The 72089-nt window shown below is 37.1% G+C and overlaps 1 protein-coding gene across 1 annotated transcript; it reads left to right on the forward strand.

Annotated features, from left to right (window-relative positions):
• Positions 1-1972: 1972 nt before the first annotated feature.
• On the forward strand, positions 1973-41723 carry LOC149843354 (glycosyltransferase BC10-like). The gene is made up of 10 exons (XM_090001794.1): positions 1973-2317; positions 4201-4299; positions 31686-31786; positions 31885-31956; positions 32621-32711; positions 36616-36696; positions 38350-38409; positions 38535-38657; positions 38742-38780; positions 41260-41723. Exons 1-10 carry the CDS (start codon positions 1976-1978, stop codon positions 41389-41391), a joined length of 1140 nt encoding a protein of 379 aa, XP_089857920.1. The 5' UTR covers positions 1973-1975; the 3' UTR covers positions 41392-41723.
• The last annotated feature ends 30366 nt before the right edge of the window (positions 41724-72089 follow it).

The raw sequence follows: 72089 nt of genomic DNA on the forward strand, positions 1-72089 counted from the left end.
GAAATTTATGTTCCATCTTCTTCCTTACTAGAACCTTTGTCTTGATTTGGGAATGAATCATGATTCTTTCAGCGATGATTGCTTTATCATGCATTCTAACATCTGAAGCAAATGCATTTTTTTGATGCCCTTCTCAGAACCAAGATTGATTACATCATTGTTTGAATCACTTCTTATATGCCACTGTGATCTTGTTTCTTTGGGTTAGAGAATGATCGTGACCTTGAGCTGGGGAGTCATCTCTTAGAATTTTAGATTCATTGACAATACTCTTCATCTACCCAAGGCAGAAGCTGACCCATGTTCATGTTCAGTTTGCCAACATTCTGGAAATTGATGAATTTATTGACTTCAAGAAGGCATATTTTACTTAAAGCAGTGATTGTTCTAAGTTTATATGTTCATGTTTTATCTTCAAAGGTTTTACCTTTTACGAGAGGTGATTGCTTTTAGATATGCACTTTTCAGGCTATAATTGAAACTGATTCTTTATCTTGCTTTAAGGAATGCTTTTGAGCCAATTACCACAGTGACAAATATCGCGAGATTTATGAAAACAGAAATTTCTTGCAAGATTTTCAAAATATCACAAAATTTATGAAAAAACATAAATACTGCGATTTAAATGGGATATTTACGTTTTAAACAGCTATTTATCTTGAAAAAACTGTGTTTTTATTTTTAAATAATTTCTATTAATATTTTCTTATAAAAATAATTTTTATAATTTTAATTTATTTTTTATTGCCGAGATTTTGCTGAAAAAATGCGAGATTTATGAAGGTTTTTCAAATTCTTGCAAGTTTTTTAAAAACAAGATTTTGCCATTTTTTAACGTTTGTCACTATGCCAATTACTAGCTCTTTTAGGAGTTCCTTCTGGGTCTCCAATTCTGTATCTTGAAAATGAGATGCACAGGAAGGTGGTGGAGTTGCATCGTCTAGGATGACCAGGGTAGTTTCCTGGCAATGTCTAGTCTTACAAGCCTCCACAGTTAACACAGCTGCCTAGGTGGTCATTTAGGCTTTTCTAAGCAACTTATTTTCTTTCCTAATGAATTTTCCGATGCTTATACTCTATGTTTCATGTTGACTTGGCAATGAAACATTTTGGCATTGCCGGATGTCTTAGGCTGTCACATGGCCTTCTTTTGATAATTCAACTCCATATAAAATTCTCACACACTTGAATTGTGGATTATGTTCCATCTCTAAGTTTTTGTGAGTATTAATCATAATCGCAGATATAGGCGATAGTTTAAAATATAGTGATAATATAGTTATAAATTCATAAAACGATATTAAAGGCTAAATATCATGTTATTTTGAAAATATCAGAAATTTATATATATAATGATATTATATTGATAATATCACAATATTATAAGTTACCTTTTACTTTTTTACTTCTCTTCTATATCTCACTATGCTTTTCTTCTCTTTTTATATTTTTTTACTTTTTTCTTTTATTATATGTGTATTTTATTATCTAAGCATGTTATTTTTCTTACTTTTTATACTATTTTTATGTTTTTAAAAATTTTTAATCACTGAGTTTTTCCTGAGATTTTTCCGAAATTGCCTTGCTGAGATATAGCAGAAGACAATATTTGTGACTATGGTATTGAGGAGAACAGTCTTATTAAAACCGAAGAGTAAAGCAAGAAAACAATTACTGGTCCAAAGAAAGTGTATGACGAGGTACATGGAAATTTTGGCCAATGTATTTGTTCTTTCTTTATTTCTTGATATTGATCTACAATTTTTTTGTATTTTGTCTTGTCTTATCTGCTGCGTGCTGCTCTTGCACTTCATTAGGCCTTAAATAAAACTCTGATTTATGAAGAGAAGAACTAGGTTTATGCATTAATTCATCTGAAAATATGGCAGGGTACTTCTGGTATCGCCGTTTTTCTGCCTTTCTGGTGCATTTTTATGCAATGATTCTGAAGGCGTGGCAGAGAAGAATTGAAGAAATGCAAATGCCACGCAAGAGATCATCTAAGAGACCATTATGGATTATTGCATTGGTTGCAGTGTTGTGCATTTCTATGATAGGTGCTTATGTTTATCCACTTCACCGGTATGCAGCTTGTTACTTCTTTGCTTCAACTGTATGCCACTCTTCACAGCAAAGCTTTCAGCACTTTCAACCTTTTCATCCAAGAACTTATACTGACGATGAGGCTGCAGTTCATGTTCTTGTTGATGATATACTTAAGATGCCTCAAATTCGGCCCAAGAAACCAAAGATTGCTTTCATGTTTTTAACTCCAGATGCACTGCCTTTTGAAAAGCTATGGGAGAGGTTCTTTCTTGTGAGTAGTTCTAGCATTATACTTGTGCTATTTAATATTAGTGTCTTCTTTATTTCTTAGTTGATCCTATTTCTCTTAAACTGTTAGGAAATACAGTTTGGATTCTCACTTTGTATAGAGCCACATTTTTACTTTCTCCCTCATACTTAGTTTAGTCTACTTGTCATTTGAGAATTAGAGCAGGGGCATATGTACAATGATCCGACTATGTAAATGGTTTGTAAAAATGTAAACAATAACATCCTAGTTTCATTCCTTTGTTCATCAACTAACCATACACTCTTTTCTCTCACTTCTTTGATTCTTTTTCTCAACCTTTTTCTTGTAGTATTGTTTATTCTTGTCTTCCATTTTTTTGATCCTAGCGTTGTTTATTCCCCATTCCTTGATTTGAGCATTATAATCAACATTGCATACTTTTGGTTTAGCTGTGGTTTCATCTAGGTCTCCTCCTGGTCCTTTCAATGATGACCTTCATAAAATCCACATGAAATATACTGTTGGTCCCATCAAGTTTGATGAGAATCAATGGAATGGAGTCATTCATATCCATATTGAGTAAAAAACCTCAAATGGAGTTCAAAACCAGATAAAATATGTCTATAATAGACATAAATATCTCTTAAACGCACTCTTATTCCCTTCAAAGGAGGCTTATGTATTTCAAATTCAATTTATACGCCTCCAAGAGCTATTTACTGTGATTGTGTATGAAAAATAATGTAAACACAAGTAATCTAAGGCAGCAAAACATCCAAACAAAGTCAGAATTCAAGATTTTTCAAATCAGGTTGTGTTTTCTTTAACCAGAATGGAAAATAGTGAAAATTTTATGACTCCCTTTACAGAGCTTCAAATCAAGTGAAGTTTGCTTCTAAAATCATGTTTTTAAGCATTCTAACAACAGAAAATTACACCAACCTGAACATAGCATTCTATTGGTCAGGCGTTGCTAAAATGTTTATGTCAGCAGACTCAGCACCCTATTATGCTTTGTAGCAAATAGCCAAATACAATCCAACAATTCTGCATTTTGCATTTTTTTTTACGGCCAAGCTGCATATAATCTCCATGGTGTTTGAAGCCAAGCCCCCTCAGTTATGATTGTGCAATCCAACCATCCGTCTATCTCATCCGACCCCCATTTTTCTCCACTATTTTTAACTATTTCTTACCTGATAATCTCCAGCCCAACTTCCTAATACTCGTCCTGGAGCTCTGATATCATCTCAAATGAATCCCTAGATTAGGAGAGAGAGGAAGAACAACAATAGGTGTTCTATTGTTCTCATTAGTAGGAATATACACATAGCTAACCTCCTTGTTGGGAGAGATGTTGCAATGAATAAAATAAAAAAAACTGACTAAAATGTCCTAATAAGGGTACAATTAAAATATGGTACAGCATAGAAAATTTTTGACCATTCCTAGACATACTTTGACCAAAAAAGTAAGGGAACCTAGTAGACACTTTTCTATTTTATACCATATTTTAATTCTCTTATATGTAAGGGAAGCCAAGATTTTTTCAATCCTTTTATCTCCTACCCATAAGGTGATGTAAGTTTAAAACTAATCCAAAAGATCTTTGTTTCCAAAAAACCAAAACAAACAATACCCTAATAAATATCAAAGACCCTGTCGCTGCCATGTATCTTCTGAAAAACTTTTGTGTATTCCCGTGAGTCTGTATTCTGTAACACATACTTCATATTCATTAAGGTAAATATTAGTTGTTGGTAAGAAAGATTTGAAACATACTTCATATTCATTATGGTAAATATTAGTTGCAGATGAGAAAGATTTGGAAGTGTTCTCTTTCTCACTGATGGAGGCTCACTGTTGAATATGATCCAATTTTTCTTCATGTTACTGAACTTTAGGGTCATGAAGAAAGGTTCTCCATCTATATTCATGCTTCAGAGGGAAAGGCGGAGCATGAAAGCTCTTTGTTTATGAACCGAGAAATTCAAAGTGACAAGGTATATCTAGTCTTTCTTTTTGGCCACCATTTGTAATGCATGTACTGAATTGAATTCTGAGTATTGTTATCTGTTTTTGCCTTTAAATGCTTGATGCTCTGATTGTTTGATTGCCTTTGGTCTTCTTTGGATATTGATGATATTGATATACCTGTATCTACATAAAACCTCCTTTTAGTTTTGACAAGTATCACTAAATTCTAAGATAACTCCATTAAAACAATGTTTTAAAACTCGCCGAGTCAACTCGGTGACTCGGCTGACTCAGCTCGGCTCGGCCCTCCAACGAGTCAACTCGGCAAGCTTAACTCGGGCTGCGAAGACTTGGCTGCTGACTCGGCCTGACTCGGGCGAGTTCTAGGATGTTTGAAATTTGATTTTTTGGGTATTTCAGAATAAAAAAAATTTGTAATATTATTGAGAAAATTACTGGCTTTCTAATACTTGCCCCAGAACCTATAATTCCTAGAATAGATAGACCTTTTAAGGTAAATATGTCTCATTTTATTATCCATCAATCAATATTTCTTTGATTCTCCTAATCATGTATTTTGACCTTGCTATGATGACAACACAAATATGTTAACAGTTAATTCTTAACAACTCAAATGTAACGTGTTTAGACTTGCAAAGATTTCTAGAAATAAAAAAGAGTCAATAGAGAACATTTAAAGAAGCACAAAAGAAAGCATGTAGTTTTCTCCTCATTATGACAATGGCAAAAATATGTTCAAGAGTTACTTAACAAATCAAACAAGTAACCTGCTTACTCTTAAAAAGATTTCATTAAAAATCTATTGACACTACAGAATGACTAGTAATGGACTTTTTCAACTGCAATAGCTTACTTCAAAATTTCAAATGGCTAGCAAACCAAAATATCTCAAGGCCCCTCTTTTAACTGGCTCAATACAAACATCAGGGGTTGCCACAAAATATAAAAAGGTGTTGTACTTAGTTGGAGGCCCTAGTGTACTAAGACAAATACTTCATGTCTTCAAAAATATGAATGTCCTCCACTTCAACACTATTATAGACTAAAATAAATTGTACCAAGTTAACAACGATCGCCATATATTTTGATTCTCATCTGACAGATCACAAATTTCCTTAATGGTAAATAAAACAACCAACTGCATGCACGTACACACACAAAACTGCTTACTATTACCAATAAAACTTCATGCACACACAGGCACACACACACATAATGGCTCATTATTACCAGTAAAACTTCAAATGAATCCCGTATCAAAGTATTTTCATAAGTTGCAATTTTATCTTCTTTGAACATCTCATTGAAGCCATGATAAGCAACTTTGAATATTTGTAGCGATCCTTCTACAAAGACATCATAACTAATAAATATTTGTTAGAATATATATATATATGGTTTATATATATATATATATATATATATATATATATATGGTTTGAGACAAATTATATATTGTTTTTCTTTTAAAATCAAAAGTTAACAAAACCCGGTCCGAGTCACGAGTCAATAAAGAACGAGTTGAGTCCCGAGTCACGGGTTTTAAAACCTTGCATTAAAATGCAGAAATTCGAGTAGCATATGATTTGAATGAAGGATTCAACATTGGATTTGCCTCTCTATGGTATATACTTTAAACACTAAGCACAAAGTGTTGTTTTGTGTTATCAGTAAGCTGCACAGTATAACGTAGAGAAGCTGAAACTGAGGCTATTTTGTGATTGTCTAGAACATGAAAGAGCATTATTGAGTTAGCTTACTAATTGTTAAAATATGTAATCTCATAGACAGCTCATATCTCATATGTAATCTCATAGACAGCTCATGTAATCCCTTGTAATGTTTTTCTTTCTTTTTAGTTAGTTTAGTTCTAGTTTAAATCCAACTAGAACTCACTTAAAATCTATTTTTAGGATACCTTTAGGCTTCACCTTTTTGACTAGTCAAAAAGGTCTTTTTTACCAAGTCAAAAAGGTGAAGCTCCAAGGGAGCCGTTGGGCTCCCAACAGCTCTAATAGAGCCGTTGGGAGTTCGATGACTCCCTTGTGGCTCCTCTCCCCTTCTTCTATAAATATGGGGCTGTTTCCCCTTGTAAAGCATTCTTTGTTCTTTATTTTTTGTGGGAGTTCTCTCCCAAGTTTATGAAATCTTGTTCTTCATTTTATGTATACCCTCTTTTGGGTATTGTGTATGAGTGTGAGCTCTTTTGTGTAAATGCCTTTGTTTCATAAATCCTATTTGTGAGTGTTGAAGAAACAATCCTTGTTAGGGATTGCTACATTCTTTCATGGTATCAGAGCAAGGTTGATAGAAGCAATCAGTCCATAGTTCTTGTGCATTGGAAAGCGTGCCGTTCGTATTTTTCTCAAAGGAAAGAAGCCTCTTTGAAGGGCTAGTTGCGTGGAGCCTTGGAAGCTTGGAAGACTAGATATTTTTGCTTCTTGTGGTGGTGTACTTCTTTCTTTTTCTTTCCTTCTTCCCCCCTTCTTCTTTTCCTAAACTTGTAAAATGGATGACAATGATAATGTCATCATTAAGCCCATAAAACTCAATGATTCTAACTATGTAACATGGGCTTCTATCATGAAGCACCTCATTTGAGGAAATGGGCTATGGGGATTAGTGGATGAAACTGATGAGGAACCTAAACTAATGCTCACTAAAGAAGAAGAAGGAAAAGAAATACCTCTTTCGGAAGTAGAAAAAGTTAAAGCCGTTTTCACTTATGAGAAAAAGTGGAAAGAATGGAGAATGCGTCACGCCAAGATTATGTCGGCTCATTTCTAGTGTGGATATAAAGAAGTGTTCAAGCCTTGCGAAGTTTGAATACGTTAATGATGCTTGGGACTATCTCAAGAGAATGTATTCTCTTAAAGATGTTGCCCATATATGTAATCTTCAAGAAAAGGTTCGCAATATGGTTCAAGGAGATAAAAGTATTAGAGAATACTATAATAGCTTGTCCGAGCTATGGGAAGAATTGGCTCTCCTTGAACCAAAGTGGCATTGTCTACAAGATATAGAGCTTCGACAAAATCAAATAAATGCGGAGCATTTTTTCAATTTATTAATGGTCTAAGACCGGAATTTGAGACAACCAAGTCCGCTCTTCTTCATCGAGGGAAGGTTCCCTCTATTGAGGACACAATTGAAGAATTGAGTATGGAAGAAAACCGACTCAACAAAAGAATCTCAAAAAATGATGATGACTCATTTTTAGCTGTTTCAAGACCAGGGAATCATGTTCGTGCATATAAACCTCCACATTTTGGAAGAACATATGATGAGAAATACGGAAGTAAGGTGGAAAGAAAAGAAATAATTTGCTATTATTGTCGTGAACCTGGGCACGTCAAGACGCACTGCCCAAAGTTAAAGAAGACTTATGAAAAGAAAGTTGCTACTGTTGAAGCCCAACAAGAGACAAAAGAAACATCTATTGGAAGCATGTTGTTATCTCAGCTAGTGGAGGCACTTCAACCACTTCTTAAAGGAGCTTCCCCATTTGCTGGAGCTGCAGTCTCTTCAGTAAGCATCTCCGATTCAGGTAAACCTTTTTGGCTTCTTGATTTTGGTGCATCTTTTCATATGACTCCTAACATAGAATTATTGTCTCAATATCATAACTCAAGTGGTTCAAACGTTTTGACTGCCGACGACACTCATCTTGAGATTAAGGGAATAGGATATTTTGAAAATTCTTCTCAAAACTCAAACAAATTTCGTATTCCAAAAATTAGATATATTCCCAAACTTAATTTAAACCTTTTATCCGTATCTCAGTTAACTGATCATGGGTGTAATGTTTTCTTCTCCTCTCATGATTGTCGAGTACATGATCACCAGTCAGAGAAGTTGATTGGGGAAGGCCATAGAGAAGGAGACTTATACTACATGGATTTTTTGGATTTTTCCAAGAGCACACTGTGTTGCAATGTTCAAAAATTGGATTTGGTTCTTTTGCACAAAAGATTTGGACATCCTTGTATATCCAAGATTCAACACTTTCCAAACATGATTTTTTTTTATAATTTTGAAACTTTTATATGTGAAAATTGTATTCTTGAAAAAATGAAAAGATTACCTTTTCCGGAAAGAACTTTTGTTTCTACAAGACCACTTGAGTTGATTCATTCTGATGTTTGGGGTCCTGCACCAATTATATCAAAAGGTGGGTTTGTTTATTATGTTATCTTTGTAGATGACTTTACACGACACACTTGGATTTATTTTCTTAAACATAAATCCGAAGTCTTCTCGTATTTTAAAATCTTTCATAATATGGTCAAAAATAAATTTAAAGAGGATATTTCAATATTTCGTACCGATTCAGGAGGAGAATTCTTATCAAAGGAATTCAAAGATTATTTAAATCAATATGGAGTTATACATCAAAGGTCATATCCCTACACTCCTCAACAAAATGACCTAGCTGAAAGAAAGCATAGGCACATTATTGAGACAACAAGAACCCTCCTCATATCACATCAAGTACCAAAAATTTTCTGGGTTGAAGCAACCTTAACTGTTGTTTATCTCATCAATAGGATGCTCTCTTCGTCGTTAAATAATATTTCTCTAATCGAAAAGCTTCTTAAAGAAATTCCTGATTACTCCAGGTCAAGGGTATTCGGGTGCAAATGTTTTGTATTCTCAGATAAAAATGATAAGCTTTCCTCTCGAGCTATTCCTTGTGTCTTCTTAGGATATGCAAGTCATCAAAAGGGTTATAGATGTTTTGACTTTAGAAATAACAGATTATATGTCTCAAGAAACATATCCTTCTTAGAAAATAAAAGTCCATTTGAAACCAAAGCATATGCAGAAACAGATGAGTATTCCTTTCTATTTGATTTAGTCTCAAAGAATGAAGAATGTAACATTGAGCAAGATGATCAAAGTGATATTTCTCCTCTTGAACCAATTAGTGATAACCAAGAGTTCATTCAATATTCTAAACGAGGAAATTCAGAAAGACCATGTGACCTTGAGAGGTACTCTGTAGAATCAGAACCCGAGGTGTCAACAAGAAAATCTACTAGGATCTCAAAAATTCCTGAGAAATTTGTGTCATATAAATCTTTTTTGCCAAAATTTCAAGCCTTTATAGCCTTAATTCACTCCTATGAAGAACCTCCCAGTTACGCTATAGCCAAAACCCAACCAGAATGGGTAAAAGCCATGCAAGTGGAATTAGAAGCCTTAGAAAAGGCAAACACTTAGACTATACAAGAACTTCCGCCTAACAAGAAACCTATTGGTTGTCGATGGGTTTACAGAGTAAAGACTAAAAGCGATGGCAGTCTTGAGTGGTTTAAGGCTAGATTAATTGCCAAGGCTACGCTCAAGAATATGAAATAGATTATGAGGAAACCTTTGCTCCAGTAGCTAGAATGACCACAATTAGAATTCTAATTGCCCTTGCCTCTATAAAGCAATGGTTCATATATCAAATGGATGTTAAGAATGCGTTCCTAAATGGTAGTTTAACTGAAGAAGTATACATGGATCCACCACCAAGAATTGTTCCTAAAGGAAAAACTCTTCGTCTAAATAAAACCTTGTATGATCTTAAACAAGCTCCGAATGCTTGGTATGATAAATTTAGCAGGGTGATGCTTGATTTTGGTTTTCAATCTTGTCTTACTGACACTGCTTTATTTGTTAAGAATTCTAATACAGGTATCATTATCCTCCTTCTCTACGTTGACGATATGATCATCACTGGCAGTGACAAACAGGGAGTGTGCAATATTAAAAAATTTCTCAAAAGTCACTTTGAAATGAGTGATTTGGGTTTCTTAAAGTACTTTCTTGGTATAGAAGTTGCTTATTCTTATAGAGGATATTTGCTAACACAATCTAAGTTTGCTTTGGATATTGTTGTCAGGTCAGATATTTCAGATGAAAGACATGTGGACACTCCATAAGTTGTAAATGTCAAGATGAAAAGTGATGATGGAGAACCTCTTGAAAACCCAACTCCGTATAGACAACTTGGCGCTTTGTCATACCTTTCCATTACAAGACCCGACATTGCACATGTTGTCTATACAGTCAGTCAATTTCAACATGCTCCAACTTCTGTCCATATGGGAGCAGTTTTGTGAATTATCAGATATATTAAAAATTCTATATCTCGGGGTCTATTTTTGTCTGCTTCTAATATCAAGCTTCTTGCTTATATTGATGCAGATTGGGGAGGTGATCCAAATGATCGTCATTCAACAACAGGTTTTTGTGTTTTCTTGGGGGAATCGTTGATCTCATGAAGATGTAAGAGGCAACAAGAAGTATCCCTTTTATCAACAGAGGTTGAATACAGATCAATGACTACTACAACTATGGAAGTAGTCTGGCTTCGACGGCTGCTTTCCGACATGGGAGTTGAAAGTTCAGAAGCATCCGACATGTGTTGTAACAACAAGAGCTCTATCTACATTGCAAGCAATCGGACGTTCCACGAACGTACCAAGCATATAGGAATGGATTGTCATTATGTTTAGGAGGAATTCTTGCACGACACCATCAATCTTCCCTATGTTGCTTCTGAATAACAGCTGACCGATTTCTTCACCAAGCCTCTTGCTGCTACTAGATTTCACTTTCTCTTAGACAAACTTTCGGTTATCCAACCGTAAGTTTGAGGGGGTGTTAAAACATGTAATCTCATAGACAACTCATATCTCATATGTAATCTCATAGACAACTGATGTAATCCCTTGTAATGTTTTTCTTTTTTTTAGTTAGTTTAGTTCTAGTTTAAACCCAACTAGAACTCACTTAAAATCTATTTTTAGGACACCTTTATGCTTCACCTTTTTGACTAGTCAAAAAGGTCTTTTTGACCAAGTCAAAAAGGTGAAGCTCCAAGGGAGCCGTTGGGCTCCCAACAGCTCTAATAGAGCCGTTGGGAGTCCAATGACTCCCTTGTGGCTCCTCTCCCCTTCTATAAATATGGGGCTGTTTCCCCTTGTAAAGCATTCTTTGTTCTTTATTTTTTGTGGGAGTTCTCTCCCAAGTTTATGAAATCTTGTTCTTCATTTTATGTATACCCTCTTTTTGGGTATTGTGTATGAGTGTGAGCTCTTTTGTGTAAATGCCTTTGTTTCATAAATCCTCTTTGTGAGTGTTGAAGAAACAATCCTTGTTAGGGATTGCTACATTCTTTCACTTATGAACCTAGAAGTGATGTCTGAATAATTTTCCGTAGTCTGTGTCATGCTGTTTGTTGAAACCCTTCATTATAATTCTGGCTTTATATCTTTCTACTGTTCCATCCTATTTGTACTTCACCTTGTAGACCTATTTGTTTCCGACTATATTTTTGTTCTATGTAGAGTTACCGGAAGCGCCTAGGTAAAAGGGGAAGCGCGCTTCGGAAGCGTGAGGGGAAGCGTCCCCCTTTTTTTGGGAAGCGCGCTTCCTCTACGCTTCCCCCATTTTTCCATTTTTTTCGCTTCCCCCTCTCTTCCGGTTCGCTTCCTAGGTCGCTTCTGAGACGGTTCAGAATTTTCTTCTAAGTAGTCCCACGCTTCCCCGCTTCCTAAATTTTTGAAAGTGCCTTGCTTCCCGCTCCCGCTTCCCGCTTCCGCTTCCTTGACTGGTAACTCTGGTATGAACAGTAAGATTGATTAATTCAAGATGTGGAGTTTTCATGTTTTCCTACCCAAAAATATCAAAGCATATGTCAGTTTGTAAAATTCAGCAAATAGTATAAGTTTATAAGATCAATACAACAACAACAACAACAACTACGCCTTCATCCCAAAACAATTGGGGTCGGCGAAGTTTATAAGATCAATCTAAGCTGAAAAGTTTCCAATGCTAAATCAGAAATTCATACAATCTGAATTATCTATTATGTTTCTTCTCAAATCATAGAACGCCCAGAGGAATTCAATCATCATTTTAATACTAATTTGTGGCAGTTTATGCAAGGATAACTGTTCCCACTTAAAAGAATAAAAAATCCATTTTGGAAATTGAGTTATAATTAAAGTCTCAACTTTGCAACTTATAGTATTAAAAAACGTAATGTTTTATAATTGAAATAATTGCTACTACATATATTATGCAACAAATTACTTCATACATAATCGCAATATAATCTGAAAATAGTAAACGACAAAAATAAGGTTAGATTAACCATTATTGGCAAAACCATGTCATAGAATTGACAAAACAAAACACTAAGGAGCAATGCGTAACCATTATTAACCATTAGATGTTTCTCCAGTTTGTCTAGTGGCCAGTACAGTAGCAGATTTTATTGCTAAAGCAGTTCATGGTTATGGAAAAAACAAATTTAGCTTATGATAACTCATATAAACTCAATTTAAATAAATGAGAATACATGTAGAGAACATAGAGCACATATATGCAGGCTGTTAAGATTAATGTAATGTATATATATATATATATATATGGGAGTCAAGTCAAAGATAGTTTGACTTTCTCCCAATGGCTAGAATTCTAGCCGTTGGGAGCTCTCTCTCATTCTTTAATGAGAGGACTTCCCCTCTCCATTCCACTTCTTCTCTCTACTTTTCTCTATAAATATGGGTGGGTGGGTGAGTGAGAGAGTGATGGGTAGTTCTAGATATTTTTTAGTGTTCTTGAGTGCATTTTGTAGTGAGGTTTTTATGTATTTTATTGTTCATTATGAATGAAATCATTTATTCACAAAACTTGTATTAGTTTGTATCTTGTTAGTATTCAAATGTATTTTGATTTGGTATTTGGATTACGATTTGGAATGTCTTGGGTTCCGTGTCATTTTGTGACACAGACCAGTACTGAATTTTGCTTCATGATTTCATCGTTAAAGTATATTTTAGTCTCCTTGCACTACTGGAAAACTAACGAGTCATTCACTTTATTTTATTGGAGTTCATCTCTCTACTACCTGCATTTCAATCATTCATTCACTGTAATACCTATAATTTTTTAATGTTTATTTAATCAATAAAGGTGAATGTTATTTCAATTTTTGGCTTTAATTTTTATTTAATAGAGATAGAAGTGAATAAGAATCCAAAATACAAACTCGAATGAATTTAAAAGTTTTAATGAACTTAACTTGAAATTAAATTCCACGAGAAAATGGGAATTCGAATAGAATTTAGAATTAAATTTAAAATTTAGATTTGGATGTAATTAAATTTAATTTGGTCTGTTATTTGGATTTGGATCTCAAATAGGTCCAAAATCCACTTGGGAATTGGATATGGATATGTGTCTAATTTAAATTTAATTAGATCCAAACTAGATTAAGAATCAAATAGGAAACCTAGATTAGGGAGTTAAATTTAAAAAAATAATAAAAAATAATTAGAAATATTTTATTTTTGGCAGGTAGGATCCGGGGTTGGATGTCGAATGATATCTGATCCAGTTGACATTTCTAAACTCATAAATAGTCTGATAATGGATCACAGATATTTTAATAATAGAACTCCGATATTCCAACTATGGATTTTGGATAATTTTAAATGGACTTTAGAATTTAATTTCATCTAGAATAAATTGTCATTGAATTTAATAAATATGCATTTGAATTTGCATAAACAAGCAATTGAAAAGTGGTTAAGTGTACAATTGGAATTTAATTGGGTTGAATCTCAATTTGGATATAATTGGATTTGATTTGGAATTAAACTGGATTTAAAATTGGTTAATTAGCCCATAGGGTGGGACACCCCCTATGTAGGCCCCACTTAGAAATTTGGTTCTAATATGGGATAGATCATAGATCCAACTAAATTAAGTCAAAACCCAAGTAGGGTGGGACGTTCCCACCTACTTGCTATATCCACTAAATGAAGTAATTAAACTAACCTAATTGATTTAACCAACTAACATGGAGTCCTAATTGACTTGGATTTCCTAAGTTAGATCGATGTGTAATTAGCAGAGTTACTAGAAGCGCCTAGGTAAAAGGGGAAGCGTGCTTCCCCGAAGCGCGAAACGTCGCACTTCCGAAGCGTGAGGAGGAAGTGTCCCCCTTTTTTGGGAAGCACGCTTTCCTTTTATGGGAAGCACACTTTCCCATTTTTTTCATTTTTTTGCTTCCCCCTCGCTTCCGGTTCGCTTCCTAGGTCGCTTCCGAGACGGTTCAGAATTTTCTTCTAAGTGGTCCCACGCTTCCCCGCTTCCTAAATTTTTGAAAGTGCCTCGCTTCCCGCTCCCGCTTCCTCGACTGGTAACTTTGGTTCTATGTTCTTGGAACAATGGACCGTGTGTGATTTAGGTGTATGTCCTCTATTTTTGCGCTCATTGCATCTATCCATTTTTTGCCTTTAATGGCTTCTTGATAGACCATAGGTTCTCTTGGTTGATTTTATGAAAAAGGTCCAAAATTCATGGATAAAAGCTTCATAAGAACAAACCTCTGGATCAAATGACTTTCTCTAGTTCATCTCTTGAACTGTGCTGTATTTGTGCTCATGACTTCTGCTTTATTGACATCATGGGCTGCCCTTTTTGAGCTTTTAATCTTCTAGTGTATACATGTTTTACTGTTGGTCTCTCAAACTGAATGGGTGCCAACTGGCAAGTTCCAATATGATCAACATCTTTCTATAATTCATTCTCTGTTGTCTAAACATGTCTCTTTACTTATCAGTTTTGTTGACTTACTTTGGGCTGACTGGTCTTCTTTGTAAAGTGACTCCAATTCCTTATCAGGATTAGCTGAAATAATAATTAGATCATGCTCGTTTCTTTGAATTCATAATTTACAATTTCTTTATTTCCTTCAAGAAAAGGTTCAGAGCTTTGATGGGTGTCATGAAATACATTTAAAGCGTTATCATTATGTAACATTTGCGGAGTTGATGCGTGGCTGCTTCATAAAAAATAACATGTCTAGATATGTAAACCTTGTGTTTTTTTTGTTCTTTAGCAATGATGCCCCTTTTGAACATCTGAGTATCCAACAAAGCTGCAAGGGATAGATTTGGTTTGTAGCTTGTTTCTGTCATTACCATACACGTGCATAACAATGATATCTACAAACTTTCATGAAATTATAATGAGGAGTCTTTTTGAAAAGTTCAAAAGGTGATTTGTGCTTGAGGGTAGAAGTTGGAAGACAATTAATGATATAAATTGTTGTATGAAAAGCTTCTATCCACAAGCCCTTCAAAATGCCACTGCTATACATTAGAGAACTAGCCATCAGATTTATATGTCTATGTTTCCTCTCCGCCACCACATTTTTTTTGTGTTTCAAGTCAGGAAACACTGGATGCTCTATCCCATTTTCTTGTAGGTACTCATAAATAAATCAACACAAGTACTCTCTCTGTCTATCACTTTTAAAAGATCATATGGCAATATGAAGCGCTCTTCAACATAGACTTTAAAGTTTTTAAAAGTTTCAGACATATCAGATTTATGTCTCAAAAAAAAGATCTAGGTATACCTAGTGAAGTATCCACAAAAGCAACACAACATTTGGAACCATAAATGGAACTAATAGGTGTGGGACCTCATACATCTAAGGAAATGAGCTATAAGAGTGATGTAGTTTTGATTCCTCAATGAAAAAGGCAAAACAAGTACATTTTCTCATTTGACAACTATAACAAAGTTTATACTGATCCATACTACAACTATGTGAATTGACAAGACATAAACTCAGGAGTTTCAATATTATAATGACCCAAATTTTGGTGCAATGCATTGATATCTATTCCAAGCAAAATAGATAAAAAATTGAGTATGCCCATGTCGAGGAGTGATGAGATTCAAAATGTATGTCTTCACAACTTCCCCTTAGCAAACGTGGTTTCTGAATGCTGGTCCTTCAAGAAAAACAAAATCGGAGACCAAGACAAAGAACTTATAGTCTCTCTAGACATTTCTGGCATAGAAATCTGATTCTTACAGAACCTAAAAACAAGAAAAACATTGTTTAGAACAATATTACCTTAAGTGAGATTGAGAACCATTATCCTTATATGTGTGATGAAGTGAGAGGACCAGTCTCCTATAACTATGGCACCCTTCCCAATAAATGGGACAAGGAAAAAAAATATACCTAGGTTCTTTTTGCTGTAGTTGGTTGTTTTGTCAATAGCTCATCCAGGGTCATCAGCATCAGCAACCACCAAGCTATCAAAAGAGGATTGCTGCTTCAATGCTAGGACCAGCGAGTCACCCTATTGCTTGCTGAACTCGATGTTGATTAACTCTGAACTGATGAACTGGGTCACATTTATATCGATCCGAATAATACTGTAACCACAAACTTGGTATGTGATGATGTTGTAGTTATTTATGTTCCAGTAGTTTCCATTTCATTCATCTCCTTGTCCATAAACCATGTTGCCCAACAATGAATGTCCTAAGATTGTGGCCATTAGGGGTAACTAAACACCATGGCGACTCTTTCTTGGACTCTACCTCCTCAAAAAGTACCATTGATGTTATTTATGAATAATATATCATGCAATGCATTATTGATCTTGTAGAGCACTTCTTCCCAAGCATGGCATCATAATTCCAATAATTAAGGGGCACAACTCAGAGTAGCTTGGGTTCTTGGGTCCCATAGAAAGCTTCACAATAAAACTTTTATAATCTATGCCTAAACCTCGAAGGACATAGTAGACCCTGTCATACTCACAGACGGTTGCATTATTATAGCCAATTGGTCATAAATTTGCTTGAGATAGCCCAAGTAATCAAAGATAGTCTTTTTCCTTTTCTTTCAATCCTATAGTGGTTGCCTAAGGACCTAAGGTACATCTCATAACAACCAAAACTTAGGCATATGACATGCATTGTATTCCATAATTCATATGTAATGGAGAGACCAACTACCTAAGATAATGTCCTTTGATAATATATAATTGATCCATCCAATCAATCACGCTCACAAACGAACCATTCTTCAGGGATTATGAGCCATGATTGTCTCTTTTGACCCATCTTCTCTTACTTCCTCATAAATGGTGATAGTGGTGTAAGAGACACGAAATCCAAGACAAAGAAAAAAGAAACATTATTCTAATTCTATTAAGCAAATTAAATCCAAATTATCACCAATGCATTTGGTTAAAACCAACAAACATATCGTAGCCAAGAACCAAGAGCTAAAAAAATTAATATTTTCAGTAACCAAAATATGCAAAAATTACACTGTATCCTCACTACGATCACACTCATACACAAACATCTTATCCATCACTCTCTCAATCACACAATGAGGCATATGCCTCATATAAATAACCAACCAAAATACCATCCTAATGGCTAATTTGACTAGCAGTTAGACTATCCTAATGGCTAGCAGACTACAACAGTTAGTCCATCTGCTAGTTGGACTAGCTACCAATAATAAAAATAAAAGAAAACTAAAAATAAAAGAATCCTAAAACTAGCCTACAAGTATACATAAGTATACTTATCCTAAAATACATAAAAAAACAGGTATACCTAAAGTAACCTTGCATACAACTTAAATTAAATATACAAGAACACACATAAAAAGAAGAAAATACCTACTTTAGTATATACAAGATAAATACGATTACATAAGAAAAAACTACATATACATTAACACCCCTCAAACTTCCGGTGGATCACCTAAAGTTTACAACAACAAGATAATGATAGATCTTCAAATGCTTCCATAATCTTCAAGATGAGACCTTCAAAACATCAATTAGAATTCTAAGCACTCAAATCTTCAAGAAGGCTGAAAAGGGCATGGAACAAACACATAATCTAAATAGGACCAAACAACTAAATCGGGTGAGCCTGTTTTGGGTAGTTGGGTTCTACAGGTGAAAGACTGGGTCAAGGGCTCAACCACGACTTGGTTGAGTTAGAGGAGGTTCTAGGGACATGAAAGGAGGTCTGAAGAGAGGCTGAGACATTGGGATAGGTGCAGGTCAGTTTCAGAAGTCAGAACTGTCTTGGTACATGGACAACACTCACTCTGTAAGTGCAGTTTTAGGCATTCAGGTAGATTCGGGTTGTGGGATGATTCAACGAGGCTACAAGTCAAGTTAGGAATACCTCTTATATACCTTTGAGAATATCGACAAAGTGCTGGACCAATATAACCACGATTGAGGAGCAACACCACATTGAAATCCCGAGTCAGGCGTCACCTTCGTTTAGCACCTAGGGGTTAGAAGGGCTTGGGCTCTTGCAATGATTTGAACTGCCTTCTCGTGAGGGCTTGTGCCCATGTGTATCACAAAAAGAAGAGAGAGAAACATGAGAGAGGTGAGAGAAGAAGATGGCGAGAGAGACGTCTAGAGAGAGAGAGAGAGAGAGAGAGAGAGGAACGTCCAGAGAGAGATAGAAGTCCAAATTCATTCTATAATTCAATTCATTATTCAATAATCAATAAGGAGATATCAAACCTCTATTTATAGATTTGGTGCCTGGAGTATAATCAAATTCTAATCCATAAAATTAAGCTAACACATGAACCTTGACTAAATTCACAACTTCTCTTAGTTCCTGCATTGAGATAGCAATACGAAGCAACAACTACAACACAATATATACATATGTGTGTATTTGTGATTTTAAAACAAATTTGTTTTTAAACATAATAATATTAAATAAATATATATGGAAAGAGGATGGTCAAGCACACCAAAAACATGCAAACATACTATGTATATAAAATACAATAAACAATTTAAATCACAAATGAGAAAAATATTCTACGAAAAAATAGTTAAAATATAATAATTGTTAAAACAAGAGGCAATATCCATTAAGATAAATACAAATTTTGAGACACAATATAAATCATAAAGAATAAAATAATCACCAGAGAACCAGGTTAAAATGATTTTCAAAACAATTAAGAGATATAATAAATATTTCAATCAAGAATTATAATTCTTCTTAAAAAAAATCAAGAGTTATTAAGATAATCGTGAGAAAAATAATTTTGATTTTTTTTAAAATCCCAATAATAATAATAGCCATAAAAAATTTCAAGAAAAACTGGAAGCTATGTCACATAGGTATGGGCACAACGATGTGGCACTTTATAAAAACTTGGGTGTGGGGCATGCTTGAGGGTATATATATTTTAATATATATATATAACTTGGGTTTGGGGGGCTCGAGGTATCCCTTACGGGGGGTGGGGGGTGGAGCTCAAGGTACCCTTATCCCTAATTTTTTAATGGGGCGGGGGAGAAGGGGGAGGCTCAAGGTATCCCTTACCCCTATTTTTTTAATGGGGTGGGGGCTGGCTTGATGTACCCCTAACCATTCTCAAGGTATTCTTGAGCCCTTCCTTTTTTTAATGGACCAAAATGGACTCGGTCAAAGTTGATCGAGTCCATTATAGACAAAAATAACCCTAGGTGAGGGTTGATCGCACCTGCACCTACGTCGCAATAAAAAATTCAAAGAAAATACTTGGAAAGCTCACAAGAGCAGGGGAAGAGATAAAAAATACCCGCAAAGTTAATGAAAATTTTCAGGGAGAAAGGAAAACATTTTCCAACTCTTTAATCTAAAAAATTATTAAGATTACACAAAAACAGTTTGGTCACCACATGCAATCACCTTACAAGCTCACAATTGAACTACCTCAACACCCGAGTTTATCAAATAATTGCATAGAACCAAAGATTAAAACAAATGTCACCAATAACACCAAGAGTGACCATACACCCACAAACAGGCTATCTAAACTGACAACAAACACAATGACAACCATAAGAAGTACACACAACTCATCTCACAAATGCTTGTAAAACTGACAAATAAACATAAGCTACAATAGGTGCACACGACTTACCAGACACAAGTTGTAAAACTGATAAAACAACAAATTTTGCTTTCAATGAAAGAAAGGTAATTATGCAAGAGTAAAGGTTGGAAACATGGAGAAATAAGAGTCCTATGCTGAACACAAAATTATCAAACAACTTAAATAGCATATCTAAGACGATTAAAAAACAATGTTCAAATCAAAACAATAAATTTTACAATCTCCAAGAACACCCGGTTGAATTCATAAGAACCATCATGTGTTAAAATGTATAATGTAACATATATAATATATATATAATAATATAATATAATATTATTATTATACAACAACAACAACAACAACAACAACAACAACAACAACAACTACGCCTTCATCCCAAAACAATTGGGGTCGGCGATATGAACCAAAAAAGAAAATCATTCTGGGTCTTCCACATGAATCTTTCTCCTCCAATCATTTCTATCCAATGCCATGTCCTCGGTGAGGTTCAAAGCATTCATATCCTTTCCTATCATCTCCATCCAAGTCTTCTTAGGCCTACCCCGACCTCTTTTAGCTAATATATTTTTCCATTTCTCCATCGTTCTAACTGGAGCATCATTAGGCCTTCGCCGAATATGTCCAAACCACCATAAACGATTCTCTCTCATCTTATTTTCAATGGATGCAACGCCTACCTTCTTACGTATCTGCTCGTTTCAAATCTTATCTTTTATTGTATTTCCACACATCCATCTAAGCATACGCATCTCAGTTACACTCATTTTTTGAATATGATGTCTCTTGGCAGCCCAACATTCCGTACCATATAGTAAAGCGGGCCTAATTGTCGTCCTATAAAACTTTCCCTTTAACCGTGTTAAAATGTATCTCTCTTTATGTAAATATTTACATATATATATAAAGAGAGATACATATACATATATACATCATGTATATATGTATATGTATCTATCTTTATATATATATGTAAATATATATGTTTCCTTTTTCTTGTAAAACCCACAAGGGTATTTTAGTCATTTCTCTTTTGCGCATATTCATAATTATGAATATGTTGTAATTCTTTTTGTATTTTTTACTTTTCTTCTTTTTCTTTTTTTCTTTTCATTTTTTGTCTTTTTTGATTGTTGACTCAAAGTCAACTTGGAGGGCTCAACACTAGCTGTTGAGCCTCTCCAACGGTTAGAATTCTAACCGTTGGAGGGGCTCCAACAGCTAGTGGAGCCCCTCCAAGGCTCCTTTTCCTCTTATAAATAGGGGAGTTCCCCCTTTGTAAAAAGCACTTCTTGGAGCTTTTGTTCTCCATTCTTCTCAATAAAATTCTTTATATTTTGTATGCCTTTGTGCATTTGAGTTTCTTTATCGTACCTTTGTGTACATTTGTTCTAAGTGTTCTTGTGCATTTGTGCACATTGGTGTTATTGTGCTTATCGCACACTTTATCTCATTTTTGAGATATTTTCACATGGTATCAGAGCTAGGCTTAAAAGAAAAGAAAATCGTGCTTTTTTCTCTCTTCGTTGGAGTACCTCGTAAAGCATGCCATTAAGTTGTGGTGGTTGGAGTGAAGACTCGACTCTTTATTCTATATTTTAGAAGCTTCCTACATCAAGAAGGGACTCATTTCACATTGTGGTACACATTTATTTCTCTTTGTATCCTCTCTAATGGGCGAAAAGGATTCTCACTTCTCTCTTGGCTTCAAATTGAATGGAACGAATTGTCATGTATGGGCCGGGAATATGGAGGCCCATATAAAAGGAAAGAGTCTTTGGGGATATGTTCAAGGAACTATTCCCGAACCCGAACAAAAAATTACTACCCTTGAGAGAGGGGAGATCAAGGTTCTTGAGGGAGAAGAAAGAGAAAAGGCTTTTGAAGATTACAATAAGAAGCATGAAGAGTGGGAAATGAAAAATTACAAAATACTCTCATGGTTCTTCTCTTCGGTTGAGACCAAAATTAATGCCAACATTCTAAAGTTCAAAAAGGCATATCAAGTATGGGAATATCTTGAAAGAATGTATACTTCAAAAGATTTGTCCCATAAATACTATCTTCAAAAGAAGGCTTTAACCCTTCAACAAGGAGAAATGTCCGTTAGAGAGTACTTCGCCGAGTTATCCACTATTTGGGATGAGCTTGCCCTCCAAGAACCTAAATGGAGTGGTGAGGCTATTGAATTGAGGGCCAAACAACTAGAAGATGATCATTTCTTTAACTTTTTAAATGGGCTTACACCCGAGTTTGAACAAACTAGATCCTCTCTCTTATCTTCTTTCTCTTCCCCTCCTTTGGAAGATGTGCTTACCAAATTAAGTGGAGAAGAAACTAGATTGGGAATAAAACCAATCTAAGTGTTTTGGCCGTTCCCTCTAAAGATGAGGATGAGGGTGCTTATGCCGTCTCAAGACCGGGGAACAATGTTAAAACCTATAAACCCCCTCATTTTAACAAAAATCAAGGAGGAAGAGAAAATGGTGGGCATTATGGAAGAAGAGATTATAGTAAGATCATATGCCATTTTTGCAAAGAACCGGGTCACATTAAACCGGTATGCCCTAAATGGAAGAAGATGGTGGCTATGTCTACTACTTTCCAATCAACCAAGGAGGAAGGTCTTTCTACTTCCAATCATGCTACTTTGTCTCTCAATCAAATCATGGAAGCTCTTCAACCACTCCTCAAGGGATCCGTTTCCGGAGCCGCCATGACCACCTTCTCTCCTCCCGGTAAGACTCTTTGGCTCTTAGACTCGGGTGCATCCTTTCATATGACTCCAAAAGTTTTTTCACTTTCTAAATACTCAAAAAATTTGTTACCCTCTTTTGTCTCCACCGCGGATGGGGCTTCTCTTGAAATAAAAGGAATTGGTGATTTTGAAAGACAAGGTTTTTTTATTCCAAAAGTTAGATTTATACCAAAACTAAATTTAAATTTGCTTTTCGTCTCTCAACTATCGGATCATGGGTGTGATATCAAATTCTCATCAAATAAATGTTGGATACAGGATCGCCGGTCCGGGAAGTTGATTGGGGAAGGCTCTAGGAAGGGAGATCTTTATCTCATGGAATTTCTTCAAATTCCAAAAACCTCTTTTTGTAATGTTGCCCAACATAAGGATATAAATGTTTGGCATAAACGCCTTGGGCATCCAAATATTGTCAAGCTTTCGTATTTACATTTTGCTAAAACCTTATGTAAAGACAATTTCAATTGTAATGATTGTATTCTTGGTAAAATGAGAAGCTTACCTTTTAGACAAAGAACTATGTTTTCAACTAAGCCTTTCGAAATTGTGCATTCGGATGTTTGGGGACCGGCACCCGTTGTGTCTAAGGGAGGTTTTTTGTATTATGTTATTTATGTGGATGATTTTTCAAGGTATAGTTGGATATACTTCCTCAAACATAAACATGAGGTTTTCTCTACTTTTAAGGTTTTTCACATGTTAATACAAAATCAATTTAATAGTAAATTACAAATTCTTAGAACCGATTCCAGGGGAGAATATCTCTCAAATGATTTCAAAAGTTATATTGAAAATAATGGGATTGTTCATCAAAGGTCTTGTCCCAAAACTCCCCAACAAAATGGGTTGACCGAACGAAAACATAGACACATAATTGAAACCACAAGAACTTTGCTAATTTCTCAAAAAATTCCAAAAAGATTTTGGGCCGAAGCGGCTCTTGCATCGGTTTATCTCATCAACCGACTTCCATCCAAAAACTTGAATCAAATATCTCCATATGAAATCTTGTATAAAAAAGAACCCGATTACAATAGGTTAAGAATTTTTGGTTGTAAATGTTTTGTTCTCACCGATAAGAATGATAAATTATCTCCCAAAGCTATTCCTTGTGCGTTTTTAGGATATTCGGAAACCCAAAAAGGTTTTAGGTGTTATGATATTAAGAATGATAAACTATATGTTTCAAGAAATGTAACCTTTTTAGAAAACATAAGTGGTTTTGAAGAACACAAAACTCATGAAGATAATGCCGATTATTCTTTTTTGTTTGAACTATTATCTAGAAATGAAGATTTTTTTAGCGATGATGAATTAAATGAGAATGAGGATATAAGTGAAAGTATTCCTCAAACCATTCATGATGAAGAAGAAATGATAAATGAACCAATTACCTATACTCATAGAGATAAAAGCACTTTTAGAAGTGCAATAGAGAAATATAGTGACCTTAGTGAATCTTCCAACAACTCTCGAAAAACTGAAAGATCTAGGAAAAATCCTTCTAGATTTATATCCTATGAGTCTTTTTCTCCAAAGCATAGGGCATGTCTTAGTGCCATTCACTCATATCAAGAACCTAGAAATTTTAAAGAAGTTAAGGAAATAATAGAATGGAGGGATGCCATGGACAACGAACTTAGAGCCCTCAACAAAGCCAAAACGTGGGTTTTTCAATGTCTTCCAGAAGGAAAGAAAACAATAGGATGTAGATGGGTTTTTAAAGTCAAAACCAAGAGTGATGGCACTCTCGAAAGATATAAAGCCCGTCTTGTCGCAAAAGGATATAGTCAAGAATACGACATCGATTACGAAGAAACCTTTGCTCCTGTTGCACGAATGGTTACTGTAAGGTGTTTGATCACCATTGCATCTATTAAAAAATGGAATATTTACCAAATGGATGTTAAAAATGCATTTCTAAATGGCGACCTTAATGAAGAAGTCTACATGGATGCTCCTCCTGGTATGAACGTACCAAAGGGGAAAGTCCTTCGTTTGCAAAAAGCGCTTTATGGTTTAAAACAAGCCCCTAAGGCTTGGTATGATCGATTTAATGATGTGATGGTTCAAAATGGTTTTTCCTCATGCTACACTGACACTGCTTTGTTCGTCAAAAAGTCTGATGCAGGAATTGTGATTTTACTGTTGTATGTTGATGATATGTTGATAACAGGTAGTGACATAAAAGGTATCAGAAACATTAAAACCACTTTAAAAGAAAGGTTTGAAATGTCAGACCTGGGGTATCTGACTTACTTTCTTGGTATCGAGGTAGCCTACTCTCATAGAGGCTATTTTTTGTCTCAAACTAAACTTGCCTGTGAGATTCTTGACAGATCAGGTATTACTGATGATAAAATCTGTGAGACCCCTGAAATTGTGGGATAAAAAATGAAGATCGATGATGGGAAACCTTTGGAGGATCCTACCCCCTACCGGCAACTTGTGGGATCTCTAATGTATCGTAGCATCACAAGGCCGGACATCTCTCATGCCGTGCATACTGCAAGCCAATTTCAGCATGCTCCTACATCCGTTCATATGAGTGTCGTTCTCCGAGTTGTCAGATACTTAAAGGGAACTTTAAACAAGGGAGTTTTCCTTTCCTCATCTTTTGAGTTGAATTTATTTGCATATACTGACTCTGATTGGGGAGGTGACCCAAATAATCGTCACTCCATTACAGTCTTTTGCATTTTTTTAGGTGAATCCTTGATCTCATGGAGATGTAAGAAACAACAGAAGGTGTCTCTATCATCCACCGAAGCAGAATATCGAGCCATGGCGTCTACAACTATGGAGATTGTCTGGATTTATCAGTTGCTGCAAGACATGGGGATTCCAATTCAAGAACCCACAAAGTTGTGTTGTGATAATAAGAGTGCAATCTATATTGCTAAGAATCACACGTTTCATGAGCGGACAAAGCATATTGAGATGGACTGCCATTATGTCCGAGAGACATATCTACAAAAAGTCATCGATCTTCCTTATGTAACTTCAGAATATCAGTTGGCAGATTTCTTCACCAAGGCACTTTGCTCTCCAAGATTCAACTTTCTCCTTAGCAAACTTTCAGTCATTGTGCCCTAAGTTTGAGGGAGGGTGTTAAAATGTATCTCTCTTTACGTAAATATTTACATATATATATAAAGAGAGATACATATATACATAATGCATATATGTATATGTATCTATCTTTATATATATATGTTTCCTTTTTCTTGTAAAACCTGCAAGGGTATTTTAGCCATTTCTCTTTTGCGCATATTCATAATTATGAATATGTTGTAATTCTTTTTGTATTTTTTACTTTTCTTCTTTTTCTTTTTTTCTTTTCATTTTTTGTCTTTTTTGATTGTTGACTCAAAGTCAACTTGGAGGGCTCAACACTAGCTGTTGAGCCTCTCCAACGGTTAGAATTCTAACCGTTGGAGGGGCTCCAACAGCTAGTGGAGCCCCTCCAAGGCTCCTTTTCCTCTTATAAATAGGGGAGTTCCCCCTTTGTAAAAAGCACTTCTTGGAGCTTTTGTTCTCCATTCTTCTCAATAAAATTCTTTATATTTTGTATGCCTTTGTGCATTTGAGTTTCTTTATTGTACCTTTGTGTACATTTGTTCTAAGTGTTCTTGTGCATTTGTGCACATTGGTGGTGTTGTGCTTATCACACACTTTATCTCATTTTTGAGATATTTTCACAAACCGCAATGACATTCTACGATCGCACAACACTCCAGTTGCACTTTTCCATTTCATCCACCCAACCTTTATCCTATGATTTACATCTCCATCAATTTCTCCATACTTTTGAATGATAGATCCCAAATATTTGAAACAATCATCCACCTGTATTTCTTGCTCACCAAGCTTCACTACACTCTCATCACTACTTCGTTGCTTACTAAACCGACATTATTATTATATATATTATTATTTTCTTTTTTCTTTCCTTTTTATTTTTGATTTATTATCTAATTATTTTGAACTAAATATTATAATCTAGTCAAGTCCCAACTAGGACTTGACTAAGATATAGTCGTTGGGCCTAGTCCAACGGCTCTCAAGGGGAGCTCTAAATAAGGGTGATCCCCTTCCATAATGTATCAATGCTTTTTAAGGAGAACTCTCCTTTATCTCTCTCCCACTTGTATATATAGGGGTGATCCACCTCCATAATGTATCAATGCTTTTTAAGCATTTCTTATGAAGAAATAAAGATTTATTATTTTAGTGTGTTCTTCAATTTTTACCTTTTTATGGGTTGTGTTTGAGGTGTCTCCAATAGACACTCTTTTGAAGGTTTCTCGTGCTTTTGTGGAAGACCACCATTTCATTACATGCTATCAGAACCTTCAAGACCTTTAGATCTTGAAGATTCCTGTTTCGTTTTTTGTGCCTCTTTTGCAAAGAGTGATTTATCCTCTTGTTCGTGACTCAAGAGACTTTTTTTGAAGAAGGAAAAGCCTTTGGAGGAAGCTTGGCTACAAAATTTTGTGATTGTGCTCATTCTTCTCTCTTATCTTTTTTTTTTCTCATCTATTCTCTCTTTTTCTCACCCTTGTAACAGATGGATGACAATGATAAGATCAGCATCGTACCCATGAAATTAAATGACACCAACTATGTGATGTGGGCTTCAATCATGAAGCACCACATTTGGGGAAAATGATTGTGGGGTATAGTGGATTGTTCCGATTCAGAACCAAAACTATTTCTCACAAAAGTTGAGAATGACAAAAAAGTACCTCTCACGGAAGGAGAGAAGAATAAGGTGTTGACGACATATGAGAAAAAATAAAAAGACTGGAGGATAGGGCATGCTAAAATTATCTCATGGCTAATTAATAACATTGATATTAAGAGATTCTCTAGCCTTGCTAAATTTGAGCATGCCGATAAAGCTTGAGAATATCTTAGAAATATGTATTCCCTTAAATATATTGCACATGTATGCAGTTTGCTAGACAAAGTTCAGACGATGACTCAAAAGGACAAAACTATTAGGGAATATTACAATGAGTTATCCGAGCTTTGGGAGGAATTAACTCTTCTTGACCCAAAATGTCATTGTTTCGAAGATATCGAGCTTCGCCAAAAAAAACTCAATATGGAACATTTTTATCAATTTATAAACGGTTTAAGACCAGATTTTGAGTCGACCAAATCAGCTCTTTTACATCGAGGAAATGTTCCCTTTATCATTGATACTATAGAGGAATTGATTATGAAGGAAAACAGACTTAGGAAGAATACTCCAAAACCTGAAGATGATTCCGTTCTAGTTGTGTTTCGATCGAGTAACTATGTGCGCACTTATAGGCCACCTCATTTTGGTAGACAAAATGGTGATTTTGACAAAAAAAGTCATTTGCCATCATTGTTATGAGCTGGGGCACTATAGGCCTCAATGTCCTAAGCTAAAAAGAAGATGAGAAAAGAAAGTTGCATCTGTCGGATTAGAATCAAAAGATCAAGATTCACCGATATTTATGACTGAATTAATGAAGATTCTTCAACCTCTTCTCAAAGGAGCATCCTCCTCAACTAAAGCTTCAACTGGAGCAGCTGTTTCATCATTCTTCGATCTTGGTATCTTTCCTTGATTCCTTGACTCTGGTGCTTCTTTTCATATGATCCCAAATGTAAAATAGCTTATCTGAATGTCTTAAAAATAACTCAAGTGTGTCAAAAGTTTTTATATCTGATGGTACCTCTCTTGAAATAGAAGGAATAGGAAATTTTGAAAAACTTCGTAAAACAAAATTTTTTTATCCCAAAAGTTAGATATATTCCTAAACTAAATTTAAACCTTTTGTTTGTTTATCAAATATCTGATTATGGGTATAATATTTCATTCTCTTTTCATGGTTATTGGGTACATGATCGCCAGTCATGGAAGCTGATTGGGGAAGGCTATAAAGAAGGAGGACTCTTTTACATGGATTTTTTGGAATTGCCTAAGAATGCTTTCTATTATAATGTTCAGAAACTAGAGTTGGATTTGTGGCACAAAAGACTTGATCATCCTCATGTATAAAATATAATAATTTTCAAGTTTAGGAAAATTTTGTAATTTTGAAAGTTTTACTTATAAAGATTGTATCCTTGGCAAAATGAAAAGATTACCATTTCATGATAGAACTTTTGTTTTCTCTAGACCATTTGAATTAATACATTCGGATGTTTGGGGTCTTGCACCAGTTATTTCAAAAGGTGGATATGCATATTATATAAATTTTGTCGTTGACTTTTTTGGGCATACTTGGATTTACGCCTTTAAGTATAAATCTAAGGTTTTTTCACACTTTCAAACATTTCATAAAATGGTTAAAAATAAATTTCAAAATGATATTTTCATTTTTCGCATTGATTCAGGGTGATAATTTATGTCTAAAGAATTCAAAGACTATCTCAACTTATATGGCATCACACATCAAAGATATTGTCCACACACTCCATAAAATGGCCTGGCCGAACGTAAACATCGACACATCATTAAAACCACTAGTACTTTATTAATAGCAAATCAAGTTCTAAAAGAATTTTGGGCAGAAGCTGCCCTAACTGCTATCTATCTTATTAATCGACTACCATCTTCTTCTTTGAAAAATATAACTCTAATTGAAAACTTGTTAACTTATCTCCTGATTATTCTAGATTAGGAGTCTTTGGATGCAAGTGTTTTGTTTTTACCAACAAGAATAACAAACTCTCTCCCCGTGCGATTCCTTGTGCCTTCTTAGGATATGACGATAATAAAAAAAGCTATAGGTGTTTTGATTTCTAAAATGAAAAATTATATGTATGAGGAAATATATCTTTTCTAGAGAAAGTTTTTTTGAATTTGAAAAACCCAAGTCACTGAATATTCCTTTTTAATAGATTTGACTTTAAAATCTAATGAATGTGATCTTGAATGTGATTTCGACAATGATCAAAGTACTATTGACTTTGAGCATAATGTTGATAATGAAGAGCAAACCCATAGGGACGTTAGTCTATAATATTCAAGACTTAGAGAGTCAAATCTTTCATGTGCATTAGAAAAATATTTTGAAGTATCAACCAGAATGTCATCCAGAATTTTTAGACCTCTTGGAAAATTTGTGTCATACGAATCTTTTTCACCCACATATAGGGCAATTATTGTATTAATATAATCATATGTAAAACCGTCATCCTATTCTCAAGCCAAAAATCATATAGAATGGGTAGAATCCATGAAGGCAGAATTGGACGCATTAAAAAAGGCTAACACTTAGACTATTCAAGATATTCTTTTAGGTAAAAAACCTATAGGCTGTTGATGAGTTTGCAAAGTCAAAACCAAGAGTGATGAAACTCTTGAAAGGTATAAAGCCTGATTAGTGGCCAAAGGGTATGCCCAAGAGTATGACATCGATTATGAAGAAACTTTTGCCCCAGTTGCTCGTATGACCACTATCAGAACATTAATAGCTTTGGCCTCCATTAGAAAATAACTCATATTTCAGATGGATGTCAAAAATGCTTTTCTCAATGAAAATTTAGTTGAAGAAGTATACATGGAAGCCCCACCTGGTATTAGTATCCGTAAGGGTAAAACTCTTCGTTTAGAAAAAGCTCTTTATGGTTTTAAACAGGCACCAAAAGCCTGGTATGACAGATTTAGTCATGTTATGCTTGATATTGGTTTTCAATCTTATTTGACTGATACTGTTTTGTTTATTAAGAATTTTGATGCAGACATTATTGTTCTCCTTCTCTATGTGGATGATATGATCATCACTAGAGGCGACAAACAAAAAGTTGAAAACATCAAAAATCTTCTTAAAACTCACTTTGAAATGTCTGACTTAGGTTTATTAAGATATTTTTTAGGAATTGAAGTTGCTTATTCCCCTCGTGGGTAGTTAATATCTCAATCTAAAATTACCTTTGATATTGTTTCCAGGTCTGTAATTACATATGATAAGAAAGTTGACACTCCAAAAGTTGTCAACATTAAAATGAGGATTGATGATGTTGAACCTCTTGATGATCCCACTCCTTACAGACAACTTATAAGAATACTTTCCTATCTCTTCATTACTAGGCCGAATATAGCACACGCTGTACACACAATTAGCCAATTTTAACATGCTCCCACCTCTGTTCACATGGGAGCAATTTTGCGTATTATTAGATATATAAAGTCCTCTCTTTCACGAGCCCTCTTCTTGTTTGCTTTATCGTCATTATATTTAATTGCCTATATTGATGCTGACTTGGAAGGTGATCTCAATAATAGACACTCAACCATTGGCCATGACTCTATAATTGACGGTCCTTGTTCTTTATATATATGGGATATCTCCCATATATTTTGTAGTGTTTTTCTTAATCATTTTGCAGTGAATAAAATACTATTTTTTATGCTTTTTTGTGTGCTATTGTGATTGTGCCCTAGTGGCCTTGTATTTGCCCATTTATGGCTAGTGTTTTGCCTTTGTGAACTTGTGTTTAAAGCCTTAAACGCTTTCTTGTATGCTCTTAGTATCATTGTGAGATTACTTTTGTTTGTGATTTTATTACAAATATTTCCTAGAATGTTCATGGCTTCACCCATATATTTGCACAATCTTGATTTTGTTCTTAAAATTCATCTGTTGTCTTTTTTAATGCTATTTTCTTCTTTCCATTTTTTTCCATCTGAGAGATTTGGTTAAAGAGATAAAGAAGAAATATCTGAAAATTAGTCCTGTGAACCATAAGAATGCGAATTTGCTGTTAAATCAGTGGCTTATTTCAAACAATTGTGTTTTCCCTTGGAAGCATGTGTTTGCTTCAACAATGCTCAATATATTGTACATTATAGGCATGTTGTTGACACAAGCAATATTATGCAGGTTGACTGGGGCAGAATTTCAATGATTGATGCAGAAAAAAGGCTTCTGATAAGTGCTCTTCAAGATCCTGACAACCAACACTTTGTGTTGCTTTCTGACAGGTTTGGAATTTCACTTTTTGCCTGAATCCCATGCTTCTCAATATTTTTCAGTTCTAATGTTGCAAATATGGCTCTTATATTCTGTTGCTTGGTTGCAGCTGTGTGCCACTGCATAATTTTGATTATGTTTATCATTATCTAATGGAGACAAACATCAGTTTCATTGACTGGTAAGATGTCTGTACCATTCTCAATGTGGCACAAACTCGCTCACATGGTCAGATAAAGCAGCTGCTTCCCAATCTGACTATATGACTGGATGAATTATTCACAATTGAACATTTTTATGTTGACCGCACAAGAATCTTGTGGTATTCATGTTCTTGGAATTTCAGATCACATGCAAATTGTAATTCTTCCATGAAGCACGCTTAGTTCAAGAAACATTCTTTTGGATTCTAAGAAATTTTCTTCTTTTATGATGCCTTTTTGTTAATGCCAACCTACGCAAATGATGGTGACTCATACAATAATGGTCACTTGTTAATCTTATGATTCTGATATGATGGTTCCTCTGGAGTTAGTCAAGAAGCAGGAATAGGGTTCTTTAAAGTTTAGATCAATAAATGTGCTTCATGAAAAATTTTGTTGCAATTTTTGTCCTTCCCCTACATGATTCTTGAAAGCTAGCATTGAGTCTTTGAAAACTTGTTTCTTTTAGTTTCCTGGTTGGGTTGGTGTCCATTTTCTAACATATTGAACGCAATCATATGTCTTTGTGCTTTTTTTGTGATGGTTATAAGATCAGTCCTCATTTCTGCATTCTTCATGTATCCAAGAGATAATTATTGGAAGTGAATGATCATATCCTTTCTTCAATTTCTTTTCTTTTAGCTTTGAGGACCGTGGTCCACATGGAGAAGGCAGGTATTCAAGTCAGATGTCTCCTGAGATTGAAAAGGAAAACTGGAGGAAGGGGGCACAGGTATTATTTTCATTGAAATCAATGTATACTGCTGGTGGTGTTTTTTTTCCTCACCTAGATCAACAGCATGCCTTTCTTTTTCTAGACATACTCTATCCTTGGTACCCTGGTCTTCAATAGAGTGAAATGCTAATGTGAGGAAAATGATTGTCTGACTGCAATTTTACCTTATATAAGGTTTTTAAACTTTTGCCTCAACCTTTATGTTATTCCCTGACTTTACCTTGACATTGGACTCAGTAGACAAAACCACATGTGTACAACAACAACAACAACAACTACGCCTTCATCCCAAAACAATTGGGGTCAGCGATATGAACCAAAAGAGAAAATCATTTTGGGTCTTCCACATGTGTAACGCCCCAAAATCCCGAACTTGTAACTTTTAGGAAAATTTTGAAAGCTTTGTAATCATTCCTTTTTTTAGAGTTTAAAATAGCAGTTTAGTGGAAACTGGTGTTTAAAATGACAAGTCAACGGACCTTGGGTGCATTACAGGCGAACCTTCCTTTATACAACAGATTTGTAACTTTGTATATTCATTGAAACCAAATAGATTCAAAATGAAGTTTTAAAGTTTATACGAAAAGTGAAATTTCAAAGAAACCCTTAAAACAAATTACAAAAAAAATGTCTTCAGGAGCGAAACATCAGGGAAAAAGTTTCATTTTGATATCATCACATCATCGTTTCATCGCTTGCCGTACCAACCTAATCATCACCTGTACCCATGAAACATGTTAGACTTGTAAAAATCTGGTAGGTGCATAGATATCAAAATTCAGAACAAAACTAACATATGCGTTGTTGCTTTTGTGATGTGCAGTTCAGAATAAGTAAAATGAACATGATAACCTTATTTTGATATTAATTGTCCTGAAGGTATGCATAGGAGAAACATAGAAAGAATTGAGACTGCCCGGGGATTTGTTATTCTATGTATTTTGATACCTTGGACAATTAGTTGAGTCTGCTCCTAAGGAGAAAGACAATGACCGAGAGAGAATTCCCCAAAGGCCACTTGTTCAAGGGGATGCATCCATACTTTTTCAGAAGTCATTGAGACCTACCACCTACGATAATTTTTGGTAGTCCAGTCCCCTAACTTCGATGATCGGGAACACCGAGTCAATTGCTATTCAAGGAGCGTAGTTGCTAACAACCTGTCCATCGAAGTTTTTGTACCATTTCATCCTCTCTCTTGACAGAACTAAAGAGACAAATGAGTATGTTAGGTTCTATTTTAATTGACGACCCATTCTACATGCTTTGTTCTTTCAAACCAACTAAAGCATCTTGCTTGTGAAGGTGATTATCACCATTTATGTGATTTCTTTTTCATCATTGTGTATTTGCACGTTACGAGGTTACCATAAACCTCTCATCCAATTATCGTAGTACTAACATGCCGTGCATGTCTGATAGTACCGTTACGATGAGAGGGTATCAGTTTCTTAGAAAGAGAAAACCCCAACATTATTTTGAAATTTCAATGTTTCATGCTTTAGGCAAAAAATATCCGAGTCATTTTGGATACCAAAATGAAGGACTGGACATACGTACCACCTAGGGCTACGTAGTTGATGCCCTTTCGTTACACAGGGTTGATGGAAAGACTTGGTTGCGAACGTGCAAATGTCAAATATTCATTTTTGCTTTTCAAAATATCGAATATTACGAGCTTTGGAATCTCGCATGCGAAATCCCCTTTTTCTTTAAAGACTTGGGGAGCATGCGTAATTCTGCATCTTTAAATATAAGCGTAATGCAAACTAGGCAGGAATACACAAAACTGCGTACTTTACAAAGTTATATATATATATGTATATATAATACATATATATCAAAGCATAAGCCTGTGCACATTATAGTGCAACGACAATGCAAATGACATAAAGCATGACTCAATGTGTGAATCCACACATCGAGCTAAATAAACTATGTAAGCAATGCACAATGTACAAAACCATACATCGGCTAAATAAATTACGTAAGTAGTAGCCTGTGCACGTAATAGTGCGGCGACAAAGTAAATGACATAAAGCCAAACTCGATGTGCGAAACCATACATCGAGCTAAATAAACTGCGTAAGCGATGCACGGTGTACAAAACTGTATATCGGTTAAATAAATTGCGTAAGCAGTGCACGATATATAAAATCGTAAATCGGTTAACTCGCATAAGCAATAACCTGTGCACGTAACAACGCGGCGACAAAGTAAATGACATAAATTTTAAATGGACAAGAATATGCAAAACTGCATAATTGAGTTAAAAGCATATATATATATATATACGTATGTATATATGTATACATGTAAGTTAGAAGTATTCTGTCATTTATCCTCGTATGCAACTTTTTCCTACCTCGAAGATGGTCAAACTCGTTGACGATTCCGAGCGTAGGTTTTTAAAGGCTTGTGTCTTGGTAAACATGCCATATTTATTCTGCTGATGTGGTGTGCTAAAAGATATTTTATCGTGCTATGAAAGAAACCATGCAACAATTTTAATTTAACGAATTAAGCAACATTTGTGTTGCAGGGGTCGAACCCGAACTCAGTTCGAGTCAACCGGATCGAGCTTGGGCCCAACTTGAGACCTTGGGTGTGCCCTGGCTCTAGCAGGCTCGACTGAGTCAAGCTCGACCCAGCCTACCCGAGCTGGCAACCTAAAAGGGTAGGTGGGCTCGACACAGTCGAGCCGACCCGGCCAACTAGTAACCCAACAGGGCTCGACCGAATTGAGCCCAAACAAGCCCATAAGGTGACCAGGCTGAAGGCGGGGACCAAGCTGGGCTCGATAATGATCGAGCTCTACTCGGTCTGGCCTACCCAGCATGGTTGGGCTACTGCCGTAGAGAGTGGCCTGCCCATGACTAGGCAGGCCACAACCGAGCCAGGCTCGGTTCCTGGGCAAGAGGGGAAACAAAGGGGAGGGAGGTGACCCTGTTGGGGGAAGCACAAACAAGGAGGGGTGCGGTCGGGCAGTCCGGTGGGTGGCTACAACGAGCGGCACCATCCTCCTTGCCGGTAGCAGTGAGAGACAAGAGAGGGCCGGAGCAGGGTAGGAGGTGAAGGGCGCTGGCCCTCCGTCCCCAACAGGGAAGAAGAAGGGCACATAGCGACAGGAGGCGGTGGTTCTGCCTCCTGTCCGGCAAAAACAGAAGAAAGAAGAAGGGGGAGGAGTGGGTGGGGCGGCTTCAGCCGCCCCACCTGGTCGGCACCCAATAGCCACAACCACTGGTTGCTGTTGTCCTCTAAGAAAGCAAAGGAAGAAGAGGGAAAGACAGAGAGAAACTAGAGAGGGCAGGAGGGGCGGTGCCCTCCTATCGTGAGCTAATAGAGAGAACGAGAGAGGGCAGGAGGGGTGGTTCCCTACTGCCGTGAGCTAACATAGAGAATGAGAGCGGGTAGGAGGGGCAATGCCTCTTGCCTGGGATTAATAGGGAGATGAGATAGGGCAGCAGGAGGGGCAACGCCCCTCCTCTGCCTTGGGTTAACAGAGTGAGCGAGCGAGAGAGAGAGAGAGAGAGAGAGAGAGAGAGAGAGAGAGAGAGAGAGAGAGAGAGAGAGAGAGAGAGAGAGAGAGAGAGAGAGAGAGAGAGGTCGGTTTCCGCCGGCATGAGGAAGAGGGAGACGGGAGGGTGGCCGACGAGTCAAGAGTCGGGGGACTCGGGTTGCACAAGGGGGATAGGGTTTAGGGGGGGGGGATTGGACCCGGATCCGGGTTGGATCCAAAACAATTATTATTATCATTTTATTTTATTTTATTTTTTTTAAAGTAGAGTGTTACAGCAGGTTAGCTTTTACTTGTTTGGAAGTGTATCACTATGTCTAAATGGCTACTATCAAAATATAGAAGTCATGGTTTTTATGAAGAAACTCTTCTTTCATATTGCAGTGGTTTACAATGAAGAGACATCATGCATTGATAGTTTTAGCCGACCTCATTTACTACTCAAAATTCAAGCAGTTTTGCAAGGTATTTAAGTAATCATATATAATTTGTGTTTCTGGTTTTGCCACTGGTCTTAAGAATGTCTGAAGTTTAGTGTATTTGGTATCTAACATGCATGTTAACTAGCTTGTCTTCCTTAACTCTTAATAATTCACAAAGTCATAAAATACTGCTGTTCTGCATGAAGTTTTTTCTAACGGAAATTAGAAATCTCGGATTTCCTTTGTGGTTATGCCCCTGAAATATGTGATTTTGACTTTGGCTGGCGATGCCATTCTTTACATGGATATCGGTGTTTGTGTTTGGTGCGAGTATACTATATCTTGGATTCTTCAGGTTAAAAAGAATTGGATTTGGTCTGCCTCTCTCTCTCTCTCTAGTATGTGTAAATATTAGTCACAAACATTGGCCTCATAGTAATACTAACACAGTATCTTCTCAGTAAAGATAAGTGCTTGATCTTTGGAAATCATAGAGATAAAACAGAGAAAATAAAAAATCCCTTAAGAAAATATCATGGTAATATTAAGATTTAGATGCTTTTTCCATTTTGGAATTTTCAAAATTTATTGTGATATTGTGGCAGTTTTAAATTTTTTCTTCATGAAAGCCTTTTGAAAGTCTGTTATTTGTCATCACGGTGTGTGTGTGTGTGTGTTGTGGGGGGATAGATGAACCAGATTAGTCTGTTTTTCTTCTTTGATAAGTATTTAGTATGAAAAAAGGCATAAATAAAGAAAATCATATTCTATGTAGTCATACGTTAAATTATAAGAATGATTAATAATAAAAAGTAAGAATTGCATTTGAAAAATTGAATAAAGAATTTTAGTATGTTAAGGAAAGGCAATCAATAAATTTTGCATTTATTCAGTATATTAACAACCAATTCATTGATGAGTATGATGCAAAACTATAGCTCTATAACTTTGAACATTTAAGAAGAATTGAAAAGTAACATGATTATAATCATAAAAATAAATTACTTAAATGAATCATCATAGGAGGCACAATAAATTATACAAATTCTTTTTCAACGTGTTATGCTTTGGAAAGGAAACCTTTGAGGGTTTGAAGGTGGGGAAGAAAAGGTTGAAATTGGAAACGGAGATATGAGAGTCGTGGTCAGGTTTTAATTTTGGTCTTTTAATAATCTTATCTTAACATTTAAATGGATTGAGTTAAGGTCAAAAAAGCCAAATAATTGACCTATATGAGGATTGATTCTGATAGAACTACCAAGTTGTGCTTAACTTATGAAATTCCCAAGTTCACTGATTCCAAATTATTCTTAACCAAAGAATTAACGCGAAACAATCTGTACCTGAGTCATTACCTTGCTGTCTGGTGGAACTAGATTGGATGGGCGATTCCCAAACCAATGCAATTTGTGAACCTTTATTGAGGTGGGATGAGCCCTCTCCTCTCTTTGTGAGGAAGAATGATACAACCCTGGTGGGAGTGGGGGAGGTTTTCTTTTTGGTGCAGCATCATGTTCACATTTTGAAAGTTCAATCCTTGCTGTTCCTTGTAGATTTAGGATATATGCAATTTACTTTTGGAAAATGGATTTTTTATTTTGCAGTTTTCTCATGTTGATAAAGCTTTGATGTCTCTATATATTTGTTTTTCAAATTAATGTCATGAATCTAATAACTTCTTCCTTTAATGTGACAGCCAGGTGCTGATGGCTATAATTGCATTGCGGATGAACATTATTTGCCAACATTTATCCATGTTGGTCCATTGAACAGTTCTTATGCTTTTATTTTACTAGATCAATTTCTTTGCTTTAAAATGTTGACTTCACCTGAATTGAGCAACAGCATAGGCATGCTAGACTTTTTGTCTTGATCTTGCAGTTGGTGGATCCTGCTGGCATATCAAATTGGTCTGTCACACACGTAGATTGGTCTGAAGGTAGATGGCATCCCAGGATGTATAGGGCACATGATGTTAACTATGAACTCTTCAAGAATATGACAGTATGATTTTTTTTCATCTATCCTTTTTATTAAATGCATACTGAACTTTTGCTCATAACTTTATTTTTCTGATATATTCTTCAGTCTGTTGACGAGAATACACATATTTCAAGCGATGAGAAGGTATGCTGCCACTTAAAGTAGGAAGTTGCTGTTAACCATGTTCAGTAACAACATTGATAGGCAATTGTGTTTGAATATTTTGTCAGTTGTCACCTGTTTTATTACTAGACTTTTGCAATAAGCATGCTCTATCTGTTCCAGTAAGGGCATAGTTAATTGTTCAAAGTATTTTTATACTTTTTGGTTGATATGGACTCTTGCTGCTCCAACATGTGGACTTCTGTAACCTGTGTCTTAGCTTCCTTCTGATCAATGTTGAAGGCATCTTTGCTTTGTTGCCATCTTGCATCGTTCTGCTAATCATGGACAAACATATTGCAAATTAGCAGTAAATTCTCTTCCCTATAGTTATTAGAAGCACTTAAGACAGAGTGAGAGACCTGTTTCCTTGAAGGCCTGATTTGGAAGCAAGAAGCCGTCTGCTTCCAAAATGAGCAGGAAGCAGTTAGTAATCCTCATTCTACCTATTGCATGTAGGAATTTCCACTCTCATGGGAAAAAATGAATAGGAGACATGGTATTTTTAGGTGGCCCAGACGAAACATCATGATAGTCAGTCCACCCTGGATTTGACACCACTTTTCACAAGAACCAATTGCTATCTCATGAAAGTGCATTTGCTGGTTGTGCTCATTGCAAGGTCTTGTTTAATGAAAAGGTCACATGTTCTTTTTGTTGGAATAAGTGGAACAGATGTTGGAATGTTGGTTCTGTTGAAGTCTGTTTGCAGAGTTAATGTTGGTGTGAATCTTTTCTTAAGCACAACAAGAGCTAAGTAAAGATGGAGAGCATATTTGGAAACTATCTATCTATCTGAAAGCGTGCACTTGATGCAGCTTATGTTGATTATGGAAAAAGAAAATAGGAAACAAAGAGTGGATTTTGATTTTGTGAAGATGATACAATTTGTGGATTTAATCAGCGTCTACTAACAAACTTTGTTGTACTGTCGGACCGTCAGACTATGGTAGCAGACATTTTGCTAGGCTGACTATTAGACAATTTTGGTTACTTTGGGTAGAATTAATAACATAATACTGCTTATAAGAAAAACTATTTCTTCTGAACAAATCATAAAACATCAGTAGAGATCTTGCAATAGCTAGGTATATAAGGGTCCGTTTGTTTCACGTTGAGGGATGGGAACACCCTTTCATGGGAAAGGGCATGAGCTCCCATCCCTGGGGCCCACGCTACTGCCAGCATGGATGAGGGGTGAGCTTTTTCACAGGGAATTGGTTGCCAGGGTGGGGTGGGGGGGGGGGGGGGGGTGAGAAAAGCTGGGGCCGGACCTGCCATCATGGACTTCCTACCCACCATTTTTGTAGTGTTTGTTTCATCAATGGTGGGAAAAGTCTGCACTTTCCCTCCAGCTTAGCTTTTTCCCTTGTAAATGCCCTGAAACAAATGGATCCTCAACGTTCAAGACTCACAATTACCTTCTGAGTGGTATGAAATTGCACAATGTGAAATGGATAAAAATAATCAATGATGGAAACTAGTGAAGCATGTGCTTGTGATATTGCTGTCTCAAGTCCCAAGTTCATCGAACATGTGATTGTCACTTACCGGTTATGTCCGTGTAAAGCTGTCATCATGCATATACATAATGTACTTTGTTTAATTTGTGTACTATTTTGTATATGCATTTAGAAAAGTATCCATACTCGACATGACATGGGTATTATAAATTGAACATTGAATGCCTATAAATTATTTGCAGTGTAATTACTGAATTTTTCTATTTCAGGCCAGCTTCCAGCTTTTGGTTTATGTTTCATGCTCCTTATGCTTCTTTGCATGCTTGTGTTTGTGTTTGTTCTTGCTCCTGCACTTAGTCTTAAAACATTCAATGGGATAATTTGGACATCTTTAGGATATGTATGTGGCATGGTAAAATTGTTAATCTAGTTTCTTCCATTGTTCTAATGCATTCTTCTAGTTGCTATAACATATTATCTATTTACATGCATTCTGTTGCTTGCCTTTATGGTACACCAGTTGCCAAGTTGGAAACCCCTTGAATCCAGATTATGCTATACTGAATTTGGTAGCTGCAAGCAATATTGTCAATATTGTATCGGACCTTCTATCTCTTTGAAAACAATTCAAGTGAATTCGGAGCTGAATTGAACTGAATAACTTTTAAACAGAAAAATACAACAACAACAACAACAACAACTACGCCTTCATCCCAAAACAATTGGGGTCAGCGATATGAACCAAAAAAGAAATTCAAACTTTTAAACAGAAAAATGATGTTGCAAAATATTAACATAAAATTTAAAAAAAATATTTTTGACAATTTTTAATTTTTTTAAAAATAAGTCAAATCAAACCTGTACTGTATAGATTTCTGGTCGATACGATACGAATCGGCCGATTCGTGCCGATACTGACAACATTGGCTGCAAGTCGTTGAGTATTCTTGAAGGGTGTATCTAAATGTATATTGACATTGTGTTTGTTGTGGTGGCAGAAAACAAGAACTCGAAGGCCATGCCTGTGGAATGGGGTGAAGCGGCCATGCTATTTATTTGCAAGAAAGTTCTCTCCAGGGGCATTGGACAATTTAATTGAAGTTTTCTCTAATTATACAGCAAGTCATTAATTGCATCTTTTTCCAACATTCTTTAAACCATTTTGAGATTCAACTGTGACTTGTATACAAAGCCTATATTGCAACTTAGAAGCTCTAGTGCTGGTTTCAAGCTCATTGTAGAGTGACCTGGATGCGTAAGTTGAAGCTCAGGAGGAGTCAAGCTGCTCAAGTTACAAGCTGTGGTTCCTTAGAAGGTTCTTTTTTTTTCCAAAATTTCTTCCTTTAACATGCTTAAATAGGAAATTTTGGGCAATCATGGGAGTATAATTCAACATACTTGATTCTTGTTGAACAGGATTAATTGAAATTGTAAATCTCTTATTTTGTTGTCAGCATCTTCCTCTACTTGACTTCGAGTTTAGGAACATTTTGATTATGTTAGATTTTTTGTCAATGTGTATAATTAAAAAAAAATCTGTTACAATCCTTTTGTCTTCCCTTTTTCCTGACCTGAACATCCGATTAAGAATTTCGGTGATTTGTGAGTTCAGATTGTTTTTTTTCCCTTTTCCTTTTACAGAATGCAAGTAACTTTGGGAGCTGGCTTGAATTAAAATACTTGACCTTCCAGGGTTCCTCTTATTTGGTTTGGCGTACCGTTCTCAGATTCTGTACTTTTTATATCGTAACCATTGATTAAGTGATGCCAAAATATGGCATGATCAACGTTAGACCTCTTAGCAGTTTAAAAAATTGATGATCTCTCCCCCACGTTAAAAAAAAAACATTGATCACGGGTAGGGGCACAGTCTGAGTCCAGACTTCACAGTGCAAGTCTGATGAGCCCATGTTCACTTGAAGCTGGATCAGGTGCAATCACGTTGCACGTTTCTGATGTGTTGCTGCTGCGCTTGAGCACCCTCCATCTTTTCTATACAGCCTGTCATCTGTGTGCCTCAAATGCAGCAGCACCCTTAAAATGTGCAACGTGATTGCACCTGATCTTTTTCCTGTTCACCCAGATAAGAAGTGTCTAACCCCGTTCACATGCCCGGATTTCCGTGTCACATCCTGGCTTGCACGTGGCTTTCCGAAAGTTTAAGTCCGTGGCACATCTGGGGGCTTAGGCAAGCTGGCGTTAGGCGGACCCCATCAGTTATACAACCGTACCATTGGATTTTGAACTTTAGGGGCGAACCTTTTGCCCTTAATTTTTACATATGGGCTTCTCGTTTTTGAAATTTCAAATATGAGCCACACTTTTTCTAAAAACAGTCAAATAGTGACCTCAGTCCAACATCCATCGTACTAAAATACATGAGTCCTTTTCGGTTTCTAGTATTGTCCCTTGAAAACTCATTCAGCTTAGTAAAAAAAAAAGTAAATAGTTTGAGCTCTTAATAATGATGATATGATTTAACCTGAGTCAACAATAAATGTGGGTTTTTGTTTGGCAGTTTTCAGAAAATGTTTAGTCTACATTTGAAATTAAGAGTAAAAGGTTCTAAATGCAATTTTTTCTTTTCAAAAAGCAAAGGTGAAATCAGGTAACCAATTTCCGATTGTGACTAACAGGGTTCCCGCTTGTATGGTAGCAGCAGTCAGCGCACATCACCTTATGTTGGGGCGTTGCACGTTCAAAATCCAATGGTACGGTTGTATAATCGGTGGGTCTGCTTGCTTAAAAGAAAAAAAAATCTGATTGTGACTCCATCGGCTCGTTCACTCAATCTCCGTCGCTTCATAGTGCATATCACGCACCGACACAGCATTGTTTTGTTTAATTTCTTCTCTTCAGAGATTCCAAATTTGTGTTGGCTGTTTTTATATTTGTATCCATGAGAAATGATGGGGAGTCTTCACATTCATCCTAAGATTTGATGGATATGAAGAGGTTCGAGGGACAGACCCCAGACCTGAGGGATTCTGACCCTGAGGAAAATGGTGGTGGGTTCACGGTTCCAGGGATGAAACTGCGCCCGAATATGGTATGATCGGTTCTGATCTTCCGAGTGCGACATGGGTGATGTCTAAATCCACTTGAAAGATGCTTCTTAGTTTGAGAATTTTCCATTCTGCATCAAATTGTCTAGAATTGATCTTACGCTGCTCTCAGTCAAGCCCTTTGTGCTCAAATGTATGGGCCCTCATCATAGTATTTGTATTTTTTGCTTTATGGATTCAATGCCTTCTCTAACAGGTCATATCTGGATTTTGAAGGGCTATTGAAACTTTCGCTCAGAAGATAACCCCATCTTTAGCATCATCTTTTATGGCCAATTTCACTCATGTAGAACTCAACATATGCGTTCTTTCACCTTCTTTCCTTCATTTTTCTTTTAGCAATCAACCATGGATCATTTGGATGAACTGGCCTCTGTTTGTATTATTGGTCCATCATCGCTAACTCCTTATGAATTTATCTGTTTCTTTTTTGTTTCAAAATTTTTTCTTATGTTGCTCTACCCACTCCTCATACTTAACTTGCATTTTCCTTGCATTGTCAAAAATGGTGTCCATTGAGAAAAGTTACATATTTTCCATATACAAACATTCTAATTGAGATGCAATGGAGGTTTAAGACCTTGGTGAGGATATTTTTATTTTTGTTCACTTGTTTCCTCCCTGTAACAGGTGCTCATGATTATTTTTCTTTTAGCATCCTTGGGCCCTCCTATGGGTCCAATCCAGGGGCTTGAGATATGACATCTTCTAATTCAACTTTCAAATTTTAAGGATTACAGCCACAAAAAAGGTTTTGCAGGTTGAGTTGATTATCTTTCAACATCTTTGGATCAACTTCCTTGACATCTTCCATGGGCCTATTTTTACGTTGATCATAAAAGGCTTCTTCTTCGGGGTACTGGTAGGGATGCACAACGAGCCAAGCTAGCTTAGGCTTGGCTCGAGCTTGACCCATTTAAGCTTGGCTCGATTTGGTTTGAAAAATAAACAAGTTGTCGAGCTCTGTTAAGCTCGATAAGTCTCACATTAGAGTATATATATAACATATTTGCAAATTAATTCACAAAAGACATTGTCTCCGTAGCGGTGAGGGTGTTGGTTTGTTTTCTAAGAGGTTTTGACTTTGAACTTCACTTCTTCCAAATTTTTCTCTTCAACAATCAAGCAGGTTTTTACTATATGTATATTTTCTGAGCCATGTTATTCTCAAAATAAAGGCTGGCTTAATGGTGGGTCGGTTGTGCTATGGGAGAATTGAAACCGGTCTATTCTGGCATTTTTTTTTTTAATAACAGTCAAGCTTAGCTCGGCTTGAGCTCAGAACCGAGCCAAGCCTGAACAATGCTGTTCAAACTCGGCTCCGAGCTTGAGCCGAGCTTGAACATATGCATTTTAAAGTGAGCTGAGTTTGAACAGCCCAGGCTCTGTTCGTGTGCATCCCTAGGTACAGGTCCCAAACTGGTTCACCCAATTCTTCTTTCATAATGGAGATGCTAAGTATATTTTCTTTTAAAGATATGCTGGATAGATGGGTCATGAACTTTGAGGATTTTGTTAAGGACACGAGTTATAGTTAAATCTTTTAGGCATGGCCAGGCTGGAGCAAAAAGAGAGATGTGGAGGGACTTTCTCTTCTTGACTGGACTGATTTTGCTTTTTTTGTTGAATCAACTTAGTGATAGGTATCATGGTTCACTTTGGAATGACATGCTTTTGGCTCCACATAGGTTTGTGGTATAACCATCACATTATTCTGCCTTTTTTGGAAGAATTTTCTTTGGCATGGACTATGCATTTGTTTAAATGCCCCAACAATATTAACTTGCTGAGAATTGGTCACCTTAATCACTAAATGAGCATATTGAAACTTCAATAGAAGGAAATCAACGGATAAAAGAAGTTTGGGAATACATTAGAACCAAAGTAAAAAATCAACCAGAAATCTTCAGGCACTAATTACAACCTTTACTAAGCTCAAAATAGAAGCAATCATATAGATTGATACATTGACAACTAGAACCTTGAAATATCCAAACAAATCAATAGATTGAGCACATCTATTGGAAATTAAACAAAACAAAGGAGAAATAGAGGGACAATTCAGCAAACCATGAATCAAGAGAACAAAACTCATAGGAGATCACATGAAACTCTATTAAAACCCCAGCTTATCCACTCATCGCTACATGTTTAGAATGATCAACAAATTCAATAGAAATGACACAACAAAACCCTAAAAGTGCTTAATCTACAAAAAAGGGAATGAAACCCTACATATGCATGCATCATCTTGATCCCTACAACAAAAGAAGAAAAAAAACACACACTTGAAGCCCTAATAGAAGAAGCATTCCTCTCGTTTGAATCGAAGGCGAGAACTCACAACATAGGCCCTTAGGGTTCATTCCCTCGTTGATGTGGTCCCTTCCAGTCAATTAGAAATCCGTTGTTAATGGTGGTGAGAGCGGCAACTGGAGTGGAAGGAGAAAACGTTAGAAGAAGGTTTGTACCCACAGAATAAAGAAGAGATAAGACGTGAGATGAAGATTGGGAGAGGTTTATCGATCATGAGAGGGGAAAGATGAAGAGAACGAGTGACACGTGTCGCACTTCAAAGGCATAGAGCAACAATACATGAGTGACGCGAAAACACATTTTTCTTGTAGTGGGATGTGTATAGTGATTGATATAGCGTCTTGTAAGTTTTCTTCGTGTGATTGTTTTGTTCTTCCCAAGGCGACTGTCTAGACGGTATCCCTATTTTTTGTGGCAATCTCATTGGCCCTATTGCTTAGATTGTGATCATTGCCATCCGTGTAAGAGTGTTCTACTCTTAATTCTTGGTATGCATACCTAGTTTCTCTTGAAAAAGAAAAGAAGTCTATTCCATCTACTACAAGTGGAATTACTAAAAACTAGACTAGATTATCAAATTGTTAGAAATGATTTGTTAGTGTTATGCAAATAACTGTTCAAGTCGTTAGCAGTTTTTTCACTTAAATATCTAGTCATTGATGATGTCGTGGATGGTAAAAAAACTCACCCATGAAGTGCCTTCAAAAATAGTGATTAGAGAAACGCCAAAAAAATTTGTTAGAAAAAACAAAATGGGGGCAAAAGGAGTTGCAGGCCACAAACAAAGTCCTACCGTGCAAAAGCAAGTCTTTAAATGCAAAATGGTAGGGAAGAAGAAACATCACGGCCATGTTAGTGTTGTCTGCAGAGTAGGAATCAATTCTTTGGACCATTTGAGTGTCTCTTGACTGTTGGCGGATTCAGTGAGTGTTTGCAAATCTTTCTAAGTCTATGGAGTTAATAAAATATATGGCATAACGAACCCCCATGAGATTAGTTAGATCAAAGTTGAGTCCCTTATAATCTACTCTTACAAAGCAAGAAAAGAGAAACAATGCTTTAAAAATGAGGTTCATATGTTCCACATATTGAGATGCATGAAATGATTGGCAATAGTGCATGATCTTGATTATTGACAAGTTTGAATGCAGGTACTATGCTAAAGAGTAAATTAATATTGTTTATTTACCTATATTATCAAGTGTGTGCAGGTAATTTGGATATATGATATATGCTTGATCGATATGTGCATTGCATATTTTATGTATTTAAAATTTATTTCCTTGTTTATATGACAGAGTGTTACCTATTGAGGCACAGTTTGACCCCCTACTTTTACCATTTTTAGGTAATGTGTAAGTTGATGATGTGGTATACTTGTGGTGGTGTCAAAACAGATGTCAAGATGTCATCACTTTCTTCTTGAATACTTAGCTCATATTTTGACTCTTAGGCATTTTAGATATTTTAATAATGCATTAGGACTGATTTTATTATAATTGTACATTAAATTAATGAATGATTTGTTTAGAACTCTATTTTAATCACGTGTGTATTGTAGTTTGATTATAACCTGCTCAAGTTTATTCAGGTTTACAAATGGCTTGGATAACCCTTCCACCGATTTAAAAAAATAATAATAATTCTCTAAATTTTTTTGATATAAATTTGGGGCGTTACAACTTTGGTATCAGAGCCAAGTAAGTTTAATGGAACAATATGACGATTATGACACACCTAACAATCTGACATCATTATAAGTATGTTCAAATTATAGTTGGTTACTTTGAATATGTTAATATTTGAATTTATAGTCTATGCGAGAACTTAGACACATGCTAAAAACATAGCACAGAAGTTTGGTCAGAAACTCATTTCTGCTTCAATTTCTATTTTCTTTTAAATAGATAACTTGGCAAGGGCATGGTAACGACATCATGAACACCCTCAACCACCTCGTTGGGGTGGCAGGACAATAGGTTGAAACAATGCAGGCCATGCGAGCCATCCTACAACAGGTGGCTCAAAACAGTCAAGTCACTTAGGATAGGCCTACCGTAGGAGGCAATATGTTCTACGAGAACTTCATGGAGATGGCACTACTGTTCCTTGCAAGGAAAATAAATCATGAGGTTACAGAAAATTGGGTTCAAGAGACCGAACACATTTTTCGAGTATTGGAGGTTCTTGAGATTTAGAAGGTTGATTTTGAAACATACAAATTGAAATGGCAAACAAAAAAGTGGTGGAGACCACCCATACTGTGAGATGCTAGGACATGCTAATGACTTGGGTCCAGTTTTTGGAAGTGTTTAATTAGGTGCACTTTTCGAAGCACTACTACAATAAAAAGATATAGGAATTCTTGGACCAGCAATAGAATGACACATTGCCAGAATACATTACCCGCCATCATAATTTGGAGCGGTATTGCCCCAATTTGTATATGACAAACCAGGAACGAGCTATGAAATTCACCCGTTGGTTGGAGTCGTCTCTGTGCACAAAGGTCTACACATGTGGACCATGGACTTTGGATGATGCCATCGAGGTGGCTACCCTATTGGAGGATGATTGGACCGAGAGTCAGAGGACTCTATGGAAGAAACTGAGACATCAGTAGTCTGGCGACCATAAAAGCGATGACAAGAAGAGATCCAACGAGAAGAAATTCATGACACCAACAGCAAAAAAACACTCGATGCTCAAAGTGCCAACAAGCCTATTAAGAGAAGCCGTGTCTGAGAGACACAATACCTTGCTTATAATGTGGTGATATGGGTCACTTCATCAAGGAGATAGCCCTTAGAGGAAGAATAATGGAGAAAGGCGTACAACTGAGAGACAACCTCAACAACAACAACGTCAACCTCAAGGATAGAAGAAGATGACATGTCGTATCTATGCCAATAGTGTGGTTGAGCTTGAGCAGGATGCAAACATGATTAAAGGTACTATCCCTATCTTAAGATACAATACTAGGGTATTATGCGATACTGGAGAAACTCATTCTTTTATTGCTACATATTTTGCTAGTATATTGGACTTGATTTTAGTCAATTTGGTTTATCTGTTAGAAATTGTTACATCCTCAAGTGATAGAACAATCGCTCGAAGTTATTTGCTGGACGTAGAGGTAATGATTTTAGGACACAACCTGTCGACCAACCTAATTATTTTAGGAATGATCAGGTACGACATAATCTTGGGTATGGATTGATTGTACGAACACTATGCTTGTATGTTATATCGTGAGAGACAGATCTGACTTGTTTGCCCCGATAAGCCTGTCCTTGAGTATCGGGTAGGTAAACCCATGGAGAAAGCGAAATTGATCTCAACTCCAGAGAAAGGTGGAGAATGGATCTGAGGCCTTTATGACCAGTGGTTGTCTGGTTGATCCTAAGATGACCCCTCTGGTAGAGTTGGATGTGGTGAGAAAATTTGCGGATGTATTTCTTGATAAGCTTTCTAGACTATCCCTTATGCAGGAAGTTGATTTTATGATCGAGTTGGCACCTGAAATGGTTCCAATTTCGAAATCTCTATATTGTATGACACTAGCTAAGCTCAAGGAGCTCAAGAAATAACTACAAGAACTGACAAACAAAGGATTTGTCTGACCAAGTGTGTCCTCATAGAAAACACCAGTCTTGTTTGTCAAAAAGGACACTATGCGCCTTTGCTTTGACCACAAGATGTTGAACCAAACCACGATCAAGAATAAATACCCTTTGCCATGAATTGAAGATTTATTTGATCAAATACAAAAGGCTAAGGTAAATTTTGAATTGAAATGTTTAAATTTGATTTTTTGAATTTATACTTTAAGGAAAAAAAGAACTATTAAAATAGATATTTTAATTAAAGTTATAAAATCTTGTAAAGGTGTTTTCCAAGATCGACCTGAGGTTGGCCTATAATCAGCTCAAGATTAGGGATGAGGATATCCTTAAAACAGTGTTCAGAACATGATATAGGCATTACGAGTTTGTGGTTATACCATTGCGACTCACAAATGCTCCACTGACATTCATGAATCTCGTGAATGGAGTCTTCAAATATACTTGAACCAGTTCGTGATTATCTTCATAGATGCCATCTTGATCTATTCAGAGTATGTAAAAGAGCATGAAGCACACTTGAAGATTTTTTTAGGGATCTTAAGAGAACACTAGCTTTATGTAAAGTTCTCAAAGTGCAAGTTCTGGCTTGAGAAGATTCAATTTTTAGGACATGTGATTTTGAAGGAAAGAGTATTTGTAGATCCTTTTAAAGTGAGAATTTTTTTTCTATAAATTGCTAGATATTGGCATGGCATTTTTAGAATCTTAACAATAAAGCTTGTTTTTTTTTCTACTAGGTAGAGGTTATGTTAGATTGGTATTAGCCAAAAAATGTCAGTGGGTTTTATAGTTTCCTTGGATTGGTAGGCTATTATCGGTATTTTATTCAAGATTTTTTATGTATTGCCCTACCAATGACCAAACTTCTTCATAAGAGAGTAAAATTTGTTTGGGATGGTAAGTGTGAGGAGAGCTTTCAGTTGTTGATGCAGAAGCTCATATTTGCACCAGTGTTAACCTTGCCTTCAGGACAAGGTGAGTTTGTTGTGTATACAGATGCCGCATGCACGAGTTTGAGGTGTGTGTTGATGCATAATGAAAAGGTTATAGCTTATGCATCTTGTTAGTTGAAAATGCATGATATGAAGTTGGCGGCGATAGTGTTCACTCTAAAGATTTGGAGGTACTACTGGTATGGTAAGCAGTTTGAGGTGTTAACCAACCATAAGAGCTTCAAGTATTTGTTTATGCAAAAAGAGTTGAACATGCATACAAGGAGATGACTTGAATTCATAAAAAAATATGAGTTAATTATAGCATACCACTCAGGAAAGGCGAATATAGTGACAACCTCCCTAAACAGAAAAGTGAGCAATATGTTGGCTAGTCTATAGAGCTTGACTGTGGATCTTATCAAGTGAAATCCTTTTGGATCAGATCAGAGAATGATTAGTATATCCAGTATATCCGTGAGTACCGAACTGATAGATCAAATCATCGAGAAACCAAAAAAGGATTCACAGTTCTCATAAATGTTGGATACACGCAAACAAGATGAGTCAAACCTGTATTTGAATGAAGATGAGAGCATATGGTGTGAGCGCAGGCTATAGGTATCTAGTGACCCGCAAATTCGAGAGGAGCTTCTAAATAAAGCTCATAAGAGTAGGTACACCATCCACCCTGATAGTACCAAGATGTACAAAGATCCGCAAAGAAAGTAAGTATTCAAACAACTTTAATTAATTTGTACTTATCTAGCAGAAGCTGAGTATTTATATGTACCTATTTAACTTTTTAGTTATTAGTGGACATATATGAAGAAGAAAGTGGTTGAGTATGTGTCTAGATGCTTGACCTGACAGTAGGTCAAGATAGAGCACCAGAGACCTGACGGGTTGCTGCAGTAAATTGAGATTCACCAATGAAAGTGAAAAGAAATCATGATGAATTTCGTGATGGACTTACCTAAGACCCCTAAGGGTAAGGATGTTATATGGGTAATAGTGGATCGACTCACAAAGTCAGCCCATTTTCTCTCCATCAGGTTCAATCAGATCGTAGAGAGCTTGGCAGATTTGTATATGAAAGAGATAGTGCGGCTATATGATCAATCATATTAGACAGAGATATGAGGTTTACATCTAAGTTCTAGGGTTAGTTGCAGAAAGCCTTAGGTATGAAGTTGAAGTTTAGTGTGACCTTTCACCCTCAGACAAATGGATAGTTGGAGCAGACAATCTAGATATTAGAAGACATGTTGAGGGCATGTATCCTGCAATGGAGAGGTGAGTGCGCCAGACATTATGTATATGCATGAACATTATGCATTGTATTGAAAGATGTATGTAAAGCATGTGGGATGGGACATGAGTTATGAGGGACCCTACATGCACATGGCTTGAGAATGAGCCTAGGTTCGGTGGAACCATTGTAGTGTTTGTGTATACCCAGTAATGAATAATTGTAACACATGCATATACACTCTTTTACCTCAAGAGAGATATGACTCAAGAGTACTCCTGAGGGAAGTATGTTTTTTGTAAATATGGCTCGAGGGTATCTCAAAATGGGGATATGTTATCAAGAGCTTGGTTTGAATGGGTTGATGTTTTTCTTATGTTGCTATAAGAGAATCCTGATGGAGGCTCTAGTTGGAGGCTTTTAGTGTTGAGGCACTTGAGTTGACTTGTGTATTTAATTAATCAACACTAAGTACCCATTCAAACCAGTGTTTACCTTAAAGAAGGTAGGCGATACATACGATCGAGGAAAGAAATGATTAATTTAGAAAGTGAGGCATCACTCTGATTTTTCATCCTCGACGTAGGGAACTAAGACTACCTAATAAGGCCAAGGTTGACATATTCACGACTCTGCAGAGTAGAAATCAATTCTCTGGACCACTAGAGTTTCTCTTGACTATTGGCCGATTCAGTGAGTGTTTGCAAATCTTTCTAAGTCTATGAGGTTAATAAAATATATAGCATAATGAACCCCCCATCAGATCGGTTAGATCGAAGTTGAGTCCCTGAGAGTGTACCCTTACAAGGCGAGAAAAGAGAAATAATGTATTAGAGACGAGGTTCACATGTTTCACATGTTGAGATGTATGAAATGATTGTATGCAATAGTAAATGATCTTAATTACTGACAAGTTTGAATGTAGGTAGTGTGCTAAATTATAAGTTAATATTATTTATTTACCTGTATGCTTAAGTATGTATAGGTAATATGGATCTGTGATATTTTCCTGATTGATATGTGCATTGCATACTTTATATATTTAAAATTTATTTCTGTGTTTGTATGAAAGTATTACCTACTAGAGCATGATTTGGACCCTCTACTTTTACCACTTTTTAGGCAATGAGTAAGTTGATGATGTAGTATGCTTGTGGTAGTCTTAGGATAGATGCCATCGCTCTCTTCTTGAATAATTGGCTTATGTTTTGGCTTTTGAGCATTTTCGACATTTTAATAATGTATTAAGACTGACTTTATTATGATTGAATGTTAAATTAATGAATAGTTTGTTTAGAACTCTATTTCAATCATGTGTGTATTGTGGTTTGATTATAACTCACCCAAGTTTATTCGGGTTTGCAAATGACTTTTATAACTCTTTCGCTAGTTTTCAAAAAAATAAAAATAAAATTACAAGTGCAAGCCCAACTAGATCGAACTGAACCCAGACCCTATCTGGTCCAATTCAATCTAGATCCGATACAAAGGACCGAGATAAGTCCCAACCCGACCTGTCTCAATTCTCATCACACACACACACACACACACACACACACACACACACACACACACACACACACACATATATATATATATATATATTAATACTATGACCAGATTCGGTCTGGCTGGACCCAGATCGAGTCGGTCCTCAGTAAGGCTCTACCTAGTCTAGGTTCACAGCTAGAGCGTTTTGATCAGTCCGACTCGGTTCAATTCAACCCAAACTGAGTTGATCGACCTAGAGTCATGATGACCTCTGATATATATATATATATATATATATATATATATATATATATATATATATATATATATATATATATATATATATATATATATATATATATATATATATATATATATATATATATTCTTCGAATTGGTTTGGTATGGGTCTCACCCAAACCAACCTATCTGGATCCCAATAGACCCAACTCGATCTGCAGACTAGGTGCAGCCAAAATTCGACTGCACTGGCCTGCAACCCATGGTGCATCTACTGCACCCCTAACTGGGATGGCGGTCAAGGCGGAGGGGTGCATCCCCTCCCCCGACCTTTTCCCTATCGACAGAGGTTGCTGGCTTCCTCTCTCTCTCTCTAACTATACCGGCAACTAGTGGCTGCTAGATTCCTCTCAATGAGCATACCGGTAGCCATAGTTGTCGTCTTCTCTCACAAAAAAATAAAAAGCAAAAGCAAAAAGGCGAGGTCTTACCTCCTCTAGCGACAATGCTCTAGCGGGACTCTCCTTCCTCTCACTAGTTCTCAACTCTCTCAATCTATCTATGTCTCTCGATCCTCATACTCTTTATAACTCCCACTTTTTTTTCTTCTCTTTAAGGAAAAACAGTGGGGTAGCAAGAGATTGTAAGGGTTTTTATATAGAACCCTCACAACCATGAGGATCTCCCCACTTCCCCACTGTCACGAAGTGGGGAAGGGAGAATTCCACGCTCCCTCTCCCTCAAATGGATGGACGGTTCCTCAAAATAAGGAACCACTCCTCCCTTACCTCTCTCTATCCATTTTTTTTATCTTTATTTGTTTTCTATAATGCTTGTCTTCCCAGCCTGGCCAGGCCTGGTTGGGTTCGAGCCCACCCAGCTCGGTCTTACAGGATGACTTTCAAGTAACCCTAACTACAACCATAGGCTCTATTTTTATATGCTTACATTTTAGGGGTTTTTGCATTTTATGAGCTGAAGCTTGATTCGGCTCAGCTCCTCACAAGAAACGAGCGAAGCTTTCGACCTGGTGAGCCTCCTACCTTTCGATTGTCAGCAACCTTACCCTCATCAAGCATGTTTTAAATGCTATGCCAGAATTTTTTATGTTTGTATTCCTTATGCCTGTGGGGGTCAATAAGAAGCTCTCTACGTTATTGGCCAGGTTTCTGTGGTCGGGGCAAGGTAACAATAAAAAGCGTCACCTTGTGGGTTGGGACAATATAAGGCTACCGCAAAATAGAGGGGGGTTTGGGATTTCAGACTCCAGGTTAAGAAGTATTGTTCTACTGGTTAAGCAAAGCTGGCTTGCGCACCAACCAGGGTTCCCTTGTGCAAACTTCATTCTGGCTAAATATGGATCGGTGGAGTATTTGTTTGGGAGTCATCGCGCGATTAGGTCACCCATTTTGCACCTACGTAGATCGTGGATTCAAGCTTGGTCTGTTGTGTGTGATGGCGAGGGCGACGACGTCGCTCATAGCCAGTTCCTTTGTAGAGCGATCATGACGAACAACTCCTTCCGCACCAGAGCCACCTACCTTTCTCTCATTCCGGCAGGTGTGAATCTATTCCCTGCGCGTATTATCTGGGGCAAAGGTCCTCCTTCGAGAGAGCGCTTCCTTGCTTGATTTATTCTGCAAGATCGGGTGCAGACGGATAGCTTTCTCAAGTCTATAGGTTTCTGTATTGTGAGTAAATGTGCTCTCTGCGAGGTGGCCAAGGAATCTGCGTTGCACCTATTCTGGGAATGCCAGGTCTTTCAGAATATCTTTAAGGTTACCTGGAATAAGCCGATCGTGTGCGTGTGCCAGGAGTCTTTCGCTGTGGACCTCTTGTGGGGCCCCAAGTTAGTTCGTAGATGTAAAAGTTGGCGGATCATTTAGAGAACTTGGTTGCTTTCTTTCTGGCGGGCTGTTTGGATGTCGCACAACAATGCTATTTTCAGGCAAAACCCGGTTCAGTTCAATAAGTTAGTAAATTATATTCTGGCGGATGTATACGCCTCATTACGCATTTGTCTTCCTGATCTTCAGTGCCACTTGCCGCTAAGGCCTCCCCCGGATCCGGACTGATTGCCTCTGTTTCTGTTTTGTATTTTGTGTTCTTTTTTTGGTTTATGTGTTCTTTGTCGTTCTGAGTCCTGTTTGTTTTGTTTGCCGGTTTCAACGTTTGTTGAACCTGTCATAATGTTGATATTCTTAGTTCGTCTCTCTCTCTCTCTCTCTCTCTCTCTCTCTCTCTCAGGAGAAGCCTGACCTGATTGCTATCTGTGAAACTAAGATGGATGAAGTTTCTCGTTCTGTTGCCTCTGGTATATGGAGGGGTGCTGACTACTTTTTTAAGCTTGCGGTCAGCCATGCTGGTGGTATCCTTATTTTGGGGAAGCAATCTTTAAATATTTCTCAATGGATATTGGTCTGTTTTCATTGTCTGTTGCCCTAACTTTGCAGGACAGTGGCAGGAGGGTTGTGGTCACTGTTGTGTATGGCCCGAATCACGCTGTCATGAGGCCTACTTTATGGAACAACTTAAATAGGATCGTCATATCAAACGGGGAGTATCATTTTCTTATGGGAGACTTTAATTGCCTTTTGTCTATCCAGGATTCTAATAACCTCGTTCTTCCCAATCCATCCATGAGAGGTTTTCAAGATTTTGTTAATCAACATCACCTTTACCCAATTCCTTTTATTGAGGAGCATTACTCTTGGTCGAATAGGCGGATTCGCCCATGCTGCAGAGTTCTTGACAGGGTTTTTGTAACTCCAAATTTGCTGGATCTCATTCCCGATGTCAAGTGTGTCTTGATGGCTCCCTCTATCTCGGACCATGGTCAATTAATCACTATTTAGGGGGATGGTTTTAAACAAGCCAGGAGTTTTGTGTTTGAACAATGGTGGCTCCAAGAGCCAGACTTTCACACTATTATTTCAGACTCTTGGAACAAGCCTTCCAATGAGCAGTGGGCAGCTATCCGGTGTCATGAGAAGTTGTCTCGTCTAGCTAAGGATATCAAAGCTTGGCTTCATAATCAAGATGTGGCTAAATTTCATCAAATGGCTACTTGGGAGCAAGAGATTTCAACATTGTATCAAACTATGTCTTCCCCGGAGTCTCTATCCGATTCTCACCTGCAGAGTTTGCAGGACAGATCTACTGACTTATCAACGCTTTTGAAGAACTGGAGGGTCAAAGAGGAAATTAGATGGAAGCAACGGGCAAGGGTGAAATGGCTTGCGGCCGGAGACGATAATACTATTTTTTTTCACTCATATGCTTCTCATCGTCATAGGAGGAATGTCGTCCCATCAATCACCATTGGGAGCGTTTCGTACCTTAATCAACACGTTATTTCAGCTGTCACTCAGTATTTTAAAGATTTATATTCTGTTTCACTTACTGCGAAGGGTGTCATTGGCCCTGTTTCTGTCGGTTCGATTTGGCAAGATCAAGCTAGAATTATGCAAATGAGGTTCTCTGAAGATGAGATTTTTAGGGCCATCAAAGGTTTGTCGGGGTGGAAAGCTCCAAGTTCTGATGGGTTTCATGTGGATTTCTTCAGAATTTTTTGGTCTTGTGTGAAGCCTGATATTATTAACATGTTTGATGAGTTTTATCGCAACTCCAGATTGCCTATTCAAACCCACTTGACAATTATTTCTTTAATTCCGAAAGAGGATGCTGCCACTGATATCTCTAGGTTTCGCTCGATTTCTGTTATGAGTGCCCTTTATCGGATGATTGCTAAGGTATTGGCTAATAGGTTGAAGGTCCTGGCTCACCAATTTTTTTTGAACTCTCAGTTCGCCTTTATCCACAATAAGAGGATTCACCATTCATTCATCTTGGCCTCTGAAGTCATTCACTCCTTACATCTTAGTGGCCAACCCTATTTTTCTCTTAAATTGGATTTTCATAAAGCCTTTGAATCTGTGCATTGGCCCTTCTTATTTCAAATGTTATCCAATTTTGGCATTGGTCGTCGTTTTTCTAGATGGGTGAGGGAATTGGTCTCTAATGCTCATGCCATGATTAAGATTAACGACACTAGAGGTGGCCAGATCAAGTTGGGGCGTGGATTAAGGCAAGGCTGCCCTCTATCGCCTTTGTTGTTCAATGCCATTGCTGAGGGTCTCGTGGTGTTGCTCAAGCGTGCTGCGGAGAAACGCCTGATAGATCCTCTAGATGTTCTAGATTTTTCGGACCATATTCTTATTTATGCTGATGATATGATTATTTTTGGGCGAGCAAACGTGCAGCAGATGCTTAGATTCAAGTTTATTCTCCAGTTCTTTCTTTCTCTTTCTGGGCTTTCCCTAAATGATAGTAAATGCTCTCTTACTATGTTCAATGTTCAGTCTCCTATGCTTGCAGTGGGTAAACAGATTTTTAATTGTGCAATCTCTGAGTTGCCGATGACATATTTGGGTCTGCCGTTACAAGTGAAGCGCCTCTCTTCCGCTGCTTGGGCTCCAACTATTCAAAAAGTGAAAAGCAAGCTTCTTTCGTGGTAGGCTTCTTATCTCTCCATTGCTGGCCGCCTGACTTTAATCAGACATGTTCTTTCTTCTATCCCTGAATTCTTCATGTAAATGTTCGTGATGCCTGTGGGCGTGGAGAAGCAAATTTGTCGTTTAATGTCGGATTTTCTTTGGTCTGGGTGTCAACTTAAGAGTAAGCGCCATTTGGTTGGTTGGCGAACGGTGGTGTTACCGAGGCGTATGGCTGGCTTAGGTGTTTTTGCTCCAAGACAGAGGAGTATTGCTCTCGTAGCCAAGCAATGTTGGATGGCTCATCAACCAGGCTCTCCATGTGCTCTCTTGCTCCATGCTAAATATGGTGCTCCTGATTTATCTCTTTTTCGCCATGGAACCCGGGGTCTGGCGATCTCGCACTTGCGAAGCATGTGGCTGAGAGCCTTATCGTCCTTCAGAGATCAAACTGGGGATGCTGGAAATTATGATCAGTGATTGCAATGGGCGATTACTCCAAATGGAGCGTTCCACACCCACAAAGTGTATAGATCGTTGCTCTCCCCAGGGGCAGATTGGTTCCCTGAGTGTGCGTTATGGGGTAAGGGCCTTTCTCCAAGATCTCGGTTCTTGGCTTGGTTAATTTTGCATGATAGGGTTCAGACTCACAGTTATTTAAAGAAGTTGGGCTTTCAATTTCCAAGTTGGTGTGTGTTGTGTCAAGCTGCTGAAGAAACTACTTTTCATTTATTTTGGTCCTGCCCAATCTTTGTGGCCCTATTTAATAGGACATGGAGATCTCTGAACGTAATTGTCAAAGAAGAGTCTTTTGCGCTTGATCTTCTCCTGGGCCCTATTGAAATTAGACGATGCAAGCGGTGGAGACTGATCTAGAAGACATGGTTGCTTACTACTTGGTGGTTTGTTTGGATGGCACACAATGATGCTACTTTCCGTCAAATTCCGGTCATCTTTAATCATCTTGTCCATAAAATCCTGGTTGATGTATATGCAAGATTACGTATGCATCTTAGAGACCTCTCCTTTCATCTGAATGACGTTCACTCAGTGGTGGTTTCTTCTAATCCTGCGGATCCTGGTTGAGTAGGCTTTGTTGTTTTGTTGCTAGTTGTCTGTAGTTTCTTTTCTTTAGCTTTGTTTTTTCTATATTTTAGTTTTGTTTCTTCTGTGTTCGGTTCATGGGTTCAACATTTTGTTGATCTTCATGAGTATTAATGTTGATCTTCTTTCGTCTCTCTCTCTCTCTCTCTCTCAGCCCAAGCCCTCTGCTTTCACCCCAAACTTCATTGAAACTTCTAATTGTATGGTCTTCAAAAAAATTTCTTGAATCATGGTCATGAATCGACCCACAACAAGTTTGTAGCCCTGGAGAACTTTGCAACAGCACGAGTCTCTTTTGGATATAAATCTTGTAGCCACTTCATGTTTATTTCTATGTGCTCTCTATGTAAAATTGTCAACTTAGAAACTCTAGGTGCTGCTCGGACTCAAACTTTGGCCACTGTACAAAAGAAATAACAGAGTGAAAAGAGTAGTCCAAGATTTGTAATAGCGACAAGGGAGGTGTAATGAGGAAATTGGATTATATGAGATGAGGTGTAAGGCAATCCAAGGCATAAGAAACATGAATAAATTTTAAAATTTTTCATTAAAAAGAAAAAAACAAAAGAAATATGGTTGTAGCAAGGACGCAAATCAAAATAAAGTATAATAAATTTTTAAATAAAATCTAAAGTTAAATGAGCAACAATCCGGTTATTCCTATATGAAAATACACCACACCCAATTTTTTGCAGCATGCAAGCGCCACCTAAGAAGCAGCCGAGCTGTCAAGTCAGGCTGCACAATGAGCCTAGCTAGCTCGTGCTTAGCTCGAATTTGTTTGAAAAAATAAATGAGTATAGCTTGCACAATGGTTCAGGTTCGATATAGATAAATGAATCAAACTTGCTGACATAAGTTTGATTTGCCCGATTAAGCTTGTTTCATATAACGCCTTAGATTTGGTATATACATTATTTTTGTTGACAAAACTAACAAAGAGAACAGTCTTAACTTAACGGGTAAGATATGTTTGGGCATTTATAGAGGAGTGCTGTTGACTTCAAAACTTTTTGATGAAGTAAAAATGTTCAGCTTGAGCCGAGCTTAAAGTGGTATTTCTTTTTTTTTTTTATAAGCAAGCTGGGGTTAGGCTGACTCCTACAGGTTACACATAGATGCCATTGAGATTTGAACTTTACAACTTCCCACTACAAGCTGCTCTTACCAGACAAGCGGAGCTCCCCATTGGTATTTCTTTTATGAGCAGAGTTCGAGCCAGTCCAAGCTTTGGATCAAACCCGGCTCATGTGCAGCCCTACCATCAAGACCGGTCGCGGAGTGCCAACGTGGTGCTGGAATGTGCTTGAGTACTGGACGCAGGTGCATTTTTTTAGAGCAGATCAGGTCAAAGGGACCTTGAACAGAACATTTTCTTAGGTACCTTTGATGCCGTCAATTATGAAAATGAATGGCACCCAAAAACCATCCAAAGATTTTTGTTTTGGACATTTCATAGTCTATCATTCAACCACTGATGGACTTCATCTAGAAAGTGAACGGCATCCAAAATTTTTGTGAGACCCGTCTAAGTGGGGACTACATTAATCTTGATGTTGGACGGTGTCCCTGGTACCTCTGACAGTTTTCTGTCCGAGCCACCCTGGACCTGATCAGCTCTCCTCTTTTCCCTTTCAAGCCTCCATCCTACTCGGGTCAGTCTTATCAATTAGTCATGGAACTTACTAAACGTTTAACGGAACCACACTACTGATACTTAAACCCTCCCAATTCTAATAACCTCTAATACTCTCTCGGTCTCTTTCCCACAGTCCCAATCAGGGCTTGTTGAGAACTCAGCACACTGTTGCCTGAGGACATTCTCAGCTCTAAACCGATTCAGTTATATATATATATATATATATATATATATTTACCAACCAAATATATATGTTTGCTGGTATGAATCGAGATTTTCATAGTTTTTTTTTGCAAATCTAACCCTGCAAATGCATTCGGTGCGGTCCATTTGCTAGGAATCAACTGTTGGATCATCCTAATCGGATCAAAAAATGTGATTTTTATGCTTGAATATTTATGAAAAATCAAAGTCATTGATTTTCAACCTTTAAAATATCCTTCTTAATTATACATCGTAATTGGATGATTCAAGAGTCTGTTTCTATAAAACCAAGCATTTAGATCACATCCATATGGTGAAATTTTTGAAAAAAAAAGTAAAATTACTGATAAAAATCTTGGTTTATACCAGTAAACATATGTATATATACAACCGATAATTGATGTACTTAGTGAACTGAATTTTACAAAACTGCTTCAAACCATCACCTCGGGCACCTATCAAACCATTCTCATGACACTACAAGAAAATCGAGTTTTACTGGTGCAATCGTTGCACCAAGTAGATACACCAGCAAAAGCCACATTGGTAAAGGCTTTGCTGGCACAATTTACATTCGCCAATGAAAATTGTTTTCACTGCGCAGGTTTGGCGCCAGTGATAATATATGTCTTTACTGGAGCAAAATCTGCTCCAGTAAAAATTTATCATTGGCACAAAACCTATCACTGGCGCAAAATATGTGTCAGTGATAATATATGTCTTTACTGTCCCAATATTTATGGTAGTAAAAGTTTTTCATTGGCACAAAATCTGCGCCAGCAAAAGTTCATCACTGGCACAAAGTTTGCGTCAGTGAAGTTATTTTTTTACCGTGAATATTACTGGCACAATCTCTGCACTAATGAAAGTTTGTCACTGGCGCATCAATTGCGCCAGGTAAAATATTATCACTGGCAAACTTTTTGCACTAGTAAAACATTAAATTTTTTTCAAATTATTTTACACATAAGCATTAAACATTAAACAAATGTATTTCATCACTATGAGAATCATATATTCCAAATACATCATGTATCAATTCATCCATAGCATCTATGATATCTTTGCATCCATCAACATGATCACTGACACCATGAAAATGCCACTATGTGTAGCTTTATACAAAATTGAAACATACTATGTGATCAACAAAAGTTTCAACTGATTGCAATAAGCAATTGTTACATCTTACGCATGAGCACCTTAGCTTTTCCTCATTAACAACATTATTCTTTTGAGCAAAGCTGATAAAGCTAATAACTCCATATAGTAAGCACCACTCCTATCAAATGCAAAACATAATCCAAATTATTTGCATGTAGAAACATGCATTATATGTTTTTTGTTGTAAAGCAATGAAATCTTATTTGTTGGCATAAATACATATTTTTTTAATCCAACTTCTATCATCCATGGTGACTAGTTGCTTCTTTCTTTCATTCATTAGCTTACAAAATATACAAAGAACAATCAATATAAAAGTTAAAAAAAAAATCATACAGAATAGAAGCAATAGGAATACGTATGAGGGTGGTCAATCTCCTATAGATATCCAATTAGGCACATGATTGGCTTGACATTCAAATGCCTGCCTCTAATGTTGCATCTCATACTTTATTACCGATTTGTTGAAAAGACTGTCCCCAGTTTCCTTTTCCAATCTCTCTTATCATTGGCGGAACGTACAAGCCCCTAATAGGCTAATGTCACTTCCTTGAGGCAACACAGACAGCCCAATTGCGTGTACCACCATACATGCCCAACCAACAATGCTACTAGACATGGACTCAGATCAGCTCAGTCCTAACAAGTCTACGGACCCTCGTTTGGTTTATGATCTGAGTCGCCAAGACTATGTCAAATTTCTATGTGCTTTGATGTATACCAGAGAACAGATTCAAACCATCACTAGAAACCAGTCAGATTATGACACTTGCTCAGATGCAGATCTGGACCTGATGTTCATGTGGGCCTCATTTGGGTTGTGGGGTTTTCTTCATTAACTAGGGATATGTCATGTGTTACAAGAATACCCACAAAGTCCAGCATAATAAGTGCCAAAGATATGTCATGCACTCATATATTTATGTGAATTCCAGAAATTAGTTAAAGAAAGAGGTTAAAATACAAACAAGAGCCAAGAGAAAGAGAACATAAGCCACAACAGAGTCTAATGGAAAAGAGAGCAGTTCTCAGTAATCCTTACTTGCCAGAAGATCAATGGGTTATTGTCTCTGGAAAAGAGAAATTATGTTGCTTTTAGATGATCTTTACACAAAAGATAAAGATAAAGTTCTTCAATCTCGTAAAACTATTGTAGAATGTCATGATTTTATCTAACAATAATTAACATAGCCCACGCATGGAGATGCTCACTGACAACAGACTTCAACACAGTAAAATCACAGTAAAATCCTTTAATCTGTTAATGCTATTGAGAATAATGACAGACAAATCATGGTGGCGAAGCATTTGAAGGCAAAAGGCTAATTGCTCAAATTCATAAATAGCAAGATGTTAAACCAATAGAGCTCCATTTGGTACAGGTTGCACCACGCTCGAGCTTGATCCAGCTCAGTAGGTTCACTATCATCAGCTCAATAACCTGATGCAGGTCAATCCGAGAAACACACAGTTCTTTCTTTTTTAATAATTTACTTGTAAAATTTTCAAGTCTTCTCTGGTCACAGACTGGTTTATAAACCCCAAACCAGATATGAGTATGCTCAACACTCGAATACAGATTACCAAGAGTCCAACCAAGTCAGCTATTTAGGCCCACTTGGTGGGTTGCCAATGCTATTGGGTCAAAAATTTTTTTTAGAGGAATTATTAGGTAAATATCAGGTATCATTGGGTGAGACCCCACCAAAAGACAACCCTACATAGATTTTACTTTCTAATGGCTGCTCAACAAGTATACATTACTGGGTCCTTAACAAACCTAGGCCCAGGCTTCAGCTTGGAAGTCAAAACTAAAGGTGCTAAAACTCGACTCAATTACTAAATAAGAAGACTCCAGTTGAGTTGTTACTGAGCCAAGCCGAAGTATCTAAAAGGAGGCTTGACTAGTGGCCTACCCTTAGCAGTGAAACACCCATACGAGTCTACCATAGCCATGAAATAGTGAACCACTGTAAAAATGCACACACACACACACACACACACACACACACACACACACTTAAGAAAAAAGAAACGAACAGAACCTTGAGAAGATATATGCTGCATACAGGCGGAGAAATTACAATGAAGCTCAGTCGGTTAACAACATTATCAGTCAATGTAGGGCTATTCCAAAAAGTAAGAAATAGAAAGAAAAAAAGAAAATACAAAAAAAAGGTTATTTTAATGAAATGACACACAACCATTCTTCACAAATGTTGTATAAGATTGTATAACTGGTAGTGGTCTGCTTAACCCCAACTTTCTGTTAAAAAAAAAACTAGCACATCGGGATACAAACATCAAACCTTATTAATAGAAAAACCTCTATATATATTTTTGCACCCATTCAAGCCTCCACATGCGCTCAATTGTGTGGGCTCTCTAAAAATGCAGCACATCTAAAAGAAAGTTGAGACCAAAGAAATGAAAAAATATTTATTGTATAACCTTTTGATTCAATTCACTTAACCACTAGGTACAACCAATATATATAGAATACATACAACTTAGAGAAAGAAAGATTTACAACGACCCGTTGGATGTCGACAACAAAAGCTAACCGCATAACATTCTTGATAACGTCGTTATCTTCTCATTTGTTGTTGATAACATCTTTGATAACATCGACCGTTATATTCTCATTTGTGTTGATAGCATCCTTATCGTCCTTCACGTTGGCCCTTGAGGATAACATCAATAATCAAGGATACAATTATCCTTGATTATCGATCTCATCCTTGATAATGTCAACCCTGATCCTTATCGTCCTTCACGGTCTTCACATTTGGTAATGTAAAAAGATCATGTAAAAATTCTTTACTCCCCCTCAAGTTGGGGCGTGAGGATTGAGAACACCCAACTTGGTTTTGAGACGAGAAAAATAGTTGGTGCCTAGTGCCTTAGTGAAAAGGTCTGCATACTGAGAATGCAAAAGGAATAAAACTTGTTTAAATGAGACCACTTTGAATTTTCTAACGCACGAGGTGGCAATCGATCTCAATATGTTTAATGTGCTCGTGATAAACTGGATTTACAACAATGTGAAGGGTTGCTTGACTATCATAATACAACGTCATGGTTGAGGATGATTAATGTTGAAGTCCATCAACAGGTACTTGATCCATGTGAGTTCACAACATGCTAGGGCCATGGATCGGTATTCGGCTTCGGCCAACGATCGTGATATAGTGGATTGCTTTTTAGTCTTTCAAGAAATCAAGTTGTCGCCGATCATGATGCAATAACCAAATGTAGATTGGTGAGTCATTGGGCAAGAGGCCGAGTCTGAATCATAATAACCAACAAGTGGAAGACATTAGAATTTCTTGTCCTAGGCAACTTTTGATGTATCGAAGGACCTAAATGACAACGTCCATATGAGGCTGTCACGACTGATTACTTAATTGACTTAAAATATTGACCACAAAGACAATATTGGGTCGAGTTATAATAAGATATAACAACTGATCCACTAAACATCTATACGGCCCTGGATCTTCTAATAAAACTCCATCTTCATTACTAAGCTTAATGTGTGGTTTCATGGAGAATTGACTTGGCTTGGCTCCAAGAAAGCCCATGTTCTGCAGAATATCAAGAACATATTTATGCTGAGATAAGAAAATACCAATTTTAGATCTTGCAAATTCAATACCAAAAAAATATTTTAAACGTCCAAGGTCCTTCAATCAAAAATGCGGATTAATGTGAAATTTAAGTTGCTCGATGTATGTGATGTCGTCTCCTACAATGATGATATCATCCACATAAACTAGAACAAAAATGTGTGCCCCATTAGTGACCTTTGAAAAAAGATAATAATCGGCTTTAGATTGGGTAAAGCCTTCTTGAAGCAAATAATATAAAAGCTTGGCAAACCAGTTTCTAGAAGATTGTTTGAGTCTATACAATGATTTATGCAACTTGCAAACCTTACGCTTCCCCTGAACCAAAAAACCTGGTGGCAAGTCCATATACACCTCTTCATTAAGGTCCCCGTAGAGAAAAGTGTTGTTAACATCTATTTGATATAGATGCCAATTCATTATCGCTGCAATAGCTATCAAGCATCGTACTGTTACCAATTTGGCGACAAGGAAAAAAGTCTCATTATAATCCAATCCTTCAATTTGGGTGTAGCCCTTGGCCACTAGTTGTGCTTTATGTCTTTTAACAAAGCCATCAGAATGATATTTAATTTTGTATACTCACTTGCATCCAACTGGGTATTTTTCCACGTATAAACCCGCAATCGACCAAGTGTGATTCTCTTCCAATGCTTTAATATCTGCAGTCACAACATCATGCCAATACTGAAACTTCATGGCATGTGAAAAGGTTTTGGGTTCTTGATGTTGAGAAATGACACTTAAGAAAACACAATATCCATTGGAAAAATGACCATATCTTATGACTTTGGATATCTCATGATTCATGTTGTAGACCTCCTCTCTCATGTCAGTCGATTGGAGTATAGGAGCAACCGTGTAACAACTGTAGTCTTTGAGATGCAGTGGCGGTTGACGATTTCTTTCAGATCTTCAAAGATAAATTTGAGTGGGCTCAACGGTTTCAGGATTTGGATCAAGGTGAATAGAGTTAGGGATCTCATTGACTGGACTGTCACTGGGTTCTTGAATCTCATAAGACTGGGGCTCAAATATGAAAATGGGTAGGGTACGCTCCTCCCCTTCATCCAGAGTATTGTGATCTTGAAAAGGAAAAATGTTTTCATAAAACTTTACATCCTGACTTACAAAAAATGTTTTTTTGTTTCAAGATCATATACACGATATCCCACTTGACCATATGGGTATCCTATGAACACTCCTTTGTGTATACGATTATCAAACTTATGAGAGTAATGTATGTTATGAGCATAGCATAGACATCCGAAAACATGAAAGTAGTCATAAGCTGGGTTCATCCCATGAGGTAACTCGTAAAGTGTTTTGCCCATTAATGGTTTGAAAGGAATGCAATTAATGATATATGCAACCGTTAAAACACATTCTTCCCAAAACATAATGGTTAAAGAGGCTTGAATTCTCAAGGCTCTTGCAACTTTGAGCAGATCTATGTACTTACACTCGAGTATGCCATTTTGTTGGGGGTCACAATACAACCATTTTGTTGCTCAACACCCTTTTCTCTTAAAAAATTTTGCATGTCATTTGAAAAAAACTCAGTTTCATTGTCAGATCTAAGACTCAAACTTTTGTTGTTGAATTGATTTTCAACAATAAAAAAAAAATGTGATCTAAACTATGGCTTCTGATTTATACCACATAAGGTGAACCCATGTAGTTCTAGAATAATTGTTCACTATGGTAAAAAAGTATTGTGCTCTAGATAATGAGGTGGTTTGGTATCCTTCCTATATGTCGTAATGGATTAGTTGAAAAGGTTTTGACGAAGAAACAAATCTGCTAGGGAAATGAAGACGATTTTGCTTGGCCATGTGACATATATTGCAATGATCATAAGGAACACAACCACATAATTTATTATTATTTATAAGAGTTTGAAATCTAGTATTTGAAAGATGCTTAAGTCTTAATTAAGTGCCAAATGTTGGAATCAAAAGAATAACTATTCAAAAAAAAATTATCAATCTAAAAAATGTAAAGTCCATCACATCGTTTACCTACTCCAATCTTTCGCTTCGAGATATGGTCCTAAAAAACACAATGATCATGATAAAAAATGTCACATTTTAGATCTTGGATCAATTTACTCACAAAAACAAGATTAAATTTGAATTCTGAAATAAAAAGAACATTTAAGAGATTAAGTTTTGGTGCTAGTCAGACACTACCCATGTGAGTTGCATGCGTAGAAGATCCGTTTGGCAATCCAATAGGAGGAAAAATGGCAGACTTTGGGAACATTAAATTTGACAAGAAATTAGTAATATGGTCTATCACGCCCATGGCTATGATTCAATTTTCGGGAGCTATGGAACAAAAAAAATAAACATCGAGATTACCTGTTAGGTTGACCGCATGTGCTGACTTGGGATTACCTAAATTTATCTTAGCTAATATTTAGTCAAGTTATTCTTGGGTAAGTTGTTGGGGGCTTTGGACAAACATAGACTTGTTGCCTTCAGAAGTCACATAACTTGTGTTGGCCTAACTCATTGATGGGTATTAGCGGGGTCACTAGATCGATTAGAAAAACCGTGGAGGTAAAAACATTTGGCCTTTACATGGTCGACTTTTCCGCAGTGATCACACTTTGGGTGGACACTATTTTGCCAATTTTTATTAGGATTTGCATTGGTTTGAGCATTAGAACCTTTTATGATTGACACCACCGGTTTCTTGATTGGTCATGATCTTGAGGTCACGTTGTCTTTCTTCTTGCACGAGTAGTGCAAAAGCCTTAGATATATTCAACAATGGTGTCATCAAGAGTAGTTTGCTTCTTATGACATTGTAGCTCTCATTCAAACCTATTAAAAGCTGCATAAGTCTTTCCTGATTTTGTTGTTCATGGGTGGCCGTTGTCGTTCCGCATGTACATGGCAGAATGATCATGTATGTAGACAGCTCATCTCATAGACCTTTCATCTTTGTATAGTAGACTGCTTGCATCTGTTTAAGATTAATGATCTCTTGCTGAATCTGGTATATGCGTGAGACATTTGATTGGGAGAATTGCTCACAAAGTTCGGTCCATACTTCGGCCGCAGTTTCAACATAGACGACGCTTGAGGATAAATCACGATGCAATGAGTTGAGTAGTCATGATAATACCATGTTATTGCATCATTCCTAGGCAGCAATGGATTTTGCAAGAGAATTCAGTTTTTTTATAGATATATCTACGAATATAAATTTATTTTTTAGCAGATAGTGCCATGGTCATGGCACAACACCATCTAGTGTAGTTGTCGCCGGTCAATAGTTGCAATACTAGTGCCATGCTAGGATTGTCTGAATGATGGAGGAAAAATAGACTCTCCATTTCTTCAGGGTTCTGACTTGATGTACTTTCAATTTCGCTATCCATCATGTTGAGGCATCACCTGCTCGCTCTAATACCATGAAAGAAAGTTGAGGGCAAAGAAACGAGAAAATATTTATTGTATAACCTTTTGATTCAATTCGCTTAACCAATATATACAGAATACATACAACTTAGAGAAAGAAAGATTTACAACGACCCATTGGATGTCAACAACAAAAGGTAACCGCATAACATTCTTGATAACGTCGTTATCTTCTCATTTGTTGTTGATAGCATCCTTATCGTCCTTCATGTTGGCCCTTGAGGATAACATCGATAATCAAGGATACAATTATCCTTGATTATCAATCTCATTCTTAATAACGTCGACCTTGATCCTTATCCTCCTTCACCATCTTCACATTTGGTAATGTGAAAAGATCATGTAAAAATCCTTTAGATATCATTCACTTGAATTTTTGCATAAAAAAGGTACAAAATTATAACAAAACTATTTTCTATGGAACACGATCAAGAAATGGTCTAACTATATATGTAACAATAGATGAACATAAGGACATACCTGAGATGATGTTTCCTGGCAGACCGCATGAGGAGGAGAGAGAGATGATCGGGAGGGAGGGAAAGCAAGAGAGGGAGCGAGAGAGGATGATCGGGAGAGCAAGTTCGGTGGAAGGAGGTGGAGCGTCAGTAGGGTTGAAGAAATGGTTATTTTTAGAGGGAATGAAAAGGAAAGTGGGGAAGCCCTCCCTCAACGTTGTGAATATAAAATAACGTTTATGGGCGCATATACTACTGCGACAGTAAAAAATCACTTTTGTTGGCATAGATGAGAGATGCGCTAATAACAAAATATTTTTGCTAGCGCAGTGTAAGTTGAGCCAGCAAAATATATTTTCACTGGGGTTGGGCTTGTGTGCACCATCAAAACCTTTTTCTTTGATGTGGTAAACATGGTTTATCACTGGCGCTACCGCAGAGGTGCACTAAAACATGATTTTCTTGTAGTGTGAGTGTTGATTGTTGGCTCTCGACACAACCTTGGGTTCACAATCAACATGAAAAGAACAGTGATTGATTAGATAACATGGGAAATAAAATTTGTCGGATATGTGCTGGTGGTAGTACTCTCGAGCACTTTCCCATGAGAGTGTTGGTTGTGTGTCGAGCCTCAACAACCCAAGCTCGCGAAGCAGGTTATATGTTCCCCCCCCGAACAGGGCCAATACTCCATCTCATGTTCGGGTGTTCCCAAAGAGCGCCACGTATAAGATGCAGACCGACATGTATCCCCATGTCTGTCCGCATCATATTGCATCGTAATGTGGTGCCGTCGCAAAGACTTAAGTACCCTTTACCGCCATTGTCTTCCTCTTCCTCGAACGGACATAAATCCCCTCTATCTAGAAAACTGAATCGGCGGTTCGTGAAAAGGACAAAAATGCCCTTCATCGTTATCGCGCCAAAATGTTCTGCAAAGTTTGTGTATGCAGCAAGCTGTATGTTGTAGGATTTAAATAGTTCAAAACAATCCATTCTCGCCCTAAGCAGAAAACTCTACCAGAGCATACTTTGCTTTCATCTGTGTACAACGAAGCATCCTTTCCTTTGTTCCAGAGCATCCGTTTCCGTCTTACGCACAGTTGCAACATCGTTGCCACCTTCTGTTGCGTATTAGTTGTTACTGTTGCTTACTCTACAGTTGGAATATCCAAAATTCTATCGTTTCGGTAAGTTTCGTGTAAGGTTTCGTTATTCAATCTGTAGGTTTCTTCTTATACAACGACTTGTAAGTTTGAAAAATCTTACAAAGATGTGTACTTATGAACTCAAATATTGCGACGATTTGTAATCATGATGATCGTTTAATGTATTGTGTAGGTTAGCAATGTCTGCGCCTCATCAAAGAAGAGATGCCCCGTCGTTCTATGGTTTGTGTATTAGGGAAGTGATCCGCCAGTCTCATCTATCTAAGGTTCTTGAGAGGTACCAAAATATACTTAAGATTAAGAACGACGAAGACAGAGAGAAAGCCTTGGAATTGTATTATGTGGAGGATTATCCCTTAGATATCGAGGCTGCGGACCAAAGGAAGAATGCTGAAGAACAAAAGATGCAGAAGAAGGATGACGAAGAGAAAGCAAAGCAAAGAAATACGGAGGAGAATGAAAAGAGAAGGCGGAGGAAGATGGCAAAGCAGAGGGAAAGGCAAAAAAAGAATAAGGAGGATTGACAAAGGTATTTTAACAAGGTAACGATGGAGTCAAGGACACAAATGGATAACTGGATCTTGGAGAATAAAGCAATGCGAAACAAGGCAAAGCTACTGAAGGAGGCGGAGGAGAGACAAAGGCAAATGAATAAGGAGGAGGAAGAATAGAATAAGACTCAGGATGAGGAAGAAAAGGAAAGGTGAAGGAGGAAAAAGGAGTTTGAGGAAGGTAAGAAAATGCAAAGGCAGGAGAAGGAGGATGAGGAAAAGAAGGAAAGGCAACGAAAGAAGAAGGAGGAGGAGGAGGAAGAAAAGGAAAGAGAAAGGAAGAAGCAGGAGGAGGAAGTGCAGGAAAGAAGGAAACAAGACTTGGAAGAGGAAGAAAGGCGGCAGAAGGAGAAGGAGGAGGAGGAAGAAAAGGAAAGAGAAAGGAAGAAGCAGGAGGAAGAAAGGCGGCTGAAGAAGGAGGAGGAAGAGGAAGAAAATGAAAGAGAAAGGAAGAAGCAGGAGGATGAAGTGCAGGAAAGAAGAAAACAAGACTTGGAAGAGAAAGAAAGACGACGAAAGGAGAAGGAGGAGGAGGAAGAAAAGGAAAGAGAAAGGAAGAAGCAGGAGGAGAAAGTGCTGGAAAGAAGGAAACAATATTTGGAAGAGAAAGAAAGGCGCGAAAGGAGGAGGACGAGAAAAAAAAGAGAGAAAGGAAGGGGGAGGCGAAAAAGGAGAGAGAAAGGAAGGAGAAGGTGCAGAAGGAGAGAGAAAGGAAGGAAAAGAAGGACGATGAAAGGAAGGAGAGAGAAAGGAAGGAGAAGGAGGAGGCGAGAAAGGCGAGAGAAAGGAAGGAGGAGGAAGAGAGAAAGCAGAGAGAAAGGAAGGAGAGGGAGGAGGAGCGAAAGCAGAGAGAAAGGAAGGAGATGGAGGATGAGGAAAGGAAGGAGAGAAAAAGGAAGGAGATGGAGAATGAGGAAAGGAAGGAGAGAAAAAGGAAGGAGAAGGAGCACGAGAAAAAGAAGGAGAGAATAAGGAAGGAGAAGGAGAACGAGGAAATGAAGGAGAGAGAAATGAAGGAGAAGGAGCTCGAGAAAAGGAAGGAGAGAATAAGGAAGGAGAAGGAG

Source organism: Nuphar pumila, chromosome 3 (assembly GCF_984573655.1).
Source record: "Nuphar pumila chromosome 3, dmNupPumi1.hap1.1, whole genome shotgun sequence".
Taxonomy (NCBI): domain Eukaryota; kingdom Viridiplantae; phylum Streptophyta; class Magnoliopsida; order Nymphaeales; family Nymphaeaceae; genus Nuphar; species Nuphar pumila.

Bases quoted from the DNA above. Each gene is read 5' to 3' on its own strand.
- LOC149843354 (XM_090001794.1), top strand. From the start codon at position 1,976: ATGCAAATGCCACGCAAGAGATCATCTAAGAGACCATTATGGATTATT. The intron at 4,300-31,685 runs GTATATCTAGTC...AATATTATGCAG, and splicing joins GAGAAATTCAAAGTGACAAG to GTTGACTGGGGCAGAATTTC. The intron at 38,410-38,534 runs GTTGGTCCATTG...TTGATCTTGCAG, and splicing joins ATTTGCCAACATTTATCCAT to TTGGTGGATCCTGCTGGCAT.